Source organism: Pleurodeles waltl, chromosome 1_1, assembly GCF_031143425.1.
Source record: "Pleurodeles waltl isolate 20211129_DDA chromosome 1_1, aPleWal1.hap1.20221129, whole genome shotgun sequence".
NCBI classification, from domain to species: domain Eukaryota; kingdom Metazoa; phylum Chordata; class Amphibia; order Caudata; family Salamandridae; genus Pleurodeles; species Pleurodeles waltl.
In genome coordinates this window covers 62,919,437-62,991,525 of record NC_090436.1, presented here as the reverse complement: position 1 = coordinate 62,991,525, position 72,089 = coordinate 62,919,437, and the positions used below count along the sequence as shown (strand labels likewise).

The 72,089-nt window shown below is 46.5% G+C and overlaps 1 protein-coding gene across 1 annotated transcript; it reads left to right on the top strand.

Moving 5' to 3' along the window:
* The first annotated feature begins 12,670 nt into the window (after window positions 1-12,670).
* Window positions 12,671-50,481, top strand: CCL21 (C-C motif chemokine ligand 21). Its single transcript, XM_069213470.1, has 4 exons — window positions 12,671-12,961; window positions 35,798-35,918; window positions 42,573-42,780; window positions 47,932-50,481. Exons 1-3 carry the CDS (start codon window positions 12,898-12,900, stop codon window positions 42,763-42,765), a joined length of 378 nt encoding a protein of 125 aa, XP_069069571.1. The 5' UTR covers window positions 12,671-12,897; the 3' UTR covers window positions 42,766-42,780; window positions 47,932-50,481.
* Window positions 50,482-72,089: the final 21,608 nt, after the last annotated feature.

Here is a 72,089-nt window from a genome sequence, read left to right as displayed (position 1 = left end):
TTGAAACTCAACTCTGATAAAACAGAAGTATTGGTCTTCAGAAACAGGAACCCCCCATGGTAGACCACCTAGTGGCCACCAGAACTAGGACCCAGATGAACACCCACAGACCATGCTAGAAGTCTGGGGATCTTCCTGGACAACAAGCTCAATATGACAGCATAAGTCATTGCAGTGAGTACCACCTTCCTCCACACCCTGTGAATGCAGCAAAGAATCCTCAAGTGGCTCCCACAGAACACCAGACGAACTATCACACAAGCAGTCATCATAAATAGATTCAACTTCAGCAACACACTCTAAGCCAGAATCGCCAGCTCCTACACAGACTTCAGACTATTCAGAACCCTGCTGCATGATCTATACTCAACCTTCCTTGCTGCTCCCACATTTCACCCCACCTAAGACAGCTACACTGGATCCCCAAATGCAGCCAGTTCAAGCTACTCACATGCACCTACATAGCCCTACACAACACTGGTCGTGCATACCTGAACAGCTGCATGCACTTTCAAAATCCATCCAGAGACCTATGCTCAGCCTCACTCTCACTCACACGCACCCCCCCCACACTCTCACTCACACGCACCCCCCACACACTCTCACTCACACCCCCCCCCACACTCTCACTCACACACCCCCCCCCACACTCTCACTCACACACACCCCCCCACACTCTCACTCACACACACCCCCCCCACACTCTCACTCACACCCCCCCCCCACATTCACAAAAGCAGAACAGGAGGTCGCTCATTTTCCTACACCACACCCAAAACATGTAACAACCTCCCACAACATATCAGAGCTTCCTCCCCACTTCTTGAGTTCCGCAGTAGGCTGAGGATCTAACTCTACAAGGACCACGCTCCGACATACCTGCTCAAGTGCCTGGATACCCCTACAGTGATTGCAGCGCTGTACACATCAACATACCATAACATTACATAACTTGTCCACCTCTAAAGAGGGGTTTATGATGTCACGAAACACTATTAAATTAAAAAGTCACTCTAAGCCTGCAAGCGTTTTGTTTGTATTTATATTGGAAGCCCCCGAAGCTATGCTTCTCTAAGGAGCTCCAACGGTAGTTAGAGCTGCTTTTAATCCAGGTTGGCCTGGATGGTATTTTACCAATCTAAAATTTTAATACTGTGCCTGAATGGTAAACAGCTTTTATTGTTTTCAGCTTGGCTGGATAGCATTAGCTAGGCCTATATAAGCCTACCCTAAAAAATGTGACTGCAAAAGTGACAAAAGGTTTTGTTGCTACTCGTAACCTATAGATCCCATCAGATTATAGAGGTGAGCATTTAAACGCCAGTGCCATCATGCTGTTCTTGCAACCACATTTCATGTCCCCCATGTAAATTAGTTTTTTCTATACTTTCTGCTAAAACCCTTACTCTGCATTCCTTCTGTGTACACACGCCGCTGTGTAGCACTTTGTTGTTTGGCACCACATAAACGCCCCCAACCATGCCATACACAGACATAAATATATACAAGTGAGTCAATCAATCAGTGACTTCTAAAGCTCGACTAATCACCCGCAGGGTCTCAAGGCGCTGTTTGTGGGTGTGCTGCTCAATCGAAAGCCAAAGTGAGTTGCAAAATAGCATACTTCCTCCTTGAACCTCAAAGAGGAATGAATGTATTCACAAAGTGTCAAATAATTATTTGTTGCACTTGAAAGCACTGGAGTCAGGTACTACTGTGAGCACCCTGAAATGTGTGGTACCTTTTGACTTTCAGGGTGTAGCGAGGTTGAACAGTCACAGCTTTCTTTTGAGGGTTGGTGGTAGTACCGAAACCGCGTTGAGTGGTGGTAGTATAGTAACCGCTTAAAGAGAACTCGATAGATCTGATTGTCAAAGTTAATTCTATTATTTTTATACAAAAATATGACTTTTACCCTCTTGGCTTCATCAGGACAGTAGATCCATAGCTGTTCATCGAGTTGTGTTCTTAACAGAGGATACTGACTGTCTCTAAACACAACAGCTTTGTTATGCTTCTGTCAATCAAGCAGAGCATCAAGCTACACAGGTGAAGCATCCACAAGAATGTGGTAAGTGGGTTTCAAGATGTTGAGGCTACCTGGAAAACACAGCACAGGGTCAGCCAGAAAAAGCTCAAACGTTAGAATAGCAAAGCTGTATAAAGGGTGGGAGTTCTTCTATCCCTACACAGCTACATTATATACAACTATATATTTTTTTTTTATGTCAACTTTTTCAAGAAACTGAAGTGCAGCACACAGCTGACAGTCACAGCGGTTTATTCATGCACGTAGGTCAAAGCAATATTAACAGCAACCCAGCTATGCTGCAAGATTCCCATATACAAACTACAGTAACTGATGCACAAGTAACTGAGTTCAGAATGCATGCATTCATGAATGCACCAGGCAGCTCATCTTAGCACATGAAAGGGGTCTGTGGTGTAATTGATTTGAAGTTATCATGGAGGCCATAAAAATCCTCTGCACTGGCAATACAGTTGGCAGTTGTGAAATTAATCTTTCCCACAGGTGTGGGTTGATTGCGTTTGCGGACTTCCAGGTGATAACAGCTTTCCCAGCAGAGGACAGTACTGTACTCCCCAGGCTCTACTCTGAGGGGTAAGAAACAAGACGTGGAATGCCCTCTATTAAAAGCACAGATTGAGACCTCATGCAGGCCTCTTAAGTGCCACATTCCATATAGTACAAAAATATTGAATGGAAAATATTGTTTGAAAAAAGTATTGCATCTTAAATATTGTTTACCAAATGTTGTCCCATTTGAGTTGATGATACAAAATCTACACTCAATGGAGCAATATTTTTATGATGCTACTTATGCCACATTATTTATGTCAGGGAGACTTTTTCTGACATACAAAAAACACATTCATATGGACGTCATTTCACCAAAATGCGAGGGGCAGTGGAAGTGACACCACACACCCTCTGAACTCCATGACATCACAGAAAATTATGTCATGGCGTCTGACCCTGAATCTAAGGAAGGGATGTCACATGACCTAAACCCCAACAACTCCACAATAATCGACATTGCTGAAGTTACATAATAACTGCCTGATTAGTATTACAACACAGATAAATCTCAATTTTTGAGACACATTGTAATTTAGGTGCTTTTATGAAACATCATTGGAATATTACCCATTTCTCTTTGCCTTATATGAACAATTACATGTTTATTTGAAGAAGAATGCTGGGAACCTAAATTATTTTTACCACAAAGTCATGAGTTAATGGTTCCTCTTGTCTAAATCTTAATGAGAAATGTAGTGATAACTCATAGAGAGAGGCAAAAAAAGAGATTAAAAAAAGCAAATTACTTATGTCCACCTGTATTCATTGATATGAACCCTTGGGCCTATTCACATAGATTAACTTAGTTGTAAACATAACTTTACTAGTAAATTTACCTCACTTACGCCTGTAAGCGCTTTGAAGGATGTGAGACTCACACCATGAATGCAGAGTTGTCTGCACTCGTGAATCCCAGTGGGGGAGTTAGTGAACACCCTCAAACTAGTGCGTTTGTGAGTATTCACCAACCAGGGTGGGAATGCATCACTTCCAAAATTGATGGGGGTTTAGGGGACGGGGCTTCTCCACGAGGAAAAATGTTTGCCCTGTGGAGAAAAAAAGTAACAAAACAAATGTACATTTGCTTGGGAATCCATTCCACCTCTGTAGAGTTTCCTGCCACGGAGACCTCTTTATGATGGGAATGTGTTGCATATTTTCCAAAGGAACCGGGTGCAGCCTTATATGCGGATTCCATTTGGTATTTGTGAATTCTAGAAGATTCACAAATGGAAAATGAGAGTGTAGTTTACAACTTTTTTTGTGACTGGGCCACGGTAAATTGTTTGTAAACTGTACTGTTGGCTTAAATTATTTCTTATTGACAATAACATGTGATTTATAACCAATTGTAACACACTCGTACAGAGGACGCACAAAATGGAGTATTGTTTTACAACATTTGGTTAATTGTGTAGCTATACTAAAACATAGCAAAACCTTGTTTGTTTTGTACTTGTTTCTTCATTTATTTAATATGAGTGTGAACTGCAGTATTGAATTTATGTTTGACATCAGAACGTTTGCTATCCTGGCTCCAAGCTGTTGCTGCAAAAAGTAAACTGTCCATGAGAACAGTGTTTACATTCTGCTCTTGACACTGCCTTTGTGACCTCTGACGCCAGGGGTTGCAAAAGCACCAGGTGTTACAAGGGGCAAGCCAGGAGCCACAGCTGGTACAAGCCAGGGAAGCAGCTGCGACAGTGCTTAATTTGTCCTTGTTGTTTCCGGTGCTGAGCACCGGCACTTATTTTTGAGGGCTGGTGCTTATTCTATTGCCCCAGGCATTTACTGAGAACAAAAGACACACATGGGAAAGACGGAGAAAGACAAAAAGGAAAAAGCGTCACAATGGGAGAAAGCAGAAAGCTGCAAGAGTGAGCTGAAGGGGCTGGGAGTGGCTTTAAATGAATTAAAGGGGCCTGAGATGGCTACAGGATTACGCTGCCTCAGTATTCCGCGTTCGCACATTTAAATACAGCAGCCGCATGTTTAAGAGGAGAGCTCTGCGCACTGGCACGTTTTTATTTACAAATTAAGCACGGAGCTGCGACCTCTAAATGATATTCAGTTTTCCCCTAATACTTCCAGAAGTCAAGCACCAGGAGCCAGGACCATAAGATGTAGGCCCGGGTTCTAATTTGTGGGCAGTGGCAACCCTGCCAGCAGTCGCTGTATACAATCAACCCCACATGGTTCTGCATCTTAAGTGTTTTATATATATATATATATATATATATATATATATATATATATATATATAAAAACACATATTTGGCCCAATATGTGGCCCGAAGGCTTCTGCCGAAACGCGTAGGCCATTTTTTCTGGTGGCACCTCACACTTTGCACTTTCATTGTTATGAAACAATAAATTATTTATTTTAAAAAAGCAATAAGTCGTACCGGATTTGTGCCATTTCCTGGGATTGCTCGAAGAACAAATTGCAGAGTGAAACAGGCTCCCTGGGTAAAGGCAATATGTATATATATAACAATATATATATATCTTCTGCATTATTTGAAAGTGAATTACCCTAGAACGGATACTAACACTAACGGTAATAGCATTTGTCATATCCCTGTGCAATATATATATTTAGTATAGGTATAATTTTTTTTAAACCATCCACTCAAGTTTTTTCGAAGCCCAGATTATGGGTGAGAATCCAGTAAATAGCAGTCTGTAGTATGGCTCCATGTTTGGTTACAGATTCAAAGATTCCTACCTATCTAGGCTGATTGTATTATTCAGTGCTTGCCCTAGCAGTTTTGTTGCTCTAGCTGAAAATGCCCAAGTATGCCATGTCACTATTTCTCTTTGCCGACACGCACGCGCATGTATGCATGTACATAGATATGTATGTATGTATGTATGTGATGTTTCTATAGTGCACAACCAGCCAAAAGGCAGTGGAGTGGTGCACATGGTCATAGTCAAGCATAAAGTAAATCAGTAATAGGAGAGGAAACTGGGGTGTGAGCAGGTAATGCAACTGGATGTAGTGTCCTCTATAAAGATGAGTCTTCAACCCTTTCCAAATTGAAGAATATTAGGGCAGTCCTGATATATAGAGGGATGTTGTTTCAGATCCTGATGCATAGAAGGAAACAGTGAGGTATTGAGTGTGGAACTTGGACAAGCTCCACAATGTTCAAGCCTAGAAGTTAAAAACCAGCCCAGTCCAGGAGCACCGTGGAGATGCTCGCCCAGCCCCCTTGCTCAACAACTTCACGAAAACAAGTGGCATGCACTCTGGATGTCCACCAGGGGTCTTTTACACCATACCGCAGACATTTCTGCACAAGAAAAATATGCTGGAATCACAAATTGACGTGGTGGTGACGATGTGGGCCTACTAAGTGCTGATCACAGGAAGCTGAAGGAATGAGTGGAGGGCGAAGAATCATTCCTGGTGTCGATACACTCACTACTAAGGACACACAGCAACAAATGACTCGCATGAAGAGGAACCTTTCCTGACCTAAATTCAGGGCAGAAGATGCGGAACACTATAAGAACTGGACTATCAGAGAGAGAACACAGAACTATTACTGGAGGATTGGATCACAACAACTATCTGGAAGGCACGGTGCCCAATTGTTTTACATTAAAACAGTGCATCGAGTGCCAGACTGTCCCCCAACCCCGTGGCCTCACCAAGATTGGTGGTGGCACACCTGCTGAATTACAGAGTCCAGTGTCTCAGTCTAAATGACTATGAAGATACAAGGAGCAACAGTGAATTTCTTCCCAAAGTACACCAGTGAGGTACAGAGACAAAGAGGGGCCTAAACTGAGCACAAAAAGCATCCGGTATGCAGCATGTACTCTGAAAAATTCTGAGTGATACTGGAAGATAAAACATTGTTTTTCCAATCGGCGGGGAAAGCAGTGGAATGGCTCCAAATGAGAGGTATCACAATGTCTCTGGCTCTAGGTAATCAGGAGCATAATGATGGGTACCTTAAGAGACTCAAAAGACAGAGAAGCAGGTAGAGAAAGAAAGGGTGGAGTTTGTTGGGTTTTAGACACAACCACAGCTTCACTGTGGCAACTGACGACATCAGGATGGTCCTTTACTAAGGAAAAACAATGACCCTCATATGCTCAGCCTCTTAGTGGCTTTTAACATGGTCTACCACTCTACCCTGATAAGAAGACTTCACGGGCAGGCATCCAAAGACCTGCCGTCAAAGGCCTGCCGTCAACTGGATCTGTTCCTTTATCACTGGAAGAACACAGAAAGTCATCATTCCATCCTGCACGTGGAAAGACAAGGACCTCATCTGTGGAGTCCCCCAAGGATCATCTCTCAATCCGACCCTATTCAAAATTTACATTAACCCACTAGCCAAAATCATCTGGTCGACCAGCATCAACATTCTCCCCTTTGGAGACAATACATAGCTGATACTCTACAGACAAGACCTGTGACAAGAACCAGGTTCACCACCAGCATGGCTGATGAGATCCATCTGTGTCAAGCTCAGCTAGGACAAGACCGAAAGCATAAATTTTCGAAATACCTCTCCATCTGACTCTGCTGGTGGCCAGCAGAGCTGGAACACATCCCCACCTCCCATGAAAGAAACCTCAGAATCATCTTGGACATTAAACTCAACATTACTGCCCAGGTCAACTCAGTGACATACACCTCCTTCCACATCCTAAGGATGATGCCAAAAATATTCAAGTGGTTACCAGAGAACACCAGAAAAACAGTCACACAGGCGCTAATGGATTAAACCCAGATCTGTGACTGGGGGTGAATGTTTGACTTGTTCTCCATTCCGTAAATCATCTGTTGTTTTTGCATTTGTCACCCTAGGTGGGAAGGGTATGCCCAGACATGGGTCCCGTGCTTGCTATGTCACCAAATTCAAGCTAGCCTGGCTGATGAAGGGTGATACCCTGAAACCGGTCCCAGGATTCTTGCTTCTGGTCCAGTGAGGACCTGACCTGGCAGTTCGGGCTGGATTGTTCCTATGGGGAACAGGGTCAAGACTGATTTGCATATGCCTGCGTCCAAACTCGAACGGCATGGCAAGCAAAAAACTGATGAATTAAACCCAGATCTGTGACTTTGGGTGAATGTTTGATTTGTTCTGCATTCCGTCCATCATTTGTTGTTTTTTTATTTGTCGCCCTAAGTGGGAAGGGTATGCCCATAAGTGGGACCCATGCTTGCTATGTCACCAGATTTAAGCAAGCCTGGCTGATGAAGGGTTTTTACTCTGAAACAAGCCCCAGGATGCTTGTTTCTGGTCTAGGGAAGACCTGCTCTGGCAGTTCAGACTGGCCGGATCCCATGGGGAACAGGGTCAATACTGATTTGCACATGGCTGGGTCCAAACTGAAATGGCATGACTAGCATAAAATTGATGGATTAAACCCAGATCTGGGGGTGAATGTTTGATTTGTTATGCATTCTGTCCAGCGTCTGTTGTTTTTGCACAGGCACTCATAACCAGCAGACTCAAGACACACTCTATGCTGGTATCATCAAACAGCTCCTGAGCAGAATCCAAAGGGTGATGAGGGATAACTAAAAATTCTTATGCGCTCACATCCCCCTTATATCTCCTCCCTTTCTCGTCCTCCTCCCCCCACACGTGTAGTCAATTCATAGTCACACCAGGCCCGCCTTTGGATTCTGCATCAAGAAGGGCAATGAATAAGCCTGGGTGGGCCATGGAGATACATGGGTGAAGGAGCAAAAATCAACAAAATTATTGAGATTGCTGTTTAGCCTCTAACAAAATCTGTCAGAGTCCAGTATGGAAATGTCTAAAAGTAAGACATCTTAGTACAATTGGATCTAGTGGGTACGTGTGACCTATGGCATGCCCAGAACCCATTTTTCTGTCTGACTTAAACTACTTCTAACAGGAGCTTTCATTCTCTGTCTTTTGTTGTATTGATGATCTCCTGGAATATAGCAGGGCTTGCCTTTAACTTTATGAATCTGAACTGGTTAAGGTATATCAAAGCTTTCCTCTTCTGGGAGACTTTTAAGGGCCCTTGCTGCCCTTTGCCAAAACTAAAATCAACGGGTTAAAGTAACTAAATTTCATGGGTACAGCTATGAAATAAAGTATATGCTAAGTGCTCAGATTCTATCATGGCCAACCTAAAGGCAGACCCTAAAGATTAGCAGTGGTAGAACCTGAGTACTTCGCACATACTTTATTTCATAGCTTAAAGTTTCCTTAGTTCCGCGGATGCAGATTGGATGAGGGGGTCTGAGGCCTGCCTCCTTGCTCCCATTGCTGAACTGAGGCAAGCTACGACTGCACAAGTGCAAGACGAAGGCCCACATTTATACTTTTTGAAGCAAACCAGCGCCGGCGCTGGTTTGCGTCAAACAATTTACCGACAGCTTACGCCATTCCTACGTGCCAGGTGGGCGCCTTATTTAAAGATTGACGTTAGCCGGCGCTGCGGGCTGGTCAGAGTAAAAAAAAAAGACTCAAACCAGGCAGCGCCTGCGTAGGGAAAAATGGGGGTTGTGCGTCAAAAAATGGTGCAAGTCAGGTTTGAGTCAAAAATCATGGCTCAAACCGGACTTGTGCCATTTTTTGACGCACAACCCCCATTGAAATGACTCCTGTCTTAGCAAAGACAGAAGTCATGCTTCCTTGCCCAATGGCCATGCCCAGAGGACTTCTGTCCCCTGGGCATGGCCATTGGGCACAGTGGCATGTAGGGGGGCCCAAGTTAGCTGTACTTAGCTGGGATGGGTCCCCCCATCCATGGGTGTCCTCTAGGGGTGGGCGAGGGTGGCAGGGGGTGTCCCTGGGGGCAGGGAAAGGCACCTCTGGACTGCTTCCATGGAAGAGACCATGGAAGTGAGCCCATGGGTCCCTTAACGCCTGCCCTCACCCAGGCGTTAAAAAACGGCGCACATCAGACTGTGCGCCGTTTTTTAAAGCCCGGCCCTTCCTGTGCGTCAAAATGACACGGGAGAATAAATAAGGCGCACAGGCCTTAAAGTCTTTTTTTGGACGGGAACGCCTACCTTGCATGTCCTTAACGCAAGTCGGTTTCCCGCATCAAAAAAATTACGCACACAGAGGATTTTTTACGTCTGCGGGGTCTGGTGCCATAGTATAAATATGGGGCAAGGTTTGCGCTGAATGTGCGTCAAAATTTTTGATGCACATTCGGGGCAAACAGAGTATAAATATGCCCCAAAGTTTTCTGTGAAGGCATGTCTCATGAAGAGGAAACAACAGACGCAAAGCCATTTGCACTGGAGAATATTAAATTGAATTACACCTTTTATTTAAATAAAGTAGTTGAAAAACGGAGTCTGTCTTTGATAGCTTTGGAGACGTAACCTGGTTCCATACATTCACTTAAATTTTAAAAGTATATCTATCTATCTATATATATATAGATAGATAGATATATATATATATATATATATATATATATATATATATATATATACTGTATATATATTTATATCTATCTATCTATATATATATAGATAGATATTCAGTTTTAGAAAAAATTAAACGTGTGTTGAAAATATGAACTTACATTTTGCCTCCTGCACTATAAAACCTAAACTCAATTTGAGCCCGAGAGGCAACCGACGGCGTTGCCAGTGCTTAATTGGAGGTGCAGATTGCAGGTGGAGCCCACAACCACAGCACTGAGTTATGGAGTGAGGACTGTCATTTATTTTTACTCAACAAACTTCAAACCTGAGCCTCAAAGAGAAAAAAACAAAAAGGGGAAAGAAGGAAGAAGAGAAAAACGGAAAAACAATGACTAAAAGAGAGTAAGCAGGGATAAAAAAAAAACCTGCGGAAGCGAGATAGAGAAGCAGGGAGTGTCTGTTGATTGATGGATGTCTGTCACCTCATAAAACTTTTTGGAACGATATGGCAATCAGAGAAGAAACCTCCCGGCCGGCTGTACGTCCCGCGTTTATGGAGGCGACAGAGGTGAAGTGGTGATAGTATTGACGCCACCTTGAAACCCAGATTTCAATTATAATTTGGTCTTTATCACTCCACGTGCCCTGAAGACGCCCATACTTATACGGGCCAAAACACGTCGACCATTACATAAGGACGTTGCCACTTAAAAAATGAACAATATTTGGACAATGTGTACAGTTTACATCCCTCAGCGAATGACTGCTTTGTGGAAGCAAGATTAGTGGATGTAATCCCTTTTGCAACCATCTCGCTTATATGTGGATCACAGTTTCAATATACTTCGTGATCTCAGTTGCAAAAAAAATTTTTTATAGAGAGTGATGAAGAGATATTCAAATAACGTGTGTAGAAGTTAAAAATTTGGTGTAACTAAGATGTTGCAAATATGTGCATATAATTTTATGTATAGAATGTCTCAGTTCATTGATTTACTTAGGGTGTCATTGTCCTTAACAATTCACTAAGAGTTTGTTGTATTTAAAATACATTACCAATGTTCAATTGATAGGTTCATTGTCAGCAAGTCATTATGGGGGTCATTCTGACCCTGGCGGTCGGAGACTGAAGCACCGCCAACAGGCTGGCGGTGCTTCATTGCCCATTCCGACCGCAGCTGTAAAGCCGTGGTCGGAAAACCGGGTCCGGCGGTTTCCCGCCGGATTAGCCCCGGCTGGGCGAATATTCCGACCCCCTTCCCGCCAGCCTGTTTCTGGCGGTTTTCACCGCCAGAAACAGGATGGCGGGAACGGGTATCCTGGGGCACCTGGGGGCCCCTGCACTAACCATGCCACTGGCATGGGCAGTGCAGGGGCCCGCTAACAGGGCACCAGTATGCTTTTCACTGTCTGCCTAGCAGACAGTGAAAAGCGTGACGGGTGCAACTGCACCCGTCGCACACCTGCAACACCGCCGGCTCCATTCGGAGCCGGCTTCAGTGTTGCAGGCCCTTTCCCGCTGGGCCGGCGGGCGCTCCCTTGGCGGGCGCCCGCCGGCCCAGCGGGAAAGTCAGAATGGCCCCCGCGGTCTTCTGACTGCAGAGCGGCCAATTGGCGGTTCCCGCCGGAATGACCCCCTATGTGTATTCGTCCCTACTATCTACCTTTTACCTCATCTTGAATACATTCTTTCTACCCAGGTTAGGAGGGTTATTAGGGTAGACTGCGTTGTTTTTTATTTGCATTGGCGCAAGGTAGCATATTTAGTGTCGGCGCAGGAGGAAACACAAGGGTCTGCCGTATTCTAATAAATAGGACGCATTGTTTTGAAAATGACACTGCGCGACGTGCCAAATTTGGAGCAGCGATGTGCACTGTCATTTTCTCTTAAATCTGGCCCTAAATGTCAAGACTATGTAGCCTTGGTATTCACCCCAACGTGCCATGGATCCCGTGCTCCGGCCATGTTCTTCTTGGCTAAGTTTGGGCCCCCGGCACTTAGGGCCAGATTTACAAGTCCCTTGCGCCGGACTAGCGTCATTTTTTTTTTTAATGCTAATGTGGCGTTAAGGAGGCCATTTCCCCATGTCATATTTACAAAGTGGCACAAAGCATGCATTGCGCCGCTTGGCAACCCCCTGCGCCACAATATACTTGCACCAGGTAAAATGTATGTAAGGAAGGCGCTCCCATGCAAGGAGGCTGCAAAAACGTTGCAGTGAATCCACAAGATTTCACTGCAACATTTTTTTCCGTCATTTTTAAGGCCTGTTCGGGGCAGGCATTAAAGTGACGGACCCATAGTAGCCTATGGGCCTCCCTAGTGCTTTGCTGCACTAGCGCCATAATATATAGCGCTAATCCAGAAAAGCACCACAATAGTGTTATAAATTATGATGCTAATGTGGAAACAAGCTCCCTGGTGCGCCGTATTGTAAATTCAGCGGAACCATGGTGTGGTTAGGTGGGACAGGGGCGTGCAATAAAAGTGGCCCATCGGGACCGATGCGCCTAGATATGGCCCTACCCTTCTACAAATTAAGCACTGCAAAGCTCTACAGGACTCAGTTGGGGGGGGAGGGGAGTCATAGCCAGAAAGAGACATTTTAAGATGTACCAGATTTGCAACCCCTGATAAAAACAAAATCAATTATCGGGTGTGTGGAGTGAACCTTGTGCTCCGCGGGCCGCTCTGAGGAGCCGAGGCGAGGGCCGGGGGCTAAACCACGGCTGAGTGATCGGTTCCTGGGCAGCAGCCGGGCCGGGGGCCAAGAAGTGGGAGAGGAAACCGGGGGTGCGCTCCTCTTAAATAGAGGCTCGTGGAAGGACCGTCAGACCGTCCTGAAAGCAGCCAGGCAGGTGCCCCCGCCCCCCATCCCACGGTGCCTGCTGTGTGCGTTCAACCATGGCCCCCCAGGTGCCCCTCGCTGCCCTCCTGGCGGCGCTGCTCTGCGCCCTCCCCGTCCAAGGTAAGTGATCCCATCTGGTTTCTTCTATAGCGCCGAAAACTCGAGGCGTTCAGGCGCTTTGACGATTTCATTGTCGTTTAATTCACAAATGTCCTTTTTCTGCTAAAATCATTAAAACCGCAGAGGTTATTCCGAATCTCCTCAGATTTTTGGGTACTGCATTATTTTCCCATCCTCGTACGTAAAGGTGTGTGGTAATACTCTGTGCAGTAATACCGTCACACGACAACGCGGCATGAGATATTACAGCGCGTGGTATTTCCACTAACAGAAACAGCGTGATTTAGAACCGGGTGGTTATAGAAAACACCACAGTTTCTGGAGGAAGTTCTAAATTTGGAACACTCTATTCTGTATTTAGCACTTTCACCTTAAAATCGGAGTATTTTACACTTTTTCTCCCCATCTATGAAGAAAGCCTCAAAATCTAGCATTTTTAAAGTCCTTTAAATGGCCCGGCACTCACAGGTACTGAGTACCCGCACTTGTTTATTTTGAGAGAGTTCATGCACTTCCCAGCAGGGATCCCATATGAATAATAGGAGAGTACCGGCACTTCTCCGTGACAACTATATACTCCTGAATTGTGAATACCTGCACTTTTATTTTTCCATTTCAGATATCGAGTCGACACCATCTAGCAGCCAGCAATACCCCCTAAAATACCTCAGGTGCAAACACAGGCGCGATTTTTCTTGTAGAGACAGTGCTTAATTTGAGCCAGTGGTTGCTGATGGTGGGCACCGGGACTTATTTTTGAGGGCCGGCACTTATTTTTCTGCATCACGCAATTACTGCGAGGAAAAGACACATAAGGGAAAGATGGAGGAAGAGAAAGACGGACAAGCTTAGAAAGGGAGAAGCAGAAAGCTGCAAGAGTGAGCTGAAGGGGAAAGGACTGGCAGTAAATGGATTGAAGAAGCCCGAGATGGCTTCAGGATTAGCTGCCTCAGTATTCTGTGCTCGCACATTTAATTGCAGCAGACGCGAATTTCAGAGGAGAGCTTTGGGCACCGGCACCTTTTTATTTACAAATTAAGCACTGGGTAGAGTCAACCCCTGGCACCTCCACTGGTACCCACAGTGACTATAATGTAGGCGTAAGTGTGGTAAAATGGGTACACATTAGGGTCTGGATTATATGAACTGCTTGTGATAATTTGTACAGAATTGTTAACTATCACTATGTTTTTGTTGTTGCAGGTGGTGCACTTTATAGTTCTTTTGTTGTTGGCACTGCTGTCTTGCAGCAGGAAAACACAATCTCTGTATTTTGTTTTGTTGTGCAATCATGAGACCTGGTATCTGATCCCACTTTTCTATTACATCGCTTTGTGTGATCTTGTGGAAATTCCGCTATGTGGCGATACGCCACACCCCCCACAATAAGGACAATGCTAATTGGTTTAGAATTAATAAATATCCAGACTGACTGTTACAACCTTCAGCACATGGATGTAGTATATATTTTTATAGCTCAAACCTAAGGGGAAGGCAGCTAAGTGCTATTGCGGGGGCTGATTTTAAAAAGTGGAGCTGCACTAAGGGGCAGATTTAGGAGCCCCTAGCGCCTTCTTGCGCCACATTAGCGTCATTTGTTTACGCTAATGTGGCCCAATGAGGCCAAGATCTCTCTGCCAAATTTACAAAGTGGCACAGCATGCATTGTGCCACTTTGTAACTATTTGTGGCAGGCATACTGTGTGCAAAGGGGGCATTCCCCCATTTGGGTGGGGGCTGAAAAATGGCACATAGAAATCTAAGAGGTTTCTTTGCAGCATTTTTTTCGGCACTTTTAACGCCTGCTCTGAGCAGGCATTAAAGGGAAGCACGCCATTGGTTACAATGGGCCTCAATGAGCTTTGCATCAACATTTTTGACGCTAATCCTGCAAAGCTCCGGGTGCATCGCCACTTTTCTTAAATCAGGCCCTAAGTGTCACAGCCTCAAATAGTATAGCTAACGTAGCAGTGGATGCTTCTAGGCACTGTAACAGACAGGTGTTATTGCTATCCTAGTGTGAAGACTTTGGACTTCTAGAGCCTTATAACCATAAAATCTGTCTGCCTCATGTAGGTTTAGCTATTGCCAGGTTTTACTATTTGTCTTTCGTCTTAACACTCTGCCCTTTAGTTATTATTCGGTGTTTTACAACTTAATTGTGTCCTATCATGAATTTACACCCAGTACATATTTATCAGTTTCTAAAGCCGTAAAAGTTCTACACTTTTCAAATTTTGATTCGACTTTATAGATATTTTGTACCTGAGGGGTGAGCTGCACTAGCATTATTTCAATAGACACATTTCTTTAAATTATGAACTTTTCATATCGCTATTCGTATGGTGATGTAACATCGATATTTAGAAGTGCTTTTACGATCCGTTCGGGGCGCTACAGTCAGAAAGAGTTTACTTTTAGCTTTTGTGCAGCAGGAGAGTGGATGAATGTGCATGTTTACCAAACAAAAGAAAAAAAAAGTACAATGAAACAAAAATGCGGAATCGGGAGTAGGTGTTGGTGGACGGTGGAGGGGGGGATAATTCCCCAAATACTATCTCAGCAAAAAAGTAATAATAAATGTTAGGTCTACATTTATTTGAATTAACCAACTTAACTTCCATTCGTATATGGCAGTTTAAATACATGTAACTAACACTGCCAAACGCGTGTAGAATGCAAAACTAATCGTCCGTTATGATGCGAATAGGATTCAAAACTGAGGTCTCAAAGTTACTCAAAGATCAGCGACGCAGGGTCTGAACCCACTAAGCTACCTCCCCAGCGTAATATACCTGTCAGTGTCATGTGAGTGACCAATCCTTGCGGGCATGTACATGAAAGTGTTTCGCGAGAACTCACGCTTGAGTAAACTGTTGGTTTAGTTTCTTAACTTTCACTGCTCCGCGTTTGTTTCTGCTTTCATTTAAACAAATTAATCACAAACACTGAGCAAATTCCACCAATTGTACCGGGATAAATACAGCATACTCTTGGCAGACAGTCTCTCTCACTTAGAGCGGGGTCAGTATTATTTGTACTTGGCGAGTTAGTTAAACGAGTAAATATTTACAAAAAACTTAGTTTTCTGGCATTTAGAGCAGCGCATTGGAAATAGTGAGGCTTTTGTGTCTGTGAGCTGAGCAGAGGCTGCTGGGAAGTGTCTGCAGGCGTCCATCTTGTCTGCGCTGCCATGATTGGCTGTGAGGCTTACAGCAGACAGCACAGCTTTGTGAATGTGTGCCTATACATGTGTGTGTTTACATACACACACACACACACACTTACAGGACTACACATATAAAATTAGCTATGGCTTGACCTCCCACCCTGCATCCCCAACCTGCCCCCACCCACCTCTCTCTGCTCCCCACTCCATCTCGCTGCCGGGAGCAGACAGGGGACTGAGTTGCCTGACAGTAACAGATAAATGGCTTTACTTATTTCATACTTTGTAGGCGTCTGTTAAAGGAGAGCATACCTTTAACTTGTTCTTCCCTATATAATTTGTCCTTTGTCCCAAAAAATGGGGCATTCATGTAATGATCTGACCTTTGTCCCAAAAACCGGGACATTTGTTTAAAATTAAGAGAAGCGTGGGGACACCGGGACAGTCCTCTAAAAACCAGGACTGTCTGGGGAAATCCGGGACATCTGGTCACCCTACAGATGGCACACTTTACCCCAGAATTCTGCTTGTTTTAGTGTGTTTTAACATCCACAACTTATAAGTTTCAATCGTTTAGCTATACACTTCGTTTGAGGATCCCAGCTAGCGCGTGTTGTGTCATGTACAGAAATGTTAGTGTCTCACAGAAGACACACTGTTTGCCTTCATAAAATGGCACAGATCTTCTTCCACGTCTCGTTTCCCTTTTGTGGATGTTTCATTGTTGTGGATGGAGTTCAGCTCCAGAGATCCTCTGGATGTACATCTACGTCCACTCCGGCTCCCATCTGCCCAGAGCCAGTGCCTGGGTTCCCCTTTCCGCCTGACCTGTGTCGGGCATCACCAACCAACCAAGAGACATCAACCACTAGAGTCTCTTGATCCTTGATGCCTGCCCCTCGTCTGATAATGCCTGAGAATTGAGAGGACACTCTGTCCCAGAGCAAACCCATGCCCTAAATTAGAGATGGTTGATTGGTTGGTTTTGGCTCATTGCCTCTAGACCCGCAGGGGGATAAATACCGTCCTTGTGAGGAGAGCAGTAGACACCTGGGTAGAAAAGCCCAGATGTAAAGTCCATTTGTCTAAAACTGGTGCAGGGGTTGTCTCAAAGATGAGAGCTAAGCTGGAGACTTTAGAAACATGCGGCAGGCAATCAGGGCTGATCTAAGATATGCTGGCCATTGTGAAGGTCAAAAGCTAAGCTGGAGCTTTTAGGAACATGGAGCAGGTGACCAGGGCTGGCCTAGGAGATGCTGCTCCATCTGGAAGGTCAAGAGCTAAGCACAAGCCACCAGGAACATGCAGCAGATGATCAGGGCTGACCTAAAAGATGCCGAGCCATCATGAAGGTCAAGCTCCGCAGGGACATTTCCCAGACTTACAGCATAGTGTGTCTTCATGGACTGTAACCTGTCCAGCACTCCCTTTGATTTTGTGGGAGCTCCTACCTGCCTTGATCTAGGCTGAGAGGGATGAAGGCATTTTATTTCTCTTCTCTGTAGGCATTAGGGGTGTCTTCCACTGACTGTGACCAGTCACCCTTAATCTGGATCCATTTGAACCATCTATTTGTCACTGCTCTGAAGATATCACAGGTAGACATCCCGGTTCAACCCTAAATCCAAATTTCCTAGGCAGTTTGTGAGTTGGTGCTCCAGGTCTAATGTGGGCCCAACAAACGGGGCCCCTCATGCATTGGGTGGCATTGACATCAGGTGCCAGTAGTGCCTTTTGTAAAGGATTGAGCCCTGAGAGCTAAGGTAGGAGTCCAGTTAGTCTCTCCTGAACCATTCCTGGTGCCCTGAATCCCTGTTACCATATCTGCTGCCGCGGGATGAACTGAACACCACCTCTACACATTGGGAACTAGCCCTTGCCACACACCATCCATCAATCTGGACTTGAGTTGGACACACGGTTACTTTGGGTGGTGGCTTTTTGAGTAACATAACTTTTTAGGACTCTTTTGCAGATTCGTGGCCAAGTGGGTTTAAAAGCATCGGGCGCCCACCATTTGCACCCAGGTCCATCAGAAAACTAGAGCACAGGGCAGAGGTACCACAGTAATATTGAGGTTGACGTATCTAGTGTGTCATCACAATGACAGGGACTGAGAGGAAATGATGAACACACATAGCAAAGGACTAGAGATCTGATGGATCCCAAAATGAGCCGACGACACCCATACCTCCTCCCCCCCCCCCCCCCCCATATGTTACCGCTGGGCATATATCAGATGTTAGGGACCTTTTCCATGCAGAAGGAATTAAGCCAATAATGGCCCTCCTGCCCCACCATCGATATCCAAGCAGCACGCATGCGCACCGTGTGGCTTTCATGGGACAGCCCTGTGATGCTTGTCAGCGCGCTTTAGGCGCTGCTCACAGTAGCGCATGTGCCAAGAGCCTGGCAGGGCAGTCAAGAGTGAAAACTATGGTTTCCCTCACGAGCTAAAAGGGTGTAAACCCTGCCCACATGGTAAATCCAACCATGTACCCCCATATACAACTTGACTTCCCAGGCCTGGGTTTCCCCACCGTCGGAGGCATTGATGGGTGTAACGTTGGTGAGTTGTAATGACGTTTCTTGCCTGTAAAAGGCAGTTTTGCATCTGACTAAATAATTTCTTCAGCTGCAGCGCATTCGGGTCATTACTCCGGTTGGGTAAACCAGACAATGAAACCGATCAAAATGTGAATTGCCAAGCTTGAGTTTGTCAACGTTACAAGTATTTGCTATTGTTAACATTGCGGGTACCATAATTAACAGCGTGCGCTGCCTTACTCTGATTGGAAGATGTGACCTGCACAGAGACACTGTTACAAACACACACACAGACAGACATGCACACACACACACTGATGCACGCGCGCACACATACTGATGCACACTCACACGCACACACACACATACTGATGCTTGCGCACACAGGCATACACACACGCACACAAAAACACATTCACACACAAACACATTCACACACCCACACCTACTGATGCACACTCTCACACACACACACACACACGCAGGCACACCCACGCACACACCAACTTTCACACACACGTACTGATGCTTGCGCGCACACACGCGCACACAGTTATGCACACACACACACGGACACACAGACACACACCCACACGCACACACCGACCACAGCAGGTGCATTAACACTTGAGTCTCTGGTACCCTTAGGCCCGTATTTATATTTTTTTACGCTAAACTGCGCTAACCTTGCCCAATGGCCATGCCCAGGGGACTTATGTCCCCTGGGCATGGTCATTGGGCATAGTGGCATGTAGGGGGGCACAAATCAGGCCCCCCTATGCCACAAAAAAAAAAAAAAAAAATACTTACCTGAACTTACCTTAATGTCCCTGGGATGGGTCCCTCCATCCTTGGGTGTCCTCCTGGGGTGGGCAAGGGTGGCAGGGGGTGTCCCTTGGGGCAGGGGAGGGCACCTCTGGGCTCATTCTGAGCCCACAGGTCCCTTAACGCCTGCCCTGACCCAGGCGTTAAATTCAGGCGCAAATGCGGGTTTTTTTGCCTCGCCCACTCCCGGGCGTCATTTTTGCCCGGGAGTATAAATACCACGCACATGCCTGGGAGTCATTTTTTTAGACGGGAACGCCTACCTTGCATATCATTAACGCAAGGAAGGGGTTCACGCAAAAAAATGACGCTAACTCCATGAACTTTGGCGCTAGACGCGTCTAATGCCAAAGTATAAATATGGAGTTAGTTTTGCGTCGAATTTGCGTCGAAAAAAACGACGCAAATTCGGCGCAAACGGAGTATAAATATGCCCCTTAGTGCCTCTGACCCCGCGGCAGATGATCGCTAGCTCCGCTTTCCCACTGAGATGTGGTATGTAGCCGACAGGGTGCGCAGTTTTCTGCAACGTCGTCAGCTCACTGAGCTATCACCAGCTTATCGCCCGCCGTCATTACTATGATATCAGTGCTCGTTTCAGGGCAACATAGAGGGTAATAGCGAGGGCCCTGTGAACTGCTCACTGCTGGGATATCAGTGAATGGTGGAAGTACAGAGGTGAATCCCAAGAGACATGTCAATGCCTCAGCCGTGGAAGGTCAGTGCGTGGTGGAAGTCAGTGTACAGGTGCGTTACAGGAGCCATGTCATTGCTCCAGCGCTGGAATATCAGTGCATGGTGCTGGCTCGTGTAGATATACCATGTGAGAGCTCTGTATATACCTCAGTAATGAGATCTCACTCCTTAGGGCAGGTCAGAGGAGAGATACATTGTTAGAGCTCTGTATATGACTCAGTAATGAGATCTCTCTGCTTAGGGCAGATCAGTGTAGAGATACATTGTGAGGGCTCTGTATATCCCTCAGTAATGAGGTCTCCCTGCGTAGGGCAGGGCAGTGCAGAGATACACTGTGAGAGCTCTGTATATCCCTCAGTAATGAGATCTCTCTGCTTAGGGCAGGGCAGTTTAGAGATACATTGTGAGGGCTCTGTATATCCCTCAGTAATGAGATCTCACTCCTTAGGGCAGGTCAGAGGAGAGATACATTGTGAGAGCTCTGTATATCCCTCAGTAACAAGATCTCACTCCTTAGGGCAGGTCAGAGGAGAGATACATTGTGAGAGCTCTGTATATCCCTCAGTAATGAGATCTCACTCCTTAGGGCAGGTCAGAGGAGAGATACATTGTGAGAGCTCTGTATATGCCTCAGTAATGAGATCTCACTCCTTAGGACAGGGCAGTGAAGAGACAAATCGTGAGAACCTTTGAACGTCTCAGTGCTGGGATCTCACTCTACTGTCCTACTCGCCGAAAGCTACTTCGGTACCTTATCAGGGGTAGTAAGCGCTGCATAAATACAATTACAATTACTGTGTAATTCAGTACAGAGGTGCCTCGCTAGAGCACGCCAGTGTCTCAGAGCTGGAGAGCCAGTATGGGGTGCACAGTGACAGCGCCCTGACTCTCTGGGAACTGAAACCTACACGCAAGACTCAGGTCAACACACGTGTATCTCACACAAGCCCTGCAGCTCCTCACCACTGAGACATCACTACACGGTGCAGGTCAGTGGAGGCATTCACAGCGAGACCCTGGAGATGTGCAACGTCCTTGTACCGTGCAGGATGGTATAGAGGAGCTTCTCTAGAGCCGTGTGAATGCCTCAGTGCTGGGATATCAGTGTACCATGCAGGTTAGTATAGAGGTGCCTCTCTAGAGCCGTGTGAATGCCTCAGTACTGGGATATCAGTGTACTGTGTATGTCAGTATAGAGCTGCCTCTCTAGAGCCGTGTGAATGCCTCAGTACTGGGATATCAGTGTACCATGCAGGTTAGTATAGAGGCGCCTCCCATACGCCCTGTGAATGCCTCAGTATTGGGATATCAGTGTACTGTGCAGAACAGTATAGCAGTGCCTCTCTAGAGCCGTGTGAATACCTCAGTACTGGGATATCAGTGTACTGTGTATGTCAGTATAAAGGTGCCTCTCTAGAGCCGTGTGAATGCGTCAGTGATGGGATATCAGTGTACTGTATATGTCATTATAGAGGTGCCTCTCTGGAGCCCTCTGACTGCCTCAGTACTGGGATATCACTGTACTGTGCAGAGCAGTATAGCAGTGGCTCTCTTGAGCCGTGTGAATGCCTCAGTACTGGGATATCAGTGTACTGTGTATGTCAGTATAGAGGTGCCTCTCTAGAGCCGTGTGAATGCGTCAGTACTGGGATATCAGGGTACGGTATATGTCAGTATAGAGGTGCCTCCCTGGAGCCCAGTGAATGCCTCAGTACTTAGATATCAGTGTACTGTACTGTGCAATGCAGTATAAAGGTGCCTCTCTACAGCCCTGTGAATGTATCAGTACTGGGATGTCAGTGTACCATGCAGGTTAGTATAGAGGCACCTCTCAGGGGCCCTGTGAATGCCTCATTACTAGGATATCAGTGTACTGTATATATCAGTAAAGAGGTGCCTCTCTGGATCCCTGTGAATGCCTCAGTACTGGGATATCAGGTTACGGTATATGTCAGTAAATAGGTGCTTCTCTGGAGCAATGTGAATGCCTCAGTACTGGGATGTCAGTGTACCATGCAGGATAGTTTAGAGGCACCTCTCAGGAGCCCTGTGAACGCCTCACTACTGGGATATCGGTATAGAGGTGCCTCTCTGGAACCCTGTGAATGCTTCAGTACTGGGATATCAGTGTACTGTATATGTCAGTATAGAGGTGCGTCTCTCAAGCCCTGTGAATGCCTCAGTACTGAGATATCCGGGTACAATGCAAGGCAGTCTAGAGATGCTTCTCTGGAGCACTGTGAATGCCTCAGTACGGGATGTCAGTGTACTGTGCAGGGCAGTATAGAGGTGCTTCTCTGGAGCCCTGTGAATGCCTCAGTACTGGGATATCAGTGTACCATGCAGGTTAGTATAGAGGCGCCTCCCATACGCCCTGTGAATGCCTCAGTGGTGGGATATCAGTGTACTGTATATGTAAGTATAGAGGTGCCTCTCTGGAGCCCTGTGAATGCCTCAGTACTGGGATGTCAGTGTACCATGCATGTTAGTATAGAGGCACCTATCAGGAGCGTTGTGAATGCCTCGCTACTGGGATATCAGTGTACTGTATATGTCAGCATAGGGGTGCCTCTCTGGAGCCCTGTGAATGCCTCAGTACTGGGATATTAGGGTACGATATATGTCAGTATAGAGGTGCTTCTCAAGAGCCATGTGAATGCCTCAGTACTGAGATGTCAGTGTACCCTGTGAATGCCTCAGTACTGTGTATGTCAGTATGGAGGTGCCTCTCTGGAGCCCTGCGAATGCCTCAGTACTGGAATATCAGTGTATAGGCAGGGCAGTACAGTATAGAGGTGCCCCTCAAGAGCTGTGTGAATGACTCAGTACTGGGATATCAGTGTACCATGCAAGTTAGTATAGAGGTGCCTCCCAAGAGCCCTGTGAATGCCTCATTACTGGGATATCAGTGTACTGTGCAGGGCAGGCTGGAGGTGCCTCTTAAGATCCCTGTGAAAGTCTCAGTACTGTGATATCACTGTACTTTGCAGGTGAGTAGAGAGGTGCCTCTCTAAATCCCTGTGAATGCCTCAGTACTGGGATATCAGTGTACTGTGTAGTGCAGTACAGCATAGAGGTGCCTCTTAAGAGCCCTGTGAGTGCCATGGTGCTGGGATATCAGTCAGTGTACTGTATATGTCAGTATAGAGGTGCCTCTTCAGAGCCCTGTGAATGCCTCAGTACTGGGATATCAGTGTACTGCGCAGTGCAGTACATCATTGAGGTGCCTCTTAAGAGCCCTGTAAGTGCCATGGTGCTGGGATATCACTCAGTGTACTGTATATGTGAATGCCTCAGTACTGGGATATCAGTGTACTGTGCAGTGCAGTACAGTATAGAGGTGCCTCGCAAGAGTCATTTGAATGCCTCAGTAATGGGAACTTGGTGTACTGTATATACCAGTATAGAGGTGCCTCTCTAGGACCATTTGAATACCTCAGAACTGCGATATCAGTGTACAGTGCAAGACAGTACCCAAATGATGTTTAAGTTAAAAAATTGAACCTTATTTTCGTGGGGTGTTATTTGATTAGAATGGTTTGAAAATACACAAAGACATTTTTTATATATAAAGAAATAATTTAATCCATATTCAACGAATATATAAATAAAATTAACACATTTTAATATCTAAAACATCTTCGGTACACACTGACATCAGTTTTCCAGGGATTCAGATCCATTATTCGTATTCCTAATTATAGCATTGGATTTTCCTCTTATAGCATATATTTTTAAACATATGAATATGTTATAACGTGGCATGCTCCATATTGTCTTGGCCCCACAGCCTACATGTTTCACTTACACTTTAGTTTCTTCAGGCTGTTCTGGGGCAAACTAATTCAATGTAATTACATTATTCAACAATTCCGAGACATGAAGAGAAGTATATACAACTGCTGATTTCAAATACATTCTGTTCTTCTATCATTCATCTATACCACAATTATATCCAATTCCACTTTACAAAAAATAAAACATCTGCGGCCTTCCAAAATCACTCACAGAGCGATATTGGCTTGGTGCTTCCATCATACGAACCCCCATGTTTCCACAAAAACATCTACAGGTGTTGAAATTGGAATAAATGATTTATTTATTCAAAAGTTTCTATGTGTATATTGAAACCACTGTAGTAATATAACTCCTCAAGAAAATGGGTTTAATACTTGTGATGGCTGCCACGTCCAATTTTGTTACCCTAAGTGTGTCGGGTTTGCCCAGACGTGGGTCCCGGGCTCTGGTACTGGATTTGAGCTAGCCTGATGAAGGGTGATACCCTTAAACTGGTTGCTGGATGCTTGTTTTCGGTCTAGAGAGGACCTGGCCGTTTGGGCTGGACCGTTCTCATGGGGAACAGGGCCAAGAATGATTTGCATATGGCTGATTCCAAACTGGGGTGGCGTGGTGAGCAAAAGAATTGATGGATTAAACCCAGATTTGTGACTGGGGGTGAGTGTTTGATTGGTTCCACATTCCGTCCATCATTTGTGTTTGTTAGCTTTTGGCGTCCAAGTATTTGCAGAGCTGATGGATATGCAGTCCAAAGTTGGTTTTGATGTTTAAGGTCCACAGTGTCCCCCCCCCCCCCACCGCTGCAGAGGTACTTTCTCTATAAAGTCTGCAGAAATAGAAGGATTTTTTGTCACCTCCCATGTCTAAATGAGGCCTATATTTATGGCCCCAGCTTCCCTATTTAAAAAAAATAATAATGTTGTGATCCTGGGAAAGTCATTTAACTTTTATATTCCTACTCTCATTAAAGAACAAATAAAAATGCTTAGAAAGTCTAAGTAAAACTATAATCCTTTGCTACGCTGGTAACAAGGGGTGGTCAGACCTCGCGGAGTTTCACTCTGTGGAATTCTGCAGCGTTACATAAAAACAAGATTCTGCAAGAGTTCTGCCAAGAGACATAACGGAGGTATGTTGTGCTGCTTACTCTGCAATTTAGCACTAGTAGGATGAGCAACACTGAAAAATCAGCATGAATTGCACTACGTGGTGTACAAGAGCGAACAGCCATTCAAGTTGATTTTGATGCCACTCAAGTAAAAAATCTACTCAAACGGCAGTGTTAGAAATGGGGTTTTTGGTTGGCAGTCAGGTTACCCCCTGTCCAAGCAAAAGCCCTCACTCTAGTCAGGGTAAGTCACACACAATCCAAGATTATCCTGTGCCCACCCTCTGGTAGCTTGGCACGAGCAGTCAGGCTTAACTTAGAAGGCAATGTGTAAAGTATTTGTGCAATAAATCATACAATACCACAATATAGCACCACAAAAATACACCACACAGTGTTTAGAAAAATATAGAATATTTATCGGAATAATTGTAGGTAAAAAAGAATAAAGTTGCAATGGAAAATTGTAGAAATATCACAGGAAAGTGATATAAAGTGTCTTAAGTCTTTAGAATATAAACAAAGTCTCTTTCAAGCACAAGTACCTGGTTGGGAGTGGAAAAATCTCCTCAGAGGGCCACAAGAGAAGAGGTGCGTGGAAAAAGGGTGTGTGCGTCGATTTCTCCTCAGCACACACGGACTTGCGTCGTTATTTTTCACGCGGGGAAGTCGGCGTCGTTTTCCGGCGCGTGGACAGTCTCTTTCTGTGGATCGCGGGGATTACCAGTTGTCCCGGGTCTGTGCGTGGATTCTCCTGCTTGTTCTCCGGCTGCGCGTCGATCTGCGGGGCTGCGCGTCGAATTTACGATCTCACGGCAGGCGTCGCGTCGATTTCTCCTCTAGACTTCGATCTGCGGGGCTGCGTGTTGAAATTACGATCTCACGGCAGGCGTCGCGTCGATTTCTCCTCTAGAGGTCGGGCGGCATTGTCCTTGCGAGGCCGTGCGTCGGATCTTCGATCGTCCCAAGAGCGTCGCGTCGATCTGCGTCGGTGTGCAGCGTTTTTCTCGCCGCGAAACAAGCTGTGCGTCGAAATTTTCGGCGCACGGAGCGTCCAGTTAAAAGAGAGAAGTCTTTTTGGTCCTGAGACTTCAGGGAACAGGAGGCAAGCTCTATCCAAGCCCTTGGAGAGCACTTTCACAGCCAGACAAGAGTTCAGCAAGGCAGCAGGGCAACAGCAAGGCAGCAGTCCTTTGTAGAAAGCAGACAGGTGAGTCCTTTGAGCAGCCAGGCAGTTCTTCTTGGCAGGATGTAGTTTCTGGTTCAGGTTTCTTCTCCAGCAAGTGTCTGATGAGTAGGGCAGAGGCCCTGTTTTATACCCAAATGTGCCTTTGAAGTGGGGGAGACTTCAAAGAGTGGCTAAGAAGTGCACCAGGTCCCCTTTCAGTTCAATCCTGTCTGCCAGGGTCCCAGTAGGGGGTGTGGCAGTCCTTTGTGTGAGAGCAGGCCCTCCACCCTCCCAGCCCAGGAAGACCCATTCAAAATGCAGATGTATGCAAGTGAGGCTGAGTACCCTGTGTTTGGGGTGTGTCTGAGTGAATGCACAAGGAGCTGTCAACCAAGCCCAGCCAGACGTGGATTGTAAGGCACAGAAGGATTTAAGTGCAAAGAAATGCTCACTTTCTAAAAGTGGCATTTCTAGAATAGTAATATTAAATCCGACTTCACCAGTCAGTAGGACTTTGTATTACCATTCTGGCCATACTAAATATGACCTTCCTGCTCCTTTCAGATCAGCAGCTGCCACTTCAACAGTGTATGAGGGCAGCCCCAATGTTAGCCTATGAAGGGAGCAGGCCTCACAGTAGTGTGAAAACGAATTTAGGAGTTTTACACTAAAAGGACATATAACTAGACAGGTACATGTCCTGCCTTTTACCTACACAGCACCCTTCTCTAGGGGTTACCTAGGGCACACATTAAGGGTGACTTATATGTAGAAAAAGGGGAGTTCTAGGCTTGGCAAGTACTTTTAAATGCCAAGTCGAGGTGGCAGTGAAACTGCACACACAGGCCTTGCAATGGCAGGCCTGAGACAAGGAAAAGGGGCTACTTAAGTGGGTGGCACAACCAGTGCTGCAGGCCCACTAGTAGCATTTAATTTACCAGCCCTATGCACATAAAGTGCACCTTACTAGGGACTTATAAGTAAATTAATAGTCCAATCAGGTATGATTCAAGGTTACCATGTTTTAAGGGAGAGAGCATATGCACTTTAGCACTGGTTAGCAGTGGTAAAGTGCGCAGAGTCTATAAACCAGCAAAAACAGTGTCCAAAAAGTGGAGGGAGGCAGGCAAAAAGTTAGGGGTGACTACCCTAAGGCTGTCAGGTCTAACATGTGTCCCCCCCAGCTGAAAGTGGGGAGAGCTACCCGACCTCCTGGGAGCTCTCATCGCTAAGGCGGAAGTACCTGGAGAGACCATCAGCATTGGCGTGGTCAACCCCTGGGCGATGTTCCACCGTAAAGTCCATCCCCTGTAGGGAAATGGACCACCTCAAGAGTTTTGGATTCTCACCCCTCATCTGCATGAGCCATCTGAGGGGCCTGTGGTCTGTCTGAACCCGGAAGTGAGTCCCAAACAGGTAGGGTCTTAGCTTCTTCAGTGCCCAGACCACAGCGAAAGCTTCTCTCTCAATAGCACTCCACCTCTGTTCCCGTGGTAATAGCCTTCTGCTAATAAAGACTACCGGTTGATCTCTGCCCTCCTCATTTAGCTGTGCTAGGACTGCCCCTATGCCATGCTCTGAAGCGTCTGTCTGCACAATAAATTCCTGGGAGTAGGCAGGGGCCATGAGTACGGGGGCCGTGCACATGGCTTCCTTCAGGGCGTCAAAGGCTTTCTGACAAGCCTCTGTCCAATTCACCAACCTAGGTTGTTTCTTGGAAGTGAGTTCTGTCAAGGGTGTTACAATGGAACCATAGCCCTTGACAAATCGGCGGTAGTATCCTGTGAGGCCTAGAAAGGCTCTCACCTCAGTCTGCGTTCGGGGTGGTTGCCAGGCCTTGATAGTTTCAATCTTGGCCTGGAGTGGCTGCACCTTGCCACCACCCACTAGGTGTCCCAAGTACACCACGGAACCCTGCCCAATCTGGCACTTACTGGCCTTGATGGTCAGGCCTGCCTGTTGCAGGGCCTGAAGCACCTCCTTGAGGTGAAGCAGGTGTTCCTCCCAGCTGGAACTGTAGACAGCTATGTCATCCAGGTAGGCTGCACAGAAGGCATCCTTGCCAGCTAGGACCCCGTTAACCAACCGTTGGAAGGTAGCGGGGGCATTTTTCAACCCAAACGGCATCACCCGGAACTGGTAATGGCCATCCAGAGTTGAAAATGCGGATCTTTCCTTGGCCCCCTCAGTTAGGGCGATCTGCCAGTACCCTGAAGTAAGATCAAACGTACTCAGGAACTTGGCAGCGCCTAGCCTGTCCACGAGCTCGTCAGCTCGGGGGATGGGGTGAGCATCAGTCCGTGTGACTGAGTTGAGACCCCGGTAGTCCACACAGAACCGGAGTTCTGGCTTTGCACCTGGGGCAGTAGCCTTAGGGACCAATACCACTGGGCTGGCCCAGGGACTACTGGATTTCTCAATAACCCCTAGAGTCAACATCTTGGAGACCTCCTCCTTGATGCTGGCCTTCACCTTATCCGACAACCTGTAAATTTTGTTTTTCACAGGGAGACTGTCACCAGTGTCAATATCATGAACACAGAGGTGGGTCAGTCCAGGAGTAAGGGAGAACAGGGGGGAGAACTGCTCCAACAGCTCATAGCAGTCCCCTTTCTGATTTAGAGTCAGGGAGTCAGACAGAATGACCCCGCTTACTGACCCATCACCTTCTTGGGCAGAGAGGAGGTCGGGGAGAGGTTCACTCTCCTCTTCCGTTCCTTCATCTGTGGCCAGAAGCATGTTGATCTCCGACCTCTCAAAATGAGCTTTCAGTCGGTTCACATGGAGCACCCTTAGGGGATTCCTAGGGGTTTTGAGGTCCACTAGGTAAGTGGCCTCTCCTTTCTGCTCCTTTATTTCAAATGGGCCAGACCAGCGGTCCTGGAGAGCTCTGGGCTCTACTGGCTCCATTACCCACACTTTGTCTCCAGGTTGAAACTCTACCAGGGTGGCCTTCTGGTCATACCATTGTTTCATCACCTCTTGACTGGCCTCAAGGTTATCTTGGGCTTCTTTCCAGAAGCGGGTCATCTCGTTGCGGAGGGCCAACATGTAGCTGACCACATCCTGAGGGGGTGTCTTTGGAGCTTTCTCCAATCCCTCCTGGACAATGCTTAAGGGTCCCCTGACAGGGTAACCGTAGAGAAGTTCAAAGGGACTGAACCCTACCCCTCTCTGGGGGACCTCTCTGTAAGCAAAGAGAAGGCATGGTAAGAGGACGTCCCACTTACGCCTCATGGCCTCAGGGAGGCCACCAATCATGCCTTTCAGGGTCTTGTTGAATCTCTCCACAAGACCATTCGACTGGGGGTGATAGGGCGTGGTGAACTTGTAAGTTACACCACACGCATCCCACAGAGACTTCATGTATGCAGACATGAAGTTAGTGCCTCTGTCAGACACTATTTCCTTGGGGAATCCCACACGGGTAAATATTCCCATCAGGGTTCTGGCCACCACCTGTGCAGTTACTGACCTCAGAGGGATTGCCTCTGGGTAACGGGTGGCATGGTCCACCAAAACCAGGATGAACCTGTTGCCTAAGGCAGTTTTGGGGTCCAAGGGACCAACAATGTCGATGCCCACCCTTTCAAAGGGGGTGCCAACGACAGGAAGTGGAATCAGGGGGGTTTTAACCCTTTTTCCTGCTTTACCACTGGCCTGGCAGGTAGGGCAGGATCTGCAGAACTTGTCTGAGTGTGTCCTCATTTTGGGCCATTAAAAGTGGGTGACAAGCCTGTTAAAGGTCTTGCCCTGCCCCAAATGTCCTGCCAGGGGAATGTCGTGAGCCAGACCCAGTAGGAAGGTTCGGTAACATTGGGGGACCACCAGCATACGTGCTGCCCCAAAGCCCGGAACCTTAGGCTCACTGTAGAGGAGATCATTCTCCCAATATAGGTGGTGATCGCCAGAGGCGTCGCCTGCTGCCTGGTTTGAGGCTTGCTTCCTCAAACCTTCTAGAGTGGGACATTCTTTCTGCGCCTTGCAGAATTCCTCCCTGGTGGGTCCACCCTCAACTTGCCAGCCAGCAAGCTCAGGTAAGTCACCTAGGGCGGCAATGTCTTCCCCAGTTGGCTCGGGAGCCTCCTCCTCAGGAGCCCCGTCAGCCACTGTGGGAACTGCTGGGGACGGTTTCCCGCACCCCTGGTCCCTCCTCCTGGCAGCTCTCTGGGCCATCGTTCCAGGCTCCAGATGCCCTTGACTTCCCTCTCGGTCAGCCATGGACCGTGTGGTCATGCAGACCCACTCAGGTAACCCTAACATCTCCAGGTGAGACCTGAGCTCCACTTCTTTCCAAGCAGTGTGCTCAAGGTCATTGCCTAACAGACAATCTACAGGCATGGCAGGACTCACAGCTACTTTCAGAGTACCAGAGACCCCCCCCCACTCAAAGGGAACCAGAGCCACCGGTAGGTGACTCTTGCGATTGTCAGCGACTCTGACCTGGTGGAATGTATTAGGTACTATCTGCTCTGTTGACACCAGCTGACTCTTGATAGTAGTCATACTGGCTCCTGTGTCACGCAGAGCCTCCACCTTCTGCCCATCAATGGTGACCCACTGCCGGTACTTAGAAGTATTTCTGGGCATGTGGGCCTTGGGCGCCATTTCTCCTTCTCCCAGGGACACTAGGGAAATCTCTACCTGTTCCCCAAAGCTAGTTGGGTCCATCTCCCCCCCGAGTGCTACACTAGTCAATCCAGGTGCCTGTCCAGTAGTGGACGGTGCCCTCTTGGGGCACTGTGGATCGCCTTTGTAGTGACCATACTGGTAACACTCCATGCATTTGGGGCTAGATTTCCCTGACTTGTCAAATGTCCCTGGCTTTTTCCCAAATTTGGAAAAGGAAGGGTTGCCACCCCCTCCCTGGGAATTCTTTTGGGGGCCTTTAGAGAGTTCCTTATCTGTAAGTTTATCTCCCCCCTCTTTCTTCTGTTGGGAACCCTGACCACCTTTGTGGGAGTCCCCCCCAGGTACCTTTTTGGACACTCTGGTGCTAACCCAGAGGTCCGCCTCCTCAGCAAGCTTCCTGGGATCAGTCAGCTTACTATCCACTAGGTGCTGGCGCAAATCTGTATAAGTAACATTAAGCATATGCTCTCTCAGAATCAAGTCATATAAACCCTTATAATCTGCTACTTTGTTGCCCCGCACCCATCCATTCAGTGCCTTACTAGTGAAATCAAAGAAATCTACCCATGTTTGTGTGGTTTGTTTGGTGCTGTCCCTGAACCTCTGACGGTATCCCTCGGGGGTCAGCTCAAACTTGGCAAGTAAAGTGGCTTTCTGAAGTGGGTATGTGTTTTGATCCGGTGGATCCAATGTGAGAAGTGTGTCCCTCCCCAATGGCGGCACATAACCCCACATAGCTACCCCCCATTGCCCTTCAGGAACCTCATGAGCCCTTAGTGCAACTTCATAAGCAGCTAACCATTTATCTATGTCATCTCCCACCACAAAACTGGGCACCACATTTTTGGGTATACGAACCTTCTTTTCTCCAGCAGGTCCTGTCTGTATGCTGCCACCATTATTGCTGGATTCAGACTGTCTTGCCTTGATCTCCAGCTCCTTGAGACTCAGTTCATGAGCCAACAATAGTTTCTTTTCAGCCAAAGCTCTTTCAGCTTCCACTTGTTTGGCTGCTCTTTCAGCTTCCGCTTGTTTGGCTGTTCTTTCAGCTTCAATCTGTTTGGCTGCTCTTTCAGCCTCAGCTTGTTTGGCTTCTCTCTCTGCCCTCCTCTCCTCCTGTTGAGCCTCAATTTTCAGTTTTGCCATTTGCAATTGGAACTCCCTTTCCTCTCTCCTTTCCTCTGCGGTCAGGCTTTGCATGGAGACACTGCTCCCTGGTCTGGAAGGGTGCACAATTGCAGTGGTAACACCATCCACAGATAGTGAAAATCCTTCTGAGGGGCCATTTTCTGGCTCCTCTTCCTCATCATCCTCTAAATGGGCTTCTGCCCAGGCCCTCAGCGCCACTTGAAAGTCCTCCTTTCTGGAGGCCCCTTGGGTGGGTACCCTTAATGCCCTGCAGAATCCTCTTAGTTGTTTGACCGTGTATGTATCCAACTGGACTAGGTCAAAGTCCCCAGTCAGAGACATGTTGAGTGAGGATTTAGTTTTTGAAAATTGTCAGGAAAAAACGGATTTTCAAAAAGAGATAAAAACCAAGTTGACCTTCAACTGTGGGTAGGTAGTGAAATACTTAGCTACTGTATGTCACTGCACAAATACAAGTCCTATCCTCACCGCTGATCACCAATGTTAGAAATGGGGTTTTTGGTTGGAAGTCAGGTTACCCCCTGTCCAAGCAAAAGCCCTCACTCTAGTCAGGGTAAGTCACACACAATCCAAGATTATCCTGTGCCCACCCTCTGGTAGCTTGGCACGAGCAGTCAGGCTTAACTTAGAAGGCAATGTGTAAAGTATTTGTGCAATAAATCATACAATACCACAATATAGCACCACAAAAATACACCACACAGTGTTTAGAAAAATATAGAATATTTATCGGAATAATTGTAGGTAAAAAAGAATAAAGTTGCAATGGAAAATTGTAGAAATATCACAGGAAAGTGATATAAAGTGTCTTAAGTCTTTAGAATATAAACAAAGTCTCTTTCAAGCACAAGTACCTGGTTGGGAGTGGAAAAATCTCCTCAGAGGGCCACAAGAGAAGAAGTGCGTGGAAAAAGGGTGTGTGCGTCGATTTCTCCTCAGCACACACGGACTTGCGTCGTTATTTTTCACGCGGGGAAGTCGGCGTCGTTTTCCGGCGCGTGGACAGTCTCTTTCTGTGGATCGCGGGGATTACCAGTTGTCCCGGGTCTGTGCGTGGATTCTCCTGCTTGTTCTCCGGCTGCGCGTCGATCTGCGGGGCTGCGCGTCGAATTTACGATCTCACGGCAGGCGTCGCGTCGATTTCTCCTCTAGACTTCGATCTGCGGGGCTGCGCGTTGAAATTACGATCTCACGGCAGGCGTCGCGTCGATTTCTCCTCTAGAGGTCGGGCGGCATTGTCCTTGCGAGGCCGTGCGTCGGATCTTCGATCGTCCCAAGAGCGTCGCGTCGATCAGCGTCTGTGTGCGGCGTTTTTCTCGCCGCGAAACAAGCTGTGCGTTGAAATTTTCGGCGCACGGAGCGTCCAGTTAAAAGAGAGAAGTCTTTTTGGTCCTGAGACTTCAGGGAACAGGAGGCAAGCTCTATCCAAGCCCTTGGAGAGCACTTTCACAGCCAGACAAGAGTTCAGCAAGGCAGCAGGGCAACAGCAAGGCAGCAGTCCTTTGTAGAAAGCAGACAGGTGAGTCCTTTGAGCAGCCAGGCAGTTCTTCTTGGCAGGATGTAGTTTCTGGTTCAGGTTTCTTCTCCAGCAAGTGTCTGATGAGGTAGGGCAGAGGCCCTGTTTTATACCCAAATGTGCCTTTGAAGTGGGGGAGACTTCAAAGAGTGGCTAAGAAGTGCACCAGGTCCCCTTTCAGTTCAATCCTGTCTGCCAGGGTCCCAGTAGGGGGTGTGGCAGTCCTTTGTGTGAGAGCAGGCCCTCCACCCTCCCAGCCCAGGAAGACCCATTCAAAATGCAGATGTATGCAAGTGAGGCTGAGTACCCTGGCCCATATTTATACTTTTTGACGCTAAACTGCGCTAACGCAGTTTAGCGTCAAAAAATTTAGCGCCGTCTAACGCCATTCTGAAGCGCCATGCGGGCGCCGTATTTATGGAATGGCGTTAGCCGGCGCTAGCAGACCGGCGCTGCCTGGTGTGCGTGGAAAAAAACCACGTAGACCAGGCAGCGCCGGCGTAGGGGGAAAATGGCGTTAGGGCGTCTTAAAATGGGGCAAGTCAGGTTGAGGCAAAAAAATCGCCTCAACCCGATTTGCGCCATTTTTTTCGACGCCCAGACGCCATTTAAATGACTCCTGTCTTAGTAAAGACAGGAGTCATGCCCCCTTGCCCAATGGCCATGCCCAGGGGACTTGTGTCCCCTGGGCATGGTCATTGGGCATAGTGGCATGTAGGGGGGCACAAATAAGGCCCCCCTATGCCACCAAAAAAAATTTAAAAAAATAAAAAATTATACTTACCTGAATGTCCCTGGGATGGGTCCCTCCATCCTTGGGTGTCCTCCTGGGGTGGGCAAGGGTGGCAGGGGGGGTCCCTGGGGGCATGGGAGGGCACCTGTGGGCTCATTTTGAGCCCACAGGCCCCTTAACGCCTACCCTGACCCAGGCGTTAAAAAGCGGCGCAAATGCGGGGTTTTTTGACCCGACCACTCCCGGGCGTGATTTTTGCCCGGGAGTATAAATACGACGCGTCGCCGTCATTTTTTTAGACGGGAACGCCTTCCTTGCATCTCATTAACGCAAGGAAGGCGTTCACGCAAAAAAATGACGCTATTTGCCCATACTTTGGCGCTAGACGCGTCTAATGCCAAAGTATAAATATGGCATTAGTTTTGCGCCGAATTTGCGTCGAAAAAAACGATGCTAATTCGGCGCAAACGGAGTATAAATACGGGCCCCTGTGTTTGGGGTGTGTCTGAGTGAATGCACAAGGAGCTGTCAACCAAGCCCAGCCAGACGTGGATTGTAAGGCACAGAAGGATTTAAGTGCAAAGAAATGCTCACTTTCTAAAAGTGGCATTTCTAGAATAGTAATATTAAATCCGACTTCACCAGTCAGTAGGACTTTGTATTACCATTCTGGCCATACTAAATATGACCTTCCTGCTCCTTTCAGATCAGCAGCTGCCACTTCAACAGTGTATGAGGGCAGCCCCAATGTTAGCCTATGAAGGGAGCAGGCCTCACAGTAGTGTGAAAACGAATTTAGGAGTTTTACACTACCAGGACATATAACTAGACAGGTACATGTCCTGCCTTTTACCTACACAGCACCCTGCTCTAGGGGTTACCTAGGGCACACATTAAGGGTGACTTATATGTAGAAAAAGGGGAGTTCTAGGCTTGGCAAGTACTTTTAAATGCCAAGTCGAGGTGGCAGTGAAACTGCACACACAGGCCTTGCAATGGCAGGCCTGAGACAAGGAAAAGGGGCTACTTAAGTGGGTGGCACAACCAGTGCTGCAGGCCCACTAGTAGCATTTAATTTACCAGCCCTATGCACATAAAGTGCACCTTACTAGGGACTTATAAGTAAATTAATAGTCCAATCAGGTATGATTCAAGGTTACCATGTTTTAAGGGAGAGAGCATATGCACTTTAGCACTGGTTAGCAGTGGTAAAGTGCGCAGAGTCTATAAACCAGCAAAAACAGTGTCCAAAAAGTGGAGGGAGGCAGGCAAAAAGTTAGGGGTGACTACCCTAAGGCTGTCAGGTCTAACAGGCAGCAAATCTACTCGAGCAGCAGCCTCTGACCGCGACTGCGCGCAACCTCCTGTGTTAGAAAATGGTGCTAGGAGATGCATAATCTCCCTCATATTTGTGGTAAAATATTCTGCAACATGGTGATTGGCGGAGCTTGGACCACTGGAGACCTTGCTTACCTTCTTTCCTCTCTCACCCAAGGCAACGATAACATCGCCCTGGATTGCTGCCTGAAAACTAGCAACCACCCCATTCAGCTGAAGATCCTGTGGCGCTACGAGGACCAGAACCCAGACCAAGGATGCCCATTCCCAGCAGTCGTGTAAGTGCTGACACAGCCATAAGAATGTGACCCCCTGCATGTAGTAAATTACATTTAAATAGCAATACCTCCAGTTTTATTGCCCTTTGGCTTTTTAGCAAAACCAACACCATTGCTACTTATCTGCCACTGGATGTGCAGAGCTGTTTTATGACAAACTCTACAAGCTCAGATTATCTACACACTTTCCGGATAGAATTATAATTCAGACCAGCCTTTATAACCCTAAATATTCTGATCTCCAATTCTTCACACTCCGTCCATCCACAAAATGACATCTCCTCTCTACTCAGAACCTCCCTTCCCTCACTGTGTTACCCCTTCCCTCTGGAAAACTGTTTGCAGAACCACACATACCAAACCACCCATGTCAGAACAACTTCTCCTTAAAGAGTTCCACCACCTTTCTTTCAAAGATTGCCGGGAGCCACTAACCACCCACCTTCACATCCACGCTCCCCTCAAGACCCTTCACTCTCCCACTGTGTTAAAACTCATTGCCCTGACCTCCTCTACATCTACTAAGCTGTCTTCAACTACCTACAAGAAGAACTAGATCCTGTAGTCTCCGATCTCCCACTTATAACCCTCCTCCTCAGAACCCCTCCCGCTACTCGAACCCCCGGGGATAACCAACAAGCTACACCATGCTCTTTAAACCCACCTTCACCGATAAACCTGAGATGTCACATTATTATATATATTGTCAAGAATTGCCATCTGAAACCACACTAGAACAGAGATGCAGACTCACCTCAAATTGGAAAGGAGTAGTACAGATCTTTAGCATACGAACAGTGTTCTCTCCTCCATGGGTCTTTACCATACGATCAGTGTTCTCTCCTCCATGGATCTTTAGCAAACACTCAGTGTTCTCTCCTTCATAGACCTTCATTATACACTCAGTGTTTTCTCCTGAAACAGATCTTCAGTATAGGTTCAATGTTCTCTCACCACATATCTTCAGCAAATGCTCAGTGTTCTCTCCTCCATGGATCTTTAGCATACACTCAGTGTTCTCTCCTTCACAGATCTTCAGCAGATGCTCAGTGTTATTTATTCCATGGATCTTTAGCGTACGCTCAGTGTTCTCTCCTCCATGGGTCTTTAGCATACGCTCAGTGTTCTCTCCTTCACAGATCTTCAGCAGATGCTCAGTGTTCTCTACTCCATGGATCTTTAGCATAAACTCAGTGTTCTCTCCTTCACAGATCTTCAGCAGATGCTCAGTGTTATTTATTCCATGGATCTTTAGCATACGCTCAGTGTTCTCTCCTCCATGGGTCTTTAGCATACGATCAGTGTTCTCTCCTCCATGGATCTTTAGCATACGATCAGTGTTCTCTCCTCCATGGGTCTTTAGCATACGATCAGTGTTCTCTCGTCCATGGGTCTTTAGCATACGCTCAGTGTTCTCCTCCATGGATCTTCATAGACAATGCTAGCCCTTTGGCTCGCCCCAGGACTCCTGCCCTGCCTACATCATGAAACACCTCTCTCTTTGTGAGGACATAGCACCACTATTCAATCCTTGACCTAGGCAGGCGCAATACTGAGTGGCGATGGCGCAGTGCGCGAGTGGTACATAACATACGTAAAACGATAAAGTGAATTACTTGTATAGTTAAGAACAACGTCATTGGCTGTGTGTTTTTAAAATACAAGACAGGGTTAAGTCAGTAGCACAAGGTCATGACCCATTAATGGTCCAAAGGCAACATAGTCAAATCACTGAAAAACAGTTGCTGGTGTTTCAACCCCCATTGAATTAATTGAGGGTGGTCTTCCTCAGGACGAAGGTCTGGAGCCAGAAGTTATAGCTCCCTTCAAAAGTGCTGAAGGACATAATCAACATTATAAATTGACTGTAACTCATTTTAGTTTGTGAACTGTAAAGAACAATCTCGTTAGTGCACAATACATGCTTAGCATCAGGACAAATAATCAGTCAGTCCAATGTTTCCCCAGATAAGTGGGATGCTTAACATACAGCCCTGTCTTCATTATCTCAGGTGATACATAGCACACGTAATATACTAAGTGATACAGAGCAGAGTTATATTATTGATATGTATTCACTTTTGGAACCACTAATATCAGGTAGGAAAAGGACCCCAGGGCCCTGAGTGCCAGCCATGAAACTAGAGGGAAGTGGTCCTCTTCCTCCTGTGGAAAATCTAGAATACAGCAGTGCAAGGGGAGCATTATGCAAGGAAAAGTATCCTGGTGTAGGAAAAAGAGTAAGAGGGCGGCTGTCAAATACATAGTCAACTTTTACCATTGACATCATCACCTCAAAGCTGCGACCACAAACTGGACGATGGAGATGGATGGATTGGTATCTGTGTGCCAGGAAACTAGCGAGGAAAAGACAGAGCAGGCAGTGGGCATCAATGGAGGATTACACAGACACTATTCACACTTTCAGGCACAGGGAGATGAAGTAATTGGCCCAAAACCATCTTGTTGAGTTAGGCAGCAAGGGTGGGACTTGAACCAGAGGCCCAGACTCCAAGGTCAGTAGCCCTCTCCAGTACACTTAAGTCCCTTTAAGCCACCAATCCACAGCTCCTTTGTGTGCTTCCGCGCATTTTATCTCTATAAAAGATATCGATCACTGGGGTTTTTATGGTCAGGGTGAAAAGGTTTATGTGCAGCATCTCTGGGCAAACGAGATTAGAGGAACATTGACTCACACACGTTCAGGTCAATTGGAGGTCATCCAAACTTGTGAAGATGCTGAAAGTTCAGATCTAATTCATTGGGGGAAGGTATGCAGTTACGTTTATTTTAAGTTCTGCAGGTGAGAGCGAGGTATTTCAGGGCAATGAGCCTTTTGGTTTATTTTGGTTCTGCTGGGTGATAAGAATGTTTTTTAAATGTTAGTGATATATTTCAATTTAGTTGCAGATATTTACAACTTACAGAATGATAAAAAAATATACATAAATAATAACCAAACACAAGTTATATATCATTTAAAAAAAACTTACACCAGTTCATACATTGGGGCAGATTTAAGAGCCCCTTGTGCCACCTTAGCGCTGCCATAGCGTCAATTTTTTACACTAAGGCGGCGCTAAAGTGGCTTTTTCCCCGTGCCATATTTACTAAGTGGTGCAATGCATGCATTGCGCCACTTTGTAAATCCTTGCGCCACATTATGCCCGCACCAGGCATCAAATTAACTCGTAATAATACTAAAACTGTACCCCTTATTTCCCGATACTAATCCATCACTAATTCTTGTTGGGTTCCAGAGTAGCGTGCTACTCACCGAAAAACGCTTCGACGTCTCGCCAGGGGTAGTAAGCGCTATATAAATACGATTACAATACAATGCAATACAATAATATATGAAAAGGGGGCGTTTCCCTGTTAGGGGGGCGTAAAAATGGCGCAAGGAAATCTAAGTGAGTTCCTTGCAACTTTATTTTTTGGCACTTTTGACGGCTGCTCAGAGCAGGCTTTAAAAGGGGGGGTCATCATTATCTATAATGGGCCATCACGTACTCTGCAGGAGTAGTGCTAAAAGTTTGGCGCTACTCCAGCAGGTTACATCAATAGCGTAAAAACAGTGACGGTATTGCCCCCTACCCTGCGCTATGATGCACCGTATTTTAAATACGGCGCAAACATGGTTGCGTTGGGGGGCACTAAGGGCCGCAAGACTAATGGCGCTGCGCTACGTGCAGTGCCACTTTTCTTAAATCTGCCCCATTATACAACAAGCAAGGTGCACAAGAGGGGCTTAAGGGGCAGTGGAAAGGGAGAGGAATGCAGATTGGTAGGGGTACTAAGTGAAAGAAAGCACATTATTCTGTGAAGTAACCAACATCTTTGAAGTCTTTCTAAACAGAGAGGGAGAGTGTGTGTGCATTTTTGTCTGTGAGTAAAAACTCCTGGTGAAATCGGACACCTCATCATACACGACGGTGAGCAGCTGTACCCAACTATTTATCACAAAATACATTAGGGGGTATAACACCTCACCCCTCCACCCCCGAAGCTACGCCCCTGAGTGCACATGTGAGCAGACAGCTTTGCCGATACCTGGTGTTTGCTTTAGGCACCCAGCATGAGTTGGCTGCTACAAAACGATCCGATGACGTCATTTATTACCAGTCGATTGGCAGCATAATTTTCCTACTTAATGGGAACCTTTCCCAGAGTGTCCTGACATTGGAGGACCAGCACTGGCTCAGTATTTTGCATTGATTCATTGCTTCAGTAATGGTTGCTGCCACACATTGGTCCTGATGATGACCCTTTCAAATGGTTTTGCTAGAGTCGAAACATCGACAAACTATGCTAGCACCAATTATTAGGATGCACACAGTGTACTCGTACTTTGAGTCTAGTTGATAAAAATATATATTCAGCCCCTGGTTTCGTACATTATACATAGCGCTAGTGCACATTCATTCACATTTGTCACTATTCACTTTTCAATGTCCATTTTGTTGGAGCACCTGTTTTATAAAGCAATGCATTTTTTTATATCATTGATTAAATTATACAGTGAATAGACAGTTGTTGTCTTGAAACTTTTGAGATTTGCACATGTTTAGCCAAGGAAGCCTAGGCTTATATTTCCTTTGAGGGGACCATTGTATATTTTCAATTGGTATGCAGTGATCAGCTGCCCAATTAATTCATCCATTGTTGACTTAATAGAAAAGCAGTGGCAAAACCAATATGGGAAACCAACTTGATCTGTTGCCTTTGCCAGTGCTTTTTGCTGATGCTATGCAGCACTGGCAAAAAAAGAGATAAAAAGCATGATGATGCTGGCACTGCTTCTGGCCTCATCATTCTGTTGGTGCGCATGTGCATGATAACATATGCATCACCAGGCATGCACGTGCCTATAATATGATGCAGGCTCCATTCTTTTTTTTTTAATTTACTCGTTCTAGATGGCAAAAGTCTCTTGGCTCGATAAACAAAGAAAATGACTTGAGTGAAAGTGTTTTTTAGAAAGTATAGCAACCCAGCAGCAAATGACAGCAGATGAGCCCTCCAAAAAAACCTAATATTTTATGGTAAGTACCGCGCAATGAAGGAGCACCACAACAAGGGGTGGGGTGGATGGAGCAGATGGGAGGGGAACTACAGGGAGTGAGTCAGGACATTTTTGAAGAAGTAAAATTAAAAATCAGAGGGAACAATATGGAGTGCATGCGGTGAGGATGTCTGTAACTGTGAGAAGTAGCGCACAAGGTGGGGAGCACGTTGGGAGAGGAGACGCAACATCAAGAAAGAGGGGGTGAGTATTCAGGGGGAGCAGTGTATCAGAGAATGAGAGACCAAAGCAGCAGTGGCACTGTAATGCAGCACTCTAAAAAACAAACTAGTCCCCTAAATATGAGCAGTGGATGGATACAAGACAGTCTGTCAAAAGCATGGTAAAGAGGCTGTGCTCCAGGGAAGGTACAAACACAAAAAGAGGAAGGCAAGTCAGTAAATAGGAAGCAAGCAAATAAGACTGACAATAAAGCCAATCAATCATAAGCAATGGGCGGGCTCTAAGCCCACTGCAAGTGTTTGGTATGGTCCTCAAGAGGCTTACGCCTACAGACAGCTAAAAGCCATCTAGTAGATTTATGGCAGAAGGCAGATGACAGATCATCTCACCTTAAGACTATAGAAAGAATAATAAGTCTTTAGTGGGAGAGGGATTCTTTTAAAAGAAGACCATGCATGACACAAAAGGTGGCCTGCTGTACACTATTGGGCTTCAAGACTGGACTCTTAAGCCAAAGTTTACCTGCAGACATTCATCATATGCCCCAGAGTTTTCACTGAAATAATTGAATATTCCTGGGTCCTTTCCCAATTTCCTCAACCAGTACTAATGTAAGGGAAACAACATATTACAACAAATGTAATCACTATTAAAATGCATATTTATTCACCAACACAAGAGTTCTTCGACTCTAGAAAAGGCACTAGAATGTGCACAGTAATAGACAGACACAACTGAAGATGTTGTGGGGCGGATAGCCAAGAATTTTGCAGGGTTCCGTTTGGTTTTTTGATCCAAGGAGCAATTATTTACGGCAACTTGTGTGCTGGGGAAAGGGAAAACACAATATTTGGCGCGACTTGGTGGTTTTGCTGGATTCGCTGAATCCCAAGGAAGAGGCCAGGCTTGTTTTCTATTATGCATACACGTAACAAGAGCGTGGACCACCACCATTTCCCTGCTGCCTTCTGCTTGTGACTACCCTGGGAAGTGATAACCAGTGATGGTGAGGGCAGGGAGTCACAGTATAATTAAGACACATCCCCCATAGGTGTGTTGGCAACAACTGGTTCAAAACTGAATGCAGGAAAAACTGACATTTTGATTGTTGCCAGGCAAGAGGACACATAGGAAATGTCTCTTGTCCTCTCCCAGTGACAACAAGCACTGGTAAAGCCAATAAGTCTGGGGGTTTAATGTGCCTGGGCCATTTGTTTGGGCATATTAAAACCACACCTATTGGCTTTATTAATGCTAGCTCAGCTTTCTACTTGGTCTTTTTTCAGAAACGGATTAATTAGCACAATTAAGCACAAGAATATAAAAACTTTATCCAAGTCACTTTTGCTCCAGTAGTACAATTACAGTTGTTCATAAGTATTCTGCGTTGTTTTGCCTCCACTTAGGTTTATCACAAAGGCTGACAAGAAACTGTGTGCACCCCCTAAATTACCCTGGGTCCTGAAGCGCAAGAAGCAACTGGACAATAAGAAAAAGCCTGGTGGGGCACCAAAGAAGACAGGCGGAAAGAAGAAAAACAAGCCCAACAAGCCCAACAAGCCTAAGAAACCCAAGAGCAAACAATCACCATCCGCGTGAGAAAGATGAGGCGTGGTAAGACGTGGGGAGGAGCTTGGGAGGTCTTCAAATTGTTAGGAAGACAATGACATCCCAGGAATCCTTATTTGCGATTTCTTAAACACATGTATGAAGCTTTTCCTTAATGCGAATTGGGCATTAAGGACTCGCTTTTACCACCAAAGACAATTTGGTGGTAATCATGTGCGAATTTTAAAAATGCATTTTTTAAATTGACATGTAACGCACACATGCCCCTTTGGCATGTGTGCGCCTTACATGTCTTCAACATTTTTTTTGAGGTGCAGCAGAGGGGGCTTTAGGCCCCCAGCACCCTGGGGTTTGCATTTCCAAAATTGCGAATTCCAGTTAGGAATTCGCAATTTGGGAAATGCGAAAAATTGGCAAATATGGGCCTACAGGCCCATAGGTGCGAACTGCGTCTGTATCGCAATTTGCGATTCAGTAATAGCATTTGCAATTTTTAAGAAATAGCTATTACCGAATTGCAAATATGATACATACCATTTTGCGACTCAGAAATAGCGATTTCTTAAAAATCGCTATTACCGAATCGCAAAAGGGTTAAATGATACATCTGGCCCTTAGTCTGTTATTTTTTGTTACAGCGTTGCAGACTTCATATCCGTAGTAACAGCTAATCTAGCCTTCCTCCTAGTTCTGGTTTTAAAATTTAGGGGCATATTTACCAGCCCCTTGCACCTCCTTGTGCCACATTAGCATCATTTTTTACACTAATGTGGCGTTAAGGAGGCATTTTCGTTGTGCCATATTTACAAAGTGGTGCATTGCACCACTTTGTAAGCCCTTGCGCCACATTATGCCTGCGCCAGGTATAATGTATGCCGGGGGCGTTCGCCCGTTAGGAGGCCCGCAAAAATGGTGCAGTGAAATCTACAAGGTTTTACTGCACCATTTAGCGTCATTTTTAACGCCTGCCTCAGGCAGGCGTTAAAGTGACGCTCCTATTGTATTCAATGGGCCTCCCTTGACTTTGGTGGATTTGCACCATCATTTTTGGTGATAATTGCCTTAATGTGCGCCACGGGGTGTCATATTGTAAATACGGTGCACACATGGTGTCGTTAAGGTGGCGCAATGGGGCGCAAGAAAACTGGTGCATCACCTATGATGCGTCACTTTCTTGTAAATATCCCCCTTAGTAATGTTAATTGACAATTCAGTCAATGAAATACCTGACAGAACGTGACCCACTGCTGTCACTGGCTACCAGAGCAGGAAAATGGGCAGGGCAGGGATGGGCAGTGGGGTTAAGTGGGAAGAAATAGGGTGCAAGGCAAACAGGACACAGAGGCGGATTGTGTGAGGCCTGGAGAGGGGTAGCAAGGCTGCTGCATCTTACTGTTGTCATTACTTGTCCTTTTCACCTCTACCACTCTTGTCGTCTCGTGGCGCTGCAGACTCCTCCGATTTGTGGCAGTCTGGGCATGCTGGTCTCATCTGGGATTGGTTGTAACAAGATGGAGCTTGCAGACATGATTGGAGGAGGAGTGTGTGTGTGAAAAAGGACCTCAGGTGATGGAGTGCATGAGATTTTTAGGTTGTCCTTTAATCTCCTGAAGTGGCATAGCACTTAGGTGTAGATTTGTCAATAAGCGGTTCATGGGAGTGTTTTGTCCTTAAAACAGTGTAAATTTATCTTGCAGTAGCAATACCTAGCAGCTCCTTCTGCACCGAAGTGGAGGACTCCTCCCAGATCTAGTGGTCCAGGAGTTTGGATGCTGTCTCTCCTAAGTGACTAAACACAGATAAAAAAATAATGCCCTCTTTAGGTTGCAAGTTAAAACCCTCACGGTCTTGTTCTGTTCTTAATCCTAGAAAGTAAATTAAAACAGAGGCACAACAATATAAGATCTGGATCAAGTGCCCATGGCTACAACCACCTCCTTACTTGAAAACCACACAAAAACACAAAAAAGGGAGTGGCAACACTTTTCGACAACGTATCCATTCACTCATTGCTAGAACAAGACTCCTGAACGCTCCCTTTAGCTCTGACGTATAATTTCTATTGCTCTCTCCTTGTAGTGTATCAAACTTCCATGTGCACCCCCCTCCCCATTCACAAAAAGAATCTGTGACCAAGACCTACTATGCATTTGCACGAAGCTTCTCACAAGGTTGTTGGTGCGAGCAAAAGACTTGCATCACGTAGCACCAACCTTCTGATACGGAACGTAAAAGGGGCGTCGTGGGGCAGGAGGAGTGCATACACCCCTAGGATTTCAGACAGAGTGAGTTCTGCGGAAATCGCAAAACATGGCTGGGAGTGAAATTCTATCAAATAAAACCAGGTCAGGCAATGGGCAAGTGGAATATCATGTGATAGCATGTCAGTTTTCTAAAATACACTTTTTAGATGGCTTACTCTGGGGTGCCTGTCATCATATAGAAATCTGTACTGGAGGGTGTAACTTGAGTACAAATATTAAGCAAGACAATTCTGTTTCACCTGTGCGCCGTGGCAAAACGTTAGCATCAGATAAAATAATGTTTTTTTTTCATCAGTGTGGCCATTGACATAACAGCACCTTGCCCTGTGCTACCTGACTATAGGCCTGACTGAGCCTATGGGCCCGCTTTACGAAGGTAACACGAAAGTAAAGTTGCAAGGGCAGTCGGGGCAGAATCTTCGCACTGGGCACTCACTGCAGTGCAGAGATTCTACCTGAGTGTGTCAATTCCATTGCAAGTGTGGCGATTCCACCCGAGTGTGGTGATTCCACCGTGAGTGCAGAGATTCCGCCCTGAGAATGGCAATTCTGTCGCGAGTGCTGTGATTCTGCCCCGAGTGTCGTGATTGCACCGCGAGTGCAGAGATTCTGCCCTGAGAGTGGCGATTCCGTCACGAGTGCAGTGATTCTGCCCCGAATGTGGTGATTGCACCGCGAGTGCAGAGATTCCTCCCTGAGAGTGGCATTCCGTTGTGAGTGCAGTGATTCCACCCTGAGTGTGGTGATTGCACCGCGATTGTAGAGATTCCGCCCTGAGAGTGGCAATTCTGTCGCGAGTGCTGTGATTCTGCCCCGAGTGTGGTGATTGCACCTCGAGTGCAGAGGTTCTGCCCTGAGAGTGGCGATTCCATCACGAGTGCTGTGATTCTGCCCCAAGTGTGGGGATTGCACCACGAGTGCAGAGATTCTGCCCTGAGAGTGGCGATTCCGTCACGAGTGCTGTGATTCTGCCCGAGTGTGGTGATTGCACTGCGAGTGCAGAGATTCTGCCCTGAGAGTGGCGATTCCGTTGCGAGTGCAGTGATTCCACCCTGAGTGTGGTGATTGTACCGCAAGCGCAGAGCTTCCGCCCTGAGAGTGGCGATTCTGTCGCGAGTGCAGTGATTCCGCCCGAGTGTGGTGATTGCAACGCGAGTGCCGAGATTCCGCACTCATTGCTTTACTACACATAAGTTACGTTTGTGAATCGGGCCCTTAATATCGAGGTCTGTAGTGCAAAGCAGGGCTCACCTGCTCTGGTCTGACTACGTATGGAAGTTCATTATTGCCCAGGTCTAGTGCCGGTTGTAAATGGGGAGCATGCCATACTGCAGTTGTTATGTCATTGCATTTCATCGCATACTTGGGGTACTGCGTGAAATATGCCAGTTTGCAATAATGTCTATGTAGCGGGCACAGGAGATCTCTTTATACCCCTGTTAGAGTCTCCATTTGGAGATGTATTGGCCCTTTACATTCTCCCCATTTCTCCTAAAACAAATACAGTAGACAATATCATTGCAGTTGTCCACACCTGCCTGGACTGCTGGTCTATGCATCTACTTCAGCCTTACTGTAAGGAAGTGATGATGGAGGGAATATGACTTTGTTATCAAGGACAACTAAAATCCGGAAGGTATATTGTTCGGGGACTTGGTCCTGCTCCTCGCCCCTGTTTCACTAGACCTCTGTGCAGGTCAGTATGTACCACCCCAAAAGGCCTTTTGTGCTTCCCACGTTCACCATCTCCCCAAGGCTCATTTTCGTTCCGCAAGAGCCATCTCCCAACAGTCCTTTTGTTTCCCACGTGCACCATCTCCTGACAGCCCTTCTACACTCCTCATGTGCACCATCTCCTGATAGCCCTTTTGCACTTCTCACGTGTACCATCTCCTGACAGCCCTTCTACACTCCTCACGTGTACCATCTCCTGACAGCCCTTCTACACTCCTCACGTGTACCATCTCCTGACAGCCCTTCTACACTCCTCACGTGCACCATCTCCTGACAGCCCTTTTGCACTTCTCACATGTACCATCTCCTCATAGGCCTTCTACACTCCTCACGTGCACCATCTCCTGACAGCCCTTTTGCACTTCTCACGTGCACCATCTCTTAAGAGCCCTTTTGCACTTCTTGCATACAACGTCCCCTGACAGCCCTTTTGCACTTCTCACACAATCATCTCCTGACAGCTCTTTTGCACTTGCCACATACACCATCTCCCAACCTTTTCATTTCGCGGTACACCTTCTGTCCCATTGCAGCACAGTGCAGCTCACATGTGAGTTGAATCTGAGGCACAGGGCTAGTTAGGCCTTTCTGAAGACCTGTATTCTGTGAATCTGATGCCCAAGGAGGCAGCTCCTTTAAACCAAGACTATTTGATGGCATCTGTGATCAGCTGGACTTTACACATTCTTATACAGACCAGTGGTGCTGCCCTACTGGAGAAGTCTACAGTGTGATTTGTTTTTAAAGCACAGTGGATCCCATCCTGTGGTCCAGGGACCCATGCGGGTCCACAAAGCGTCTTCAGGGGGTCCATGACTGCTTAGAAAATTAAATAATATTAACAGATTCGGTCCCCAGCTTTCAGTAATGACTTAGTGGAGGGGTCCCTGGATTCAAATAAGGATTCAGTGGGGGTCCCTGGGTTCCAGTAACGATAAAGTGGGGCTCCACAGAAGTCAAAAGGTTGGGAACCACTGTTATAGCATGTTGTCAGTGCATTGTGAAAAGTGGCTTTAAATTAAGGATCCTATTGAATCCATCTATGAGGTAGCAGGTAACGTCAATACAAGTGTACAAAGCTTCACAAAAATATATAATTATAAAACCGCCAATTGCCCTTGATATACGATGACCGAGTCAGACTGTTTGTGTATGTTTTGTTAGAGGTGTTCCAGTAATCTCATTATTTCTTCTACAGGAAGGAGCAGCTTGGGTCCTATTGTCCAAGGCCTGGCGGACTCTAAAGTGGACATCCTGTGTTTTAGCGACTGAATTACCCACGCTTGCTGAATGATATGCTTCCTCTCTGACGCTTGCAGCTGATTGTACAAAGTGCATGTGTTGACAATTCAAGAATTGGTCGCTGCCAGCTCCTTGCAACAAGTGCCAGGCTGTTTGAAGAGTTTCTTAAACAAGAGGAAACGCCCTTCCCGAGAAAGAACAATTTTCATCACTTTTCGCTCATATAACATATTTTCCATGGAAAGTTTTCTTGCCAGGTACTCTTATGGTAGGATTCTAAATTTGCTGTTTCCTTGGAGGTGTGCACAGATCAACAAGAGGATCCACACACACTGAGAAAAACATCTTTTTTGTGAATGCTGCATATCTTTTTAACCTTAACCAATGCAAAGTGGGACCATGAACCCACTAGGAGCAGAAAAGATGCCGCGGTGTCATCTACAGTGAACATGCCTCTTCCTACTTACGTCCCAAACATGGGAGTGCTCCCCCTGATCTTCGAAAGGCAACATACTTTTCTAGCTTTTGTAAACTCATGCCTTCCTTTCATTATTTTTCTGGTCTTTCTGCGGGTCTCTCCTCTTCTCTTGGTCAACGCTAGGACTCTTTTTTGGGTATTCGGGTTTCTACAAGGAGGACGACTCTCCTCCCCAACCATAAAGCAGTTTACATCCTCACGTGCGGTCCTCAGTCACCCAACCACACTGGAAAGAGTAGAGCAAGCTTCAAGCCTTGATCCCCTTCCATGTGAATCCACAATGCACGGCGACACATCTAGGCACACACTGGTTGTATCGCCTATGCCGATGGCATGGCTGGAACACAGTTAGGTTATCCTAGTGATGTGGCTTCTTGAACCCATTCTGCCCTCTTCTCACCAAACATTGGAGTGTGGAATCCTTCAACAGGCAGCTTTATGGAACACAACTGTGAACTCTAGCACACAGCGGAGAAGGTGGAAGAAGTAAATCAATGCCATGTGATAGGATCAAAACCAATAGATCCTGCCCACACACACATATATATATATATATACAGTTTTGCACAAGGGAACAATTGAGGACATTGGTCATGATCTGGAAGAAGTACTGAATCCAGAGGAGAATCTCACAGCAGGATTGTCTCCAGTATACCATCCCTACTGTGGCGGAGGTTCTGCTGTTAGGGTCTGATATGGATGTACAGCTTCAGCCACAAATTGAAGGACTTTTATTTACAAACCACCTCTAAATCAGGCTCTTTGACTGCATTTATTGTTCTCCCAAACATTTTAGTGCCATTTTCTACATTTACAATGGAAGGAATGAGTTAGATCACTTCCCCGGTGCTTAAGTAACATACAAAGTGAAAATCAATGCTCTGGCACTGAGAACTGAGGTAATCAAGGAGAAACTGGACAAGGCCCAGTGAATAGTTAAAATAACCCATTTCTAAAAGAAAACATATTGTCCTACAGCAGGCTGTCCGACTGACTGAAGGTCACCCGAGCAGGTACTCTGGGACGAACAGAGCATGGAGACAGGAGTTTTAACATGCGTTGTGCAGAAAACACAGGCACTGAAGCTGCCACTTTGGACAAGGCTTCAAAACTCCATTTAATATGGACATATACAAACTTAATATGGACATATACATCTCCACTCTTGCTCTGTCTCTCGTATTCACTTTCTCTGTCTTACACAGAGGGTAGAAATCTGTGAAACCCGCAACGCACCGGTTCCATAGACAGAATTTCATAAACCAGCATTCGTAAATAAGTACATCTCAGTAGTAGTAAAACCTCTAAGATATAGCAACAAGAACTTTAAAGACTGTGACCCTAGAAACTATGTGACATTGATTAATTTGATCTATATGTTACTCCCCCTCATTGCTGTACCTTGGGATGACCACATGTATGTGCTTGTGAACTGTCTGTAAACTTAAATGCCCTCCCCTGTGTTACACACACTAACTCATGGCTGAGCTCCAGCTGAAATCAGTCTCCTCCAATATGCTTGTACCAGCTCCAGGGGGCATGCATGGGTTCAGAAGTTGGAATGTACTCTCTCAAGAATGTTATTTTCTCAAATTGTTTCTAAGAGATTCATTTTGCAGCAGCATTTTCTACATTTACTGGCTTCAAGACTAAGGGGTTCTGGATTGATGCCCTTCTAATACTCAGTTATTTCAGGTTCTGTCACCGCACCAGCTGAAGTGCCCCACAGCGTGACGAGCATTTCCATCTAATTGAAATTCCCCTTGGATACCCCGTAATGCATAAGTGGTCAGATATACTTGTGCGCCTCCTCCTGTAATTGACATTACAGGGGCGCGCAGCCTGCACGCGCACAGATTGAACCTTACATTGCCTCATTTGCATGCAGGTGTTGCTCCACGCAGGTGAGTCAGCATCTTTGCGCTGATGCATAGTATCACACGCACATTACTGAGGGCAGGGGCGAACATGATTTGGGAAGGGGCACAGAAGGCTTCAGGGACCCTCTCCCAAGCATGGTGCAGTCGGTGCTCCACGTCCTGAGCTTGCCTGTGTGCATGCTAACCGGATGCCTTTGAGCACAAGGACGTGCTATGACTCCAACAGCATTACCTCTCAATAGCAAAACATCATGGGGGTGATTCCGACCCGAGGTCCGCGGGAGCACCGCCAACAGGCTGGCGGTGCTCCTTTGGGCATTCTGACTGCGGCGGTACAGCCGCGGCCAGAAACGGAAAGTCGGCGGTGTACCTCCGACTTTCCGCTGCCCAGGGGAATCCCCCATGGCGGCGCAGCATGGGGGATTCCGACCCCCTCACCGCCATCCTGTTCCTGGCGGTTTCGACCGCCAGGAACAGGATAGCGGTGAGGGGTGTCGTGGGGCCCCTGGGGGCCCCTGCAGTGCCCATGCCAATGGCATGGGCACTGCAGGGGCCCCCGTAAGAGGGCCCCACTTTGAATTTCAGTGTCTGCTTAGCAGACACTGAAATTCGCGACAGGTGCTACTGCACCCGTCGCACACCTTCCACTCCGCCGGCTCCATTCGGAGCCGGCTTCATCGTGGAAGGGTGTTTCCCACTGGGCTGGCGGGCGGCCTTTTGGCGGTCGCCCGCCAGCCCAGTGGGAAACCCAGAATGACCGCCGCGGTCTTTTGACCGCGGTACGGTCTTCTGGCGGTTCCCGCTTGGCGGGTGGCTCCCGCCGCCCGCCAATGCTGGAATGACCCCCCATGTGTGTGCATTTATGAAAACTGTGTTTCTCTTCCTCAAGGCTTAATGTGAATTAGCCACGGACCCCAGCCTCATGGTCCCACAGCCCACATTTTATTCTGCATGCCGCATAACTCAATCAATCAGTATTTGTAAAGTGCGACTATTCTGGCCCTGCACTATCGCCCCCTTTAAGGGCTTAATTTGTGCCAGTGTTTTCAGGTTCTCCGTCCCTGCACCTATTTATGACAATCCACCTGATGGTGGCGCTGTGTGGTTGTGAGCAGAGCACCTCAGCAAAGAGTTGAATAATTCTATGTACATTAAAAAGTAATAATACTAGCGCCTCTTGGCCACTCTTACAGTTTTGAGTGCCCTTGAAAAATCCAAATGGGCACATTTGTAGAAGTGTAATGGTTAGTAGGTAACATTGGTACTGTCATTTGGCAGTGCTGAATGGGGCAGTGGGTGGTATAAGCTGCAGTGGCCTCCTAAAAAATAACATTGGCTCTAGCACTTTGTTTTAAATTAACCAAAGCCCCTTGCTATCATATTCTTTGCCCTGTTGCCTTCCCTTGGTATTTAATACTTCCCCTGCGTGCCTGGGAACCTTTCAAGCATGTTTACTTCTAAATATTTAGAGTGCTGCAGCAGGTTCCCCACCTCCAGGCATATAAAGACCTGTCTAGACGAAAAAGAGACTTCCTCATTCCAGATTTAGAGTGTCTCAGATGATGTGCCTTTTAAAGTCCCAAGTGAAAGGAGTGTGGGCGTGACTCGTGAGTGCAGGACATATGAGAACAGGTGGCAACCAAACAAGGCAGACATCTCTGCCCATACGCAGTCTATGTCGGTTGGCATGATCTATTTTATGAACTGTCCTGTTGACAGGGGCGTAGCTTCCATTGGTGCAGCAGGTGCAGTGGCACCGGGGCACAGAGGCCTGAGGGCTCCGCTGAACCCTGATTATTGCTGTATTTTATCATTCAAACAGCAGCCAGTGACCCTTTTCCTTCCTTGAACTACATCCCGTGTTGTACTAGGCCTGTAGACATTCACTGAAGGAATATCTTCCTAATTTAAGGGACTTTGTGAAAATGATAAAAATACCCTACAGAAATGTGAAGTTTTGAGAAAGGTGAACAGCTCATTGGAATGTGCTCTGCCAGACTAGTGCCAACGTCAGCCCACGTCATCATACAAGATGGCCCCTCCCAGTGCGGATGGAGCCTCGTTCTGAGGGCAAGGCACATGATTTTTTTGTGAAAATATGTGCAGATAATAGGTGTGAAATAACATCCCTCTTTTGAATCGTGTGCACAATACTTCTGATAAGTTTACTTTCTGGTTCAAATCTCAGCTTTGTCACTCAGCTGAATTTAGTGTCATTTTGAGAGACCCACTAAGTATCCCTTTAGAAATTAGATTTAGGCCAAAATAGCGGTTGCAACTTGGATCTGTCAATCGTGTGAAAGTGCTAATTATATTAAAAAAAAATAAAAAAAGAAGAGCGGGGGGTTAACAGAAGAGTGAATGGGTGGACAAAGTCAGGCAAGATGCACTGCACGAGTGAGAGAGCAAGTTGGGGGAGGGGAGAAGCACATCTGGAGAGAAGAACACAGACCATGGGGGTGGGGTAGAGGAGAACACCTAGCGTGGAGGAGAAGCCCACCAAAAACCAAGAAGCACAGGAAAGCGACCTATCCAATGAGAAGCAAGCAAATGCGTGACAAAGTTTACCAATGGTAGGCAATGGGCGGGTTGCAAGCCCCTGTAAGTTCTCGATAAGCCCACATTAGGTCTTTTGTAAATAGACAGCTTGCACTGCCTTTTAGGCTCGACCTAAAAATGGAAATTAAATGTGATTTAAAATGCAATTTTCGACATGATCAGCAGAGGTTGCTGTGTTTTCGATGCATAAGGGAGGCTGCCACTTCCTTCGGTTTGAGAGTTAAAAAGTCCAACTGATAAAGGCTTTCTTCCCCTGATGGACTAGTGTAGGGCATTCCAACTACCCTGCTAGGCAGGGCAGGTGGCATTCTGCTAGGAAAACAGAAATGTGGAAATTATGAACAATGGAGTGCTACATAAGATTAAAAAAAACGAATAGATCCAAATTGGAAACTTCCATGGTAATCTTTGTAAATCTTTTGTTCTTAATATCATAGAAATGTAAATGAATATAATCACTCTATTGTATGCAGAGCATTTAAATAAATGTTTGATACCATTGGCATTGTTTTTATTCGTTCGAGGTATAGGTGATTCATGAAACGATTGCTTGACACCAAGAGCAGTTCTATTGCTTTGAGAGAAGGACTGTCAGTCCACCGACAATTAAAATCCAGATGTTTGCAGGGCATCCATAATAAATATGCCTAGAGCATCTGGATATGAGTGACAATAGTGTCACTTACTGCTCTGTAATAGTGAAGCATTTCAATCAACAGCGTTTCGCATACCAATATTGGGGATCAATTTGATAACATAGGGTAGTTAATAAATAACAGGTTAGATGTGTTTTAATTGTTTTAATTGTGCCACTCTCTGAATGTGACTGGTGTTGGCAAATATATATTTAGGGCCATATCATATTCCTAGTAGTGTAAAGTACCTACAAGTGAGTCACATATCATTGTTGTCTTTGCAGTATCAGAGTGTGTGTTTTCAATGCTATTCTGAACTCTTAGAGGGAATGAGTGGAATGCATGTCAGGTGCTGATGTGCTCCTGTATTATTGGGGCAAGGAGATAGAAAGACCAGAACTTGAAGGAAGTAACTTTCTTATGGCTAGTTTGCTCAGATGCTTTGTTTCAGACTGGGCTGCATCAAGTGATAAGGTGTTGGAGAGGATTGTAGGGGCCAAGTCATGTGCATCTTTGGATACATGTGTTAGGGCTTTTTATACAGTCCTCCTCGTGACATGGAACTAGTTGGCCTGGTGGTGGTATACTGAGGAAGGGTTATTCCTGGGTAAATTGTAGAGTTTAGACAGCAACGTTTAACACTATCTCTAGTGGTGCATAAGTGTACCTGTCCAATGGCTCTAACCAAGGTGAGCCCAGGCCTGGGATGCTTGTGTTTCAGTTCAGGGAGGGCCTGGCCTGGAAGCTCAGGCTGGGGAGCAGCGTTACGGCTGATCTGCATATGCCTGGGTACTAACAGAGGTGGCATCATGAGCAAAAGAACAATGGGTTGAATTGCTACCCAGTTTTTAGACAAATTGCAACTATTCCCCCCATTACCTTTTGCGTGTTTGTCATATTGCCCTAAATGGCAAGGGTATGTCCAAGCATGAGTCCCGTGCCAATATAACTAAGCCGTACCTAGGTGATGACCCAAATCAGTGAGAGCTGGTCCTGGGTTGCTTGAGGTCCAGTTCAGGGAGGATCTGTCCTGGCAGTTTGGGCTGGATTGTCCCCATGATGAGCAGGCTCAAGACCAAATTGTATATGGCAGGGTCCAAACTGAGATGGCATGGTGATCCTGGGATGCGTGATTTCCATGCATTCCCCCCATCACTTTTTGTGTGCTTGGTGTAAACGGGGATGTCTACAGTTCTAGAGTAGCGCTGAGAGTTTTGGTTATGTTCAATGTTGTGTGTAGAAATGGAGGTTCCTTTTTATGTATGGGCTGCCGAGAACCCCAATGTTTCTGACGTAATACAATTCAGGGAGTCTGGAGGGAAGAGGGTATCGTTTGTAAGTGGTATAGGAGCAACAGAGGATGAAAGTACAACACCTCAGTTTTGAAGACATTTTATATGAGTTACATTAATCCCGTCCAGGGTCAGACGCCATGAAGGAGTCTGAGATGCATCACTGAAGATGTTGTGAAAATGTTGGGAAGGAGATGATAACTTGGCTGTCATCAGCATAGAGGAGACATGAGAAGCTTAATGGAGAGGTGATGTCACCAAGAGAGGTGGTAATAAGTGAGAAAAGATAGGGCTACGAGGGACACTTACTCAAAGTGGTTTGCTGTTGATTTCTTAAGGTCCTGATTAGTTCACTAGCAATGGCTAGAAAGGCATGAGGTGAACAAGTTATGGGGTACACAAGTTATGCACAGTATCCAGAGAGTAGAGTAGGATGGTCAGCAATGTTGAATGCTGAGGAAAGTTGCAAAACCATGAGGCCAGAAGGGAGTTGGTTGTGGTCTCCATTAGTGATTAAGGTTGATGTGTGTGAAAGGATTCAGGAACCTATCTGGATGAAGACAAGGCTGTTTGGAGAGATGCAGAGTGGGAGGCCATTAAATACCAATTGTTGCAGCTTCATTGGGAAACAAAAAAGTTGATATAATGGGAGACAATTGTATGGAGACAAAAGATCTGTTGTAGATTATTTTAGGAAAGATTTATATTATTTTAGGAAAGATAAAATCACTCTACAGTTGAATCAGGAAGGGGACGTGCCTCACGTGAGAGGGCATTAAAGAGGGAGGTCAGGCAAAGTAGGACGTTGGTTGTTAGTTGGTGGCTAGCGTTTTGAGGATTTGAGGTCAGAAACAAGAGGGATTAGCAGGTTTGATTATTGGAATGAGTTTGGTGAGCAATGTTGTGACAAAGTGTGAGGCTGAAGATGGACAGAATTGGAGTCTGGGTATGTAGGCAGTAGTGCTGAAGCAATAGTCATTGGTGTTAGGAACGGGTCATTGATAAGTGAACATGGAGGAAAGCAGTGTTTGTTGATGCTGCATGCAAGTCTTTGAGAGTGAGACATGAGTGAGATGATGAGGTTAATCAACAAATGATGTAAAACAGCAACAGAATCATGAAACCAAACAACCCAATAACACAATAATACAGTTACAGAAACACTGGTAAGAATATGCAGTGTTCACAATCATATGATACGCGCAATCACTAACTAACCACAATCAACACACTACACAACAGAAGATCCCAATATTCCCACCAAAACTACTACTTTCAGTCATTTTTTACTTTACACAGCCCTAGTGTTCATGACTATACAGAAGCAAAACAAAGTACATTGTAATAGCTATGCACTGTACCTGGTGGCCTGCAGAAGCACATGTCGGCGTTTCTGAATTATGAAGGCATATTTACGTGGTTTACGGAGGTGATCCTAAATCCTGAGTTCAGTGAAGGTAGTGTTGGTCACCTATAATGGGAATAGCAAAATGCCTGGTGACATATGTGGCCTGATTTCTTACATGTTTTGCTAATGTTGCAAACCAACACAGGTCTTGCTGTGTATGCATTAGAGTGAATGAGAAGGTCTGTTTTCCAGCCAGTAACAACATGAGGTTGCTTAAAACCAAGACTGTCACATTTAAATGTGCTCAATTTCCACACCTTCCTCGGTTGCTCACATAACAAGCCGGAGAAGTGCTGTTTTCACTCTATGCGGCTTCTAGCACAACACAGTAGCTAGAGGTGCACTCCAATAAAAGGCCCTTGTGCATAACCTCTGATAAGCTTCCTGAAAGTGAAATGGACAACTTATTTTACTATACCGTGTAAGGAGTACAGGAGCTGAGCAAGGGTCCCCTCCTCCTCCATAGACCACCATGTATTAATAAGTTATTGTGAAGACTTTAAATGTAAAATACACTAGGTTGAAAACCAGCTTGCTCAACCGAGACTGCTTATATTTTTGTTACTGGTAAAGGCAACCTACTCATTTGGTTGCATGATGGATTCACGCATGCCTGAACCACGCATGGCTTAAGAACAGGGTCACAACAAAGACTGTGGCGGTCATTCTGACCGCGGCGGGCGGTGGTAGCCGCCCGCCATGCGGTCACCACCATTTGGCCGCCCCGCGGTCAAAAGACCGCAGAGGCCATTCTGGCTTTCCCGCTGGGCCGGCGGGCGCCCGCCAAAGGAGCGCCCGCCGGCCCAGCGGGAAAGGCCCTGCAACACAGAGGCCAGCTCCGAATGGAGCCGGCGGTGTTGCAGGGGTGCGACGGGTGCAGTTGCACCTGTCGCGGTTTTTTACTGTCTGCTATGCAGACAGTGGAAATCAATCTGGGGCCCTGTGAGGGCACCCCTGCACTGCCCATGCCAGTGGCATGGGCAGTGCAGGGGCCCCCAGGGGCCCCACGACACCCGTTCCCGCCATCCTGTTCCTGGCGGTAATAACCACCAGAAACAGGGTGGCGGGAAGTGGGTCGGAATCCCCATGGCGGCGCTGCTTGCAGCGCCGCCATGGAGGTTCAGCCCTGCCAGGGGTATTCCGGCGGGAAAACGCCAGATCCCCTTTTCTGACCGCGGCTTTACCGCCGCGGTCAGAATGGGCAGGAAAGCACCGCCAGCCTGTTGGCGGTGCTTTCCGTCGTTCACGGCCCTGGCGGGTTTTACCGCCAGGGTCGGAATGTCCCCCTGTGTCTTTACCACGCATGCGTTTACCACGCATGCATTTACAACAAAATGCGTTGTAAAAGCATGTTTGGTAAAGGGACGATGCTCGTAAATTCTCCCCCGCCACAACCCTTAAAACTGCCCTTTCCACCCCCTGCCCTGAGACTCTAAACCCGCAGCCCTCAGCCAAAAAGTAACCCTGGCCTGCCGTTAAAACTACCCCAAAACCCCACCCCTGCCCTGAACTCTAAAACCTACCCCACTCTTTCCTAAAAACTACCACGTCCCCCGTAATCACCTGGCTGTCGCGTTCCTCTCCGGCTGTTCTCGCTGTGTGCCTGACGCATGCATATGCATGGTGCCTTAACCACACATTTGTGTGGTTCAGGCACATGCCTGGTTCAGGCAAGCGTGGTTACGGCCTGCGTGGTTAGGGCCGCGTAGTAAAGGCCGTTTCCCACTCATTCTCCTGAGCTCAGAAAGGCTAGCTCTCTTGGTGGGAACCATGTCATGTAATCAATATTAAAAATCAATGTGTAAGTAGGGAATACATTGTTGCTCTGCCTTATGCCAGAGAGTCTAGTTCTATAGATAATGTATGGTGATACCCTTATTCGTTTTTGATTAACACTTCAGACTCTACAAAAGACTCTTGAAAAGTGTCGAACTGAATTTCTCTTCATCAGTATAAAAGGTACTGGTGTTCGTGGCAGGGCGAGACAGAAGGTCCAATTAGCATATTGATGTAGACAGATGTTTCTCCCTCTTCAAGGCTACTGGATTGGGCAGGCTATACGTGGCATGGCATGTAATTATAGACATATACCAGCTGTGATTAGGGGGCAAGCATGTCCTCTGTAGGTAGTATGCACCCTCCATCATGTAGGCATCATTTACACTAAAAACTACTTATAACTAGCAATGGGTAAGCCTAGTGACACGAGAAGGGGAACCCAGACACTCGTGTGGCGCTGTGTAATTTTGCGTTGTGTCTTTGGTACCTCTAGTTGCTAAGTAACCACGCAGGGCCCATGCAAAGAGTTTGTAAATAACCCTCTTGTTTTTTTTAAAGCATTTTTGTACATATGTTCTGATGGTCATGATCATTAGCACAAAAGTATGCTCCTAATGTTCTCAGACATTCGGAACACATAAACATAAACAAGGAGGGATCCCTATCTACCTGAGGTCTTGTGGCTAAATTTATACTGAGAGTCAAGGAGGAAGCCGCCCCTAGTGCAGCGACCTGACTTCAAAGCCTTTTAAGTGCTGCCACAAGACCCATGGAGAGGCCACCCTCCAAGGGAGTGAAACCGATGAGCAACAATTGGCAGTTTTAGCATCCAGGAGGATCATGGACTCCACAAACTTGACTTCAAAGCCTATTAAGTGCTGCCACAAGACCCATGGAGAGGCCACCCCCCAAAGGAGTGTAACTGATGAGCAACAATTGGCAGTTTTAGCATCCAGGAGGATCATGGACTCCACAAACTGGACAAAAAGCAAAAGGACATTGAACGCTTTTGTCACAATCACATCACTGCCTTAGCCTGTCCATAAGGTCTAGATGGGTGTGAAAATGTGCATCAGCAGCAGGGAAGCTCCATCTGTAGCATATACATCCACTACATTCTGATCCCCTCAGATGATTTAAGAATATCACTCTTGGTTGTCGCTTATAAGGACAAGTTCTTGAAATTCTTGCGGATGACACACAGCACAAAGTGGTTCTTAAGTAGCCCCATGTGACATTATTTATACCATATTTAGTTTAGATTATGTAACATATCGTTTTAATTCAAGTGACTCTCACCAGTCATGTTCTGTCAGTTATGCTTGATGTGAGCATGTACCCCACAATTGTGAAACACACCCTAGGCCTTTGACTGCGCACCCCCCGGCTAGCTCCACCACCCTCCATTCATGTGACTTTTTTCAAATGATCCGTGTGTGTAGGAGGCTGGCCTGGCTTATAGTGGGTGCCTGATGGTACTTACACCTTGTGCCAGATCCAGTTATCCCTTATTAGTAGATTAGTAGTTTTCTAGCAGCTTAGGCTGATAGAGGTAGCTATAACAGAGCAGCTTAGGCTGAACTAGGAAACATGCAAAGCTCCTACTATACCACTTATATCATATAGCACTATATCATAAGAATCACAATACTCAGAGTTACTAAAAATAAAGGTACTTTATTTTAGTGACAATATGCCAAAAGTATCTCAGTCGATATTCTCCCTTAGGAGGTAAGTAAAATACACAGAATATACACACAGACCAAAATCAGGTAAGTAAAGCACTTAGAAAAGTAGTGCAAACACTGTAGAACACAATAGAATGTAATAGGAGACAATAGGCCTAGGGGCAACACAAACCATATACTCTGAAAGTGGAATGCGAACCACGAAGAGACCCCAGGCCTAGTGTAGTGTGTAAAGGGTGGCTGGGAGTATAAGAAAACACTAAGGGTGTCCAAAATACCCCACCGAAGACCCTGGAAAGTAGGAGTAAAGGTACCCTACTGCCCCAGAAAGACAGTAAAGACAAGATAGGGGACTCTGCAAAGACAACAACTGACTGCAAAGCACTGAAGACGGATTCCTGGACCTGAGGACCTGTAAAGAAAGGGGACCAAGTCCAAGAGTCACAAAAGTGTCCAGGGCGGGCAGGAGCCCACTAAACCCCAGATGAAGGTGCAAAAGGGCTGCGTCTGGGTGGAAGAAGCCGAAGATTCTGCAACAACGGAAGGTGTCAGAAACTTCTCCTTTGGTCAGAAGATGTCCCACGGGGTGCTGGAGAGTTGTTTTCATGCAGAAAGACTGCAAACAAGCCTTGCTAGCTGCAAGAGTCGCGGTTGAAGATAAAGGGTGCTGCCCGGGCCCAGGAAGGACCAGGATGTCGCCACTTGGAAGAGGAGACAGAGGGGGCACCCAGCAACACAGGGAGCCCACGCAGAAGCAGGCAGCACCCGCAGAAGCACTTGAACAGGCGTTCAAGAAATCTGAGGACAGCAGTCGACTCAGCAACACAAAAGAGGATCCCATGAAGCCGGAGGTCAACTCAGTGAGTTGAGCAATGCAGGACGGAGTGCTGGGGACCTGGGCTGTGCACGAAGGAATCCTTGCAAGAGTGCACAGAAGCCCTAGCAGCTGCAGTTCACGCAGTACACAGGATTACAGTCTGACGTGAGGAGGCAAGGACTTACCTTCACCAAATTTGGACAGAAGGACCACTGGACTGTGGGGGTCACCTGGATCCAGCTCCTGTGTTCCAGGGACCAGGCTCATCGAGATGAGACGGGACCCAGAGGACCAGTGAAGCAGAAGTTTGGCGCCTGCGGTAGCAGGGGGAAGACTCCGTCAACCCATGGGAGATTTCTTCAGGATTTCCAGTGCAGGGTGAAGGCAGACAGCCCTCAGAGCAATCACCACCAGGAAGCAGTCAAGAAAGTTGGCAGGATTAGGCGCTACAATGTCGCTGGTAGTCTTCTTGCTACTTTGTTGCAGTTTTGCAGGCGTCCTGAGCAGTCAGCGGTCGATCCTTGGCAGAAATCGAAGAGAGAGATGCAGAGGAACTCTGGTGAGCTCTTGCAAACGTTATCTGAAGAGAAACCCAAAGGAGAGACCCTAAATAGCCCTCAGAGGAGGATTGGCTACAGAGAGAGGTAAGCACCTATCAGGAGGGGTCTCTGACGTCACCTGCTGGCACTGGCCACTCAGAGGTCTCCATTGCGCCCTCATACCTCTGCATTCAAGATGGCAGAGGTCTTGGGCATACTGGAGGATCTCCGGGCACCTTCCCTGGGGAGGTGCTGGTCAGGGGAGTGGTCACTCCCCTTTCCTTTGTCCAGTTTCCCACTAGAGCAGGGCTGGGGGGATCCCTGGACCGGTGTAGACTGGCTTATGCAGAGATGGGCAGCATCTGTGCCCTTCAAAGCATTTCCAGAGGCCAGGAGAAGCTACTCCTCTCAGGCCCTTAACACCTATTTCCAAAGGGAGAGGGTGTAACACCCTCTCTCAGAGGAAATCCTTTGTTCTGCGTTCCTGGGACTGGGCTGCCCAGACCCCAGGAGGGCAGAAACCTGTCTGAGGGTTGGCAGCAGCAGCGGTAGCTGCAGAGAAAACCCCAGAGAGCTGGTTTGGGAGTACCCGGGGTCCATGCTGTAGCCCCGGGGATGCATGGGATTGTCACCCCAATACCAGAATGGTATTGGGGGGACAATTCCATGATCCTAGACATGTTACATGGCCATGTTCGGAGTTACCATTGTGACGCTACACATAGGTATTGACCTATATGTAGTTCACGCGTGAAATGGTGTCCCCGCACTCACAAAGTCTGGGGAAATTGCCCTGAACGAGGTGGGAGCATCTTGGCTAGTGCCAAGGTGCCCTCACACTTAGAAACTTTGCACCTAACCTTCACCATGTGAGGGTTAGACATATAGGTGACTTATAAGTTACTTAAGTGCAGTGTAAAATGGCTGTGAAATAACGTGGACGTTATTTCACTCAGGCTGCAGTGGCAGTCCTGTGTAAGGATTTTCTGAGCTCCCTATGGGTGGCAAAAGAAATGCTGCAGCCCATATGGATCTCCTGGAACCCTAATACCCTGGGTACCTAGGTACCATATACTAGGGAATTATAAGGTTGTTCCAGTGTGCCAATCAGAATTGGTAAAAGTAGTCACTAGCCTGCAGTGACGATTTTAAAAGCAGAGAGAGCATAAACACTGAGGTTCTGGTTAGCAGAGCCTCAGTGATACAGTTAGGCACCACACAGGTAACACATACAGGGCATACGTTAAGAGCACTGGGGTCCTGGCTAGCAGGATCCCAGTGACACAGGCAAAAACAAACATATACACAAGTAAAAATGGGTGTAACATGCCAGGCATGATGGTACTTTCCTACAGTGTGCTTTTGGTGTTTCCCCTTGGAAAGTCACGCGGGACGTACACCTGCTGGAAGGTACTTTATTCATCACTGTAGTATTTTCCATTTGACTGCTCTACTTCTTCTAGCTGTTTGTTATCCATGGATTGTGTGTTGTAAGGTTCTTGGGCTCAGTGTTCATCTAAGCAGATGAGTACTAATATGAACTGCTGAAAGTCTGCTAAGTTCTTCCCCTTCACACACCCACCAAAACTCTCATAAATGCCACGTAATATACGCCTCACAGTTCAGGTTTTTTCATTTAATTACACTCACACCAGTTCTGTAGGAGTGAGCTGGTGTTTATCCCACATGTTCAAATTACAGGGCATAATTCAGAGTCCTGCACAAACATCTTTTTGCACAAGTGTCAGAATTCTGAAATATGCTAAATTTATTGCATCCGGTAATTACCAGCTGATGAATTTTGGCAGGTGAGAGCTGCAGGAATCTAACAGGGGAAAAATGACTGGTAATTACCTATACAAGCAGATGTTGGTGCTATAAGAACCAAAATCCACATGGTAATATCAAGTAAAGGTAAAAAAAAAATAGAGGGGGATTTAATCTCACTCAGTGCATTCCAAACTCATTTTGGAAGTCCTGGCCAGTCTATGTGCACAAGATGGAGGTGTGATGATTGTCCTAGAAAGTGGAGTGTTTTGCTTTTTTTGTATTTGTATTAGTATTTGTACAGCGCATTCTGGCCGTGGCATCGAAGCGCTAAGCAGTGAGAAGTGAGAGTGAGAAGAAGCCTAAAACGGGAAGCAGCCAACTGCCTTGAAAGATAGATAGTTACTTAGGAAGGAGCAAGTCTTTAACTGCTTCCTAAAAGACATAATGAGGTCATCCTTCCTAATAAAAAGAGGGAGAGTATTCCAGCATTTGGCAACTGACACTGTAAAAGCTTTGTTGCCCCACTTTGCCTTGTGGCTGCGGGGGTCAGAGATCGGGTAGAGAGCAGATGATCTAAGCTGTCGGCCTGGCATGTGCCATTGTATAGAGCAACAGAGATACTCGGAACCTTCAGAGTGAAGCGCCTTATGAGCAAGACAGAGGGCCTTAAACGTGATGCGCTTCTCAACAGGTAACCAGTGCAGCTGTCTCAAGTTGTCGCTGCCTGAAGCCGAGCGGGAAGGTCCAGTACCAATCGGGCAGCCGTGTTCTGAATCAATTGCAATTTGTAAAGAGAGCCTTTGTTGATGTTCAGCATCAGATCATTACCATAGTCTAGTTTAGAAATCAATTGAGCCAGTGACACCGAAATTCGAAGTTCCTTCTGAAGATAAGGAAACATTTTCTTAAGGGTTTTTAAAATCCAATAACAAGCCTCAGTGGTCAGATTCACCTGATGCTCAAACGATAAGGCATTGTCAAACATGATCCCAAGATTTCTAGTAGGGACTGGCAGGCCTCCGCAAGATTGCAGCCACCAACTGGAGTTCCAAAAAATAAAATGTCCGTTTTGTCTCCACTAATTTTGAGCCAATTACGGCCCATCCATTTATTAATCTTGCTCATGCAATGATGAAATCTATTGGCTACCTCCTCCCAGTTCTTATTGACGGGAATGATAAGCTGAGTGTCATCAGCTAGGAGGCAGCCAGAAAGCCAAAGGAGCAGATAAGTCTGGCCAGCGGGGCCACATAAAGGTTAAACAAAGTGGGGCTAATGGAGGAGCCTTCGGGAACCCCACAGGGAAGTTGTAACGGGGCAGCTCTAAAGTCTCCACAACTCACCATGATGAATCTCTCACATAGATATGACTTCAAGATATCCAAGGCTTTCTCTCTGACTCCCGCTTGGTGAAAGCGCTGTACCATCAATTGCGGCGAAATGGTATCGAACGCAGCAGACAGATCTAATAGCACTCAAATAGCTCCACCCCCTTTATCAACCAATCTACAGATAGAGTCTGAGGTGGTGATAAGGGCGGATTCCGTGCTATGTGCTTTCCTGAATCTGTGCTGTGAGGGATCTAAGCATCCTGTGTCCTGTAAACATCGTAAAAGCCTGTTTTGGCTTTATTAATCACCAATTTGTAATCCCTAAGCACAGACTTAAGCTTCTCTTTCTCCACTGAATTTTGATTTATGAAACTGAAGGGAGGAGACCTAAACTCAGAAGTGGGAAAAGAACAGGTAAGGCTCCTTTTAGAAATCTATTTAGGTTCTTTTGCTGATTGGGACTGTTGGTTAGTCTCTCCTAGTAATGCAATTTTGTAAATTGCAGGGTAAAGTGTGGGGCTGCAGTCTTTGGCCCATATTTATACTTTTTGACGCAAAACTGCGCCAGCACAGTTTTGCGTTGAAATTTCTACTGCGGGCTAATGCCATTTCTGTGCGCCGTGCGGGCGTCAAATTTATACTTTGATGCACGGCGGTGCAAACCACAGGTGTGAGTCATATTTTTGACGCACACCGCTGCGGCAAGTCGTCCCCGCACACTGTATATGCGGCGTTTTTTGATGCAATTGTGCCAAAAATCGCTGCAAACACAGCCATTTCAGCAGAGCAGAGCCAAAATGGATCCCAGATGCCTCTACAGACCCCAGGAAGATGACAACAGACCAGGAACCAGCCAGGAGGACCCACACAAGAACCAGGACACCTTTAAGAAGAAAAGAAAGTGTCGCTTCAGTGCAGAGGAGCAGGAAATTCTGGTTAACGAGGTGACGAACACCAGCGCCAACTGTTTGTCACCTCAAAATTGCCTATTAGTAGGAGAGAGGCTATATGGCAACAAATTGTCGACAAGATCAACAGTGTGGCAGAAGTACGCAGAACAGTATGCAAGAAACGCTGGCATGACTGCAAGCGCAGGACCAAGGAAAAAATGGCCAGGAACAGGAAGGCAGCACTGCAGACTGGAGGTGGGAGTCCAGCACACCAGGAGCCCCTGGACCACATGGAGGAGATGGTTGCAGCCGTCATCACTGAGGAGATCGTCACAGGGATTCAAGGACAGGACAGCGCAGATTACCAGGAAACAACGCACATGCAGGGTAAGTCGCATGGGGAATTAACATGCACTAATGTCAACTACAACTGGGGGGGGATACTGACCACATAATGCATGGAAGTCATCATATACATGGAGTGGCATGGGCAAAGGGGGATGGCATGGGGGCATGGCCTGCACAGACAGAAGCTGGGGCACAACATAACACTACACCAACAACAGTCCCATGGGGGCATGCTGCCATGCCAACGATGGAGCAAAGGGAAAGCCACGCCAGGAGGTAAGGGCACAACATCAAACTGACATCCCAGCACACGTCAGCCACCATACCCCCTACATTAACTAGGGCCCTATTAACAACCTCTAGCCATACTGACAACTGTAATGTAACTGCGACAACAGTTGCCACTACTACCTCCGCTCTGTGTGCAGCTCAAGTAGCCAATGGCAGTAACCTCCCCATGGATCATACACACCTAAATTAGGGGGTGAGGATGACAACTTCAACAATCCCCAGAAACAAGACAAAGGACCCAGTACTGTCAGATGTTAATGCCCATAGTTGTCGCTAACATCAGCCAATGTCAACAACAACAGGAGCTACACAGCACTAAGGTCACACCCATACTGCATATGTCAGGGTCCATCCTGTGCCTGGGTCACAATGTAACATCCCAAATGTCACACTGCTCAGACACCAGCATTGAGGGGGAGGACACATGTAACTGGTCACTGAAATACACCTGCACAGTCAGAGCAGGAAATAGGACACTGCTACGATTATCAGGGCAATCCAATGTACCACACATTCCCAACATCAGCAGTACACATTACCAATGCCAACATCCATATCGTGCCATAACAATGCTATGCATAGGATATGCCACATGTCAACTACATTTAAGTGGATGTGAAAGATCAGAGATTGGGGCAGGTCCAGATTGTTAATTTGGCTGCCAGTGCCATCAGAACACCCACAGCCAGTGACAGGCCTCACCATGAGAATGGATGTAGACGGAGGGTTGAGTAGGACAAGAAGCTGGCAAATCACTATTTGGCCTAAAACAATACTAGAGGAGATGATGCAGAAAAGTCCAATAACCTAATACTATACATGTGACATGCAGGTGGGCCATGGGCCTGGGAGAATGTCCATCTGAAAGACTGGAGCAATGAACACGAAACAAGATCACAATGTGAATTCATCACAAGGCAGGCATGTCACATCACTAATGCCACAACACAGACCCACTAATTGTACCCCGTTTCATTGCGGAGGAAGATGGATCACTTGCGGATATGCCTGTCCCAGAATACCCTGATGACATGGATGACGAGCTGACAACCATTCCCCAGGAGACCATCCAAGAGGTCCTTGGAACCCTCCCCATCCCACCTTCAGCCACAAGGAGGAGCACAGAACAAGCAGCCATCACAGAGGACCCACCCACCACCCCAATTGTAAGACCTGCCAGCTCCAATACAGCTGAGGACTCAGCCGACACAGGCACCAGCTTTGAGAGAACTGTAGTCGGAGTACAGCGGGAGCTGGCCAAGGAGGTGCAGGTGGGGATGCAAACTATGGCAGCCACCCTTGAGGGGGTGCGCTCATGCATGATGACATCTGCAGATCAGGCAGCAGCTATGCAAGTGCTAACATCTATCTTGCAGGAACAGCAAAAAAGCAAGAAGGAAATCAGCACAGCTGTAATACAGTTGACCCAACACCTACAACAGCAATCCTGTCAACGTGTGCACGAATGCAACATTGAACCCCTCAGGGCCGACCTGGCTGCCTACCATCGTGATGTGGCTGCTATTCTTAAGAATCAGCAGATCCTCCTTGCAGCAGTACTGCCCTTAGTACCTTCACAGGGAGCAGCGACCGGGATGTCTGACTCCATGTCTTCTAACACTGAGGTGTGTGTTGCCCCTTCACAACCAACACCAACAAGGACAGAGGAGGCAACACACACATCAGAAGAAGAAGACATGGAACAGATCACAATCACACGGAAGAGTGCCCGGAAGCACTAGTCCCTGCCACATGGCCGACATTTACCAAGGTCCTGCGCTTTGCAACTTGCCAGTCTTACAACAACTGTACTCAAGCACTGTTCTGCTTACCACTGTATATCTTGTCAGCCTGCCCAGTGATTGTCTCTCTCTTACTCATTGGCAAATCCTGTCCCTCTGCACTGTCTGAAACATCAACCCCAGCATGTCAAAAGCATTTCCTTAACCCCTTGTGTAGGATCACAATGTAAGATGTCACTATAATGGACTCACAATCATGGACAATGTACAGATAGCACTACAGCACTTTTCAATAAATAGCACTTACAGAACAAATCTGTCTCTGGGTAATGTGACATATCAACTGTGCAGTAGATAACTGAAATGTGCCTACTGTCAAATTACGTAGCTTGTCAATACAACTGTCCTGATAATATGTAGTCAGATAAATCTGCACAGTGGCCAGGATTGCATCATACTCTGCCCTTCCTGAGGGTAATATCTGATGAAGTGAGAAACCATACACCATCATGCTGTGTTGGACAGAATAATGCTTCCTCAAGGGATATCTAAGTCATCAAATAGTGGCAGCAAAATGTTGTCACCATGCAATACTAACACATATAACAGTGCACACAAATCTAAGCAAACACTACAAAAACTGCATGAATTAAGCTGTCTGAGTTTACATCCAAATAGGTAATCATGCTGAACAGTGTCACAAATGATCTATGTGAGTAATGAAGACAAGAAGACAAGAGTGCTTACGAGAACTCATCTTATAAGGGTTTCCTTGAACATCACACTGCAGTCAGACCTAAAACTGTTCCCCCATACCAAGTGTGGAAGCACTGTTTGTGACGTAGAAAACATACTAATCGACAAAAACCAGTTGGGATCCATGTTAACTGTAATTGGTGGTTGCAACGAATGGTGGAATCTTTGCACGGTAGCTCTGGGGTAGCTGCCAATCTTACAGCTCAGTTTGGATTTGTTTGTAGCATAGGACACAAATGTAATAGAACAAAATTCATGTACACTAATGCCAAGGCCATGATCAAGTAGCATTTAACACATACTGTAAAGGGTTAACTATATATTTATTAAAAGGTAATCACAGAAGAGGAAACTGAGGGAAAAGTCTTACCTACCCTAATCTACCCTGACTACTCATTACCCACAACTGTCCCTAACTAACCTAAGCTAAACTTACTTATCACATGTAACAAATCGTTCTAAACATCAACCCCCCATTATGAGCAGGGACACATGGAGGACAACACATACTAACCTACACACATACTATACTATCCTAAACAAATATATATTATTTTATATATTTTTTATTTTGTAGTTTTTTGTTGTTTTTTGTATTTTGTTTTTTATTAAACACACAAGAACCCCAACATAGCTAACACACTTCATAAGTAAAAATAGATAGAATCATGACCCCCCACCACCACCCACTAACACTAACTAAACTAACAGCCTATACTAACCTAACACTAATCCCCCTAAGCCCACTAAGTATGAGAACAAGGAAAGAGGAGGGAGGGGAGGGAATCATGTCCATTGACACAAAAGTTTAGAGGTTGGCCGTCCAGAGGGTCCGCTTTATCGACTTCACACGCCTGTTAATGTCGCGAACATCCCGGCTCAGATTGCTAATCTTCTGCAAGATACGGTCCATCTTCCGTTCCATTTCGTGGAATGCTGCAGGGTCAACTGTTGGTGCTGGGGCTGTCTGGGTACCGGCGGAGGAGGTCTGTGCGCGTGTGGAGCCAAGGCCAGTGGGCTGCCCTGCAGCTGTTGCAATGCTGGGGCCTGGGAGTACAGCAGACGTAGGGACAACAGTCCCCGCTGTGGGTGGGGCCACCTGGGTAGAACCAGTGGTTGTGCTGGTGGTGGCTGTGGTGGGCAAAGTGGGGCCACCCTGTGGTGAAGCCCACCATGCTCCGGAGGCCCTTTCCTCCTGGTATCTAAGGGCCATCCTCCTGAACCCCGACTGTACCTGCAGTATGTGTTTGTACCTCATGGCCGGCCGCTGGAACTCATGGACCTGGACGGGTGTCATGTTTGCAGCTGTGAAGACAAAGGCCAACAATTTACCATAGGAACTGCATTGTGTGAAATGGCACAAGCGGTCAATCTGACAATACATCTACTGTACTTGTAACAGCTCATATCACCATACAGATCATTGAATGTCTCTGAGGAAGTACATGGCAGTCCTGTCTACAAAGGTCATCTCACACATAGCACATCCAAAACCTACATGATGGGTAACAACTGGCAATAACTTGCCATCTGAGTTCTGACAGTTGTCAGCTAACAATCATGCTGCGCATCCTCCGCCAATGCCTCGGCTACATATGTCAGTGTATGTGATGAAAAACTAAAGCCATATGGTCTGCAAGTTGTAATTGGACTTGCTAGTACAGTACTCTTGTGCCATATCTGAGTGTGTATACTAGGTTCTGACCAAACATTCACTTATTCACATGTATGTGTAACATACTGGTAGCATCAGTCCTAGGTACCCTATTCACAAACCCATGCCTGTGTTTGAGGGGCGGTGGAGAAACAACAAAAATTCCAAACAACATGCACACCCAGGAGTGTATAGAAAGCTCAACATGTGTTTGGCTCCACACACACACCACAGGTAAGGTCTATCAACAATTAGGAGTCTGCAAACCCTTGACCAATCCTAGCGCCACACATGTCAGGAAATGCAGACCTTGGTCCACATCATATACTTCCAGTAAGGCATGACTTTCAACAGACACAGAGTAGCAAGAACACCCATGATCATGATTTGCGTGCACACCTAGGCCATTGCACTCAAGTTCCACATACTTGTAGTACTACATGTGGAAGTACATGCTGCCAGAAAGTTCAACCTACAGTTTAATAAGTACATTGGTGAATAGGGAAGCTGAAGTCTTTTGGAAAGCGATTTGCAGTACCAATCTGGGAGAATGTGAGTCTGACATGCAGACTCAATCTGAGATGAGTTCCAGTGCGACTCTTATTGATGCAAGTGTTATCCACATGACTCACCCCAATCCTCATTGCGGGCCCTACAGGAATGGACTACAATCCCTAGATAATACAATTGGATAAGCATTGGTCAACTCAAAATTTTATAAAAACTGAAATCCCACTCATGGAGCAAGACAAATGATTGGCCAGAGCATCATACCTTGCTATGTGTTCAACACACAAGAGTCCATCACACATCACCAGCAAACACAACACATAACAGACATATCAACACTTAGTGTAGTTGTCGGGTCCTCAAATCGAGCCACCTCTCCCACAGTGTAGGGTGCCGGTCCACCTGTAAAGCATAGAAGGAAGTTTGTACTCAGAATCTGTGCACTGACCAACAATTTCAAAGACAAAAACAATGTGTAAGCTGACATAAGTAATGAAAGCCATTCAGTCATGATTATACTGCATCGGATATATCACGGCCAACATGTACATATCATGGGTCTCGTGTGACAGTTACACACATATCTACACACATGCAGTGGCCCTGACTATCATGTGGTGGCAAACATACCCCTTCATTAGTGAGCAGAAATAATAATGGTGTGTAATCGTCTCATCATATGCATCCAAGAGAGACATCCAAAGGCTGGTTACTTGAGGACTGCATTACCTGTCAAACAGCCTATGTGGCCATGACACATTTATGACATATAGGTACAATGTACAGAGGGGCAGGGACTTTTGTAAGCCCTCATGTTGTTACAGTTTCTTCATCTGATGTGGCCCAGCAATGGTGATTTGCACCAAACATAGATATATGAACCCTTGTACAAACCTTTGGACTGCCATCCCTAATCGGAATGTGGCACAACAAACTCCAAATACCAGTCTAAGATGTTAGCTGAGGGCACCCTACACCTTTTCCCAATGTTTTCAAATCCAGATCTGACATGTATCCAAAAAGATGAAGGAGCACAATAATCCCTAACAATCAGAGAACTTCCGTGAACGCTTTCCTTACACACTCACCAGACACACATGAGACATATGTCTGGGCCACATTGCTTTCTTCAATTGACGTGAAGGCAGCACTCCTTTTCTGCATCATGTAGTGTTTCCAAAGTCAGTCTAGCTATTGCGTCAACAAATTTTACAATTATTTTAGTACATCTATACTTCACTGGCAAATGTGACCTGTAGAGACATGATTGGCTAATCTTTTCTTTTGTTGTCTGACACAAAGGCGGCACTAAATTACATTAAGCAAAAAGTATCCTGTAACTTTGCAGAGCATGTGCTGCCTGAAAGCTAGCATTTGTGATCCTTCACATAGTGCATCAATTACCCTGTATGTTTCCGCAGCATTACACACAGTCAGCAACTTAGCTGGAAGATATATTACCAATCATCTGATGTCACTACAGAGCTTTTAATTGTGCACATTTACATGATCTGTACTCACCAACAGGGCCACCAATCAGTATTCCCAGGTGGTCCAGCAGATCTTGCTCCCTGGAGATGAGGTCAGCCCAGCGGTGCTTCAGCTGGTGGCCATTCCTCTGGCTCCCATATACGCGCAGCAAGTGGTGCAGCACCTTTCCCCACCGGACTTTTCGCGCCTCAGTGTGATACCCCTGTATCACCCTGCCTCGATCATGAGTGGGAGGAATGGCACACTAGCCATATAA

Bases quoted from the DNA above. Each gene is read 5' to 3' on its own strand.
- CCL21 (XM_069213470.1), top strand. From the start codon at position 12,898: ATGGCCCCCCAGGTGCCCCTCGCTGCCCTCCTGGCGGCGCTGCTCTGC. The intron at 12,962-35,797 runs GTAAGTGATCCC...CTCTCACCCAAG, and splicing joins CTGCGCCCTCCCCGTCCAAG to GCAACGATAACATCGCCCTG. The intron at 35,919-42,572 runs GTAAGTGCTGAC...GCCTCCACTTAG, and splicing joins TGCCCATTCCCAGCAGTCGT to GTTTATCACAAAGGCTGACA.